This window comes from Lycium ferocissimum, chromosome 2, assembly GCF_029784015.1.
Source record: "Lycium ferocissimum isolate CSIRO_LF1 chromosome 2, AGI_CSIRO_Lferr_CH_V1, whole genome shotgun sequence".
NCBI lineage: Eukaryota > Viridiplantae > Streptophyta > Magnoliopsida > Solanales > Solanaceae > Lycium > Lycium ferocissimum.
Genome location: NC_081343.1, coordinates 56,993,332 through 57,057,864, shown reverse-complemented (window position 1 = coordinate 57,057,864; position 64,533 = coordinate 56,993,332). Strand labels below are relative to the sequence as shown.

The 64,533-nt window shown below is 33.3% G+C and overlaps 6 protein-coding genes and 2 pseudogenes across 7 annotated transcripts; 3 read left to right on the top strand and 5 right to left on the bottom strand.

Annotated features, from left to right (window-relative positions):
* Positions 1-6,032: 6,032 nt before the first annotated feature.
* On the bottom strand, positions 6,033-29,416 carry LOC132047784 (small ribosomal subunit protein mS78 (rPPR3a)-like; annotated as a pseudogene).
* LOC132048239 (alpha-farnesene synthase-like) lies at positions 18,264-21,387 on the top strand. The gene is given in 7 exon segments (XM_059439145.1): positions 18,264-18,417; positions 18,420-18,470; positions 19,089-19,353; positions 19,572-19,917; positions 20,293-20,511; positions 21,043-21,187; positions 21,301-21,387. Coding segments are annotated over 7 exon segments (1,221 nt in total). The 5' UTR covers positions 18,264-18,309.
* Positions 24,894-27,436, top strand: LOC132046272 ((3S,6E)-nerolidol synthase 1). Its single transcript, XM_059436859.1, has 5 exons — positions 24,894-25,101; positions 25,548-25,766; positions 25,863-26,001; positions 26,217-26,471; positions 26,960-27,436. Exons 1-5 carry the CDS (start codon positions 24,923-24,925, stop codon positions 27,242-27,244), a joined length of 1,077 nt encoding a protein of 358 aa, XP_059292842.1. The 5' UTR covers positions 24,894-24,922; the 3' UTR covers positions 27,245-27,436.
* Positions 29,417-29,690: 274 nt separating the features above from the next.
* Positions 29,691-31,295, bottom strand: LOC132047782 (small ribosomal subunit protein mS79 (rPPR3b)-like; annotated as a pseudogene).
* Positions 31,296-34,625: 3,330 nt separating this feature from the next.
* Positions 34,626-37,514, top strand: LOC132048238 (transcription factor DYT1-like). Its single transcript, XM_059439144.1, has 4 exons — positions 34,626-35,164; positions 35,279-35,455; positions 35,564-35,740; positions 35,896-37,514. The coding sequence occupies exons 1-4, from the start codon at positions 34,943-34,945 to the stop codon at positions 35,968-35,970; spliced, it is 651 nt and encodes a 216-aa protein (XP_059295127.1). The 5' UTR covers positions 34,626-34,942; the 3' UTR covers positions 35,971-37,514.
* Positions 37,515-39,522: 2,008 nt separating this feature from the next.
* LOC132048237 (uncharacterized) lies at positions 39,523-40,945 on the bottom strand. 2 transcript variants are annotated; one of them, XM_059439143.1, is made up of 2 exons: positions 40,428-40,945; positions 39,523-39,881 (listed from the first exon to the last, which is right to left on the bottom strand). In XM_059439143.1, the coding sequence occupies exons 1-2, from the start codon at positions 40,861-40,863 to the stop codon at positions 39,799-39,801; spliced, it is 519 nt and encodes a 172-aa protein (XP_059295126.1). In that variant the 5' UTR covers positions 40,864-40,945; the 3' UTR covers positions 39,523-39,798. The 2 variants fall into 2 exon arrangements, with proteins under 2 accessions (XP_059295126.1, XP_059295125.1); XM_059439142.1 differs by having other exon boundaries at positions 39,523-39,890; positions 40,428-40,944.
* A 6,845-nt stretch (positions 40,946-47,790) lies between these two features.
* On the bottom strand, positions 47,791-48,822 carry LOC132047781 (uncharacterized). The gene has a single exon (XM_059438776.1). The coding sequence runs from the start codon at positions 48,820-48,822 to the stop codon at positions 47,791-47,793; it is 1,032 nt and encodes a 343-aa protein (XP_059294759.1).
* Positions 48,823-51,313: 2,491 nt separating this feature from the next.
* LOC132046271 (DAG protein, chloroplastic) lies at positions 51,314-53,877 on the bottom strand. The gene is made up of 5 exons (XM_059436858.1): positions 53,473-53,877; positions 52,542-52,639; positions 52,378-52,443; positions 52,104-52,287; positions 51,314-51,606 (listed from the first exon to the last, which is right to left on the bottom strand). Exons 1-4 carry the CDS (start codon positions 53,817-53,819, stop codon positions 52,121-52,123), a joined length of 678 nt encoding a protein of 225 aa, XP_059292841.1. The 5' UTR covers positions 53,820-53,877; the 3' UTR covers positions 51,314-51,606; positions 52,104-52,120.
* Between the last annotated feature and the right edge of the window lie 10,656 nt (positions 53,878-64,533).

The following is a 64,533-nucleotide window of genomic DNA, read 5'->3' as shown; positions in this document are numbered from 1 at the left end:
TTTCAATTTTTAAGAAAAAGTTTTTTTTTCCATAATGGATTGATACGCAGAAGTAATAAATCCATTATTATTGACTTAATGAGATCTTTTGGAAATTAGTGTTTACTACTAATACAAAGTCCCTTTTGTTTTTTGGACATTATTTTTTTTTTAATATGAGGTTCACTTTTTTTTTGATATTGCTTGATTTTGTTAATATGGAGTCCATTTTTTATATATTGCTTGGTGTTGTTTAGTATAGGGCCCACCCACTATTTTTATGCATATATATATATATATATATATATATATACTATGTTAAAACACGATTAATATAACATTGTAGTTTGTGCTCCGTATCTAAAACTTTATTATATTAGTGTTTGCTACGAATACAAAATCTGCACGTTTTTTTTTACATTGTTTGTTATTTTAATATGGGATTCACTTTTTTTTTTTTTTTTTTTTTATGTTATTTTATTAATATGGGGTCCCTTTTTTTTAGTGAGTTTGGAGATGGTGGGTTTTACTTTTTTACTTTATTTTTTTTAATGTTCAAAACGATTAATATAACATTGTAGTTTTGCTACGTGCCATATAAACTTTATTATATTAGTGTTTGTTACGAATACAAAATTTGCACCTTTTTTCTTGACATTGTTTGTTTTTAATATGGGATTGACTTTTTTTTTTTATATTCTTGATTTTGTTAATATGGAGGTCAGCTTTTTTTTTTTTTTTTTTGGTAGTTTGGAGATGGTGGGTTGCACTTTTTTTTACTTATTTTTTTTTTTTTAATATTGGTTGGTTTGTGTTTAATATGTGGGCTCACAACTAACATTATGTAGTTTATGTTAAAATGTCTAAAAAACTTTATTATATTAGTGTTTTGCTACGAATATAAAATGCGCATTTTTTTTGACATTGTTTATTTTTTAATATTGGTTGATTTGTGTTTAATATGGGACCCAATTTTTTTTTTTTAATATTAGTTGATTTGTGTTTAATAATATGTGGGCCCAAAATTTTTGGAGGCCACGGACGGACTGACAGTGCTCTTAAACTCGCTCTTCTAAAGGATAGAAATACGTTATGAATAACCAGTTCTATCATGGATACATTCATTTCACGAAATTGCTGCAAAAAATAAAATAAAAGAAAAAAAATAACAAAAGTTTTTACAATTGCACAATCTTTGAAGTAACTCGATCCCTTCAAGATCAACGAAAGAATATTTCGCATTCAAACAATTAATAGAACCTTCTAAAAGTTTGCAGTGGGTTCTTATATAGTCGTCTAATTGTTACTTAATTTTTTCTTTAATGCAGTACTGACATAAGATGTTTATTTAGATTTCTGTTTTAGAAAAGTATTTTTACAAACTTTTCTTTTCATACTAGATGCGATTAGCCGTCTGCAACAGGTTGTGATGATGTTCTCTTCATTTCAAAATAAGTGGCCGTTTTTGTTTAGATTTTGTTTAGAAAATAAGTGGTGTTTTACGTACGTTTTATTTCAAAATAAGTGGTATTTCACATAATCAAGAAGTGTATAATGATGTTCTTCCCAATTTTACACTCTCATTTAAAACTAAAAAGAGTCTTTTTCAAGTATTTAAGGGTAAGTTACTAAAAATACATCTTAGTTTTTAGGAATGAGTAATTTTGTAAAGGATGTGACCATGCTAAAAGCACCAATTATTTTGAAATGGAGGGAATATCACATGAGCACACACTTGAAGATCTTTTTGTTGGTAGATCAAAGTATTCACTTTCTCTTATTACGTTGTTTTTCTAACGGTTTTATTGGATATTAAAGTCTTTTTTTAGACATGTGTTACATCCTTGATGTAGAACACTTGTACAAAACTCCTTCCTTCCCATTACAAAAATTGATCGACTACAATGTAATAAATAGATGCATTTAGTTTTTAAAATGTTGTATTTGTATAGACTTCCCCCGTAATTATAAAGATATCATGTGTAAAATATAATAAACCAATGAATTGGTATGAAAAAGTGGACCATAATAGTGTGCAATAATTCTTTAAACTAAGTGGTATTTCACATAATCAAGAAGGCATTAATGATGTTCTTCCAATTTTACACTCATTTAAAACTAAAGAGCTACGTCTTTTTCAAGGTATTTAAGGGTAAGTTACTAAAAATACATCTTAGTTTTTAGGAATGAGTAATTTTGTAAAGGATGTGACCATGCTAAAAGCACCAATTATTTTGAAATGGAGGGAATATCACATGAGCACACATGAAGATCTTTTTGTTGGTAGATCAAAGTATTCACTTTCTCTTATTGCGTTGTTTTTCTAACGGTTTTATTGGATATTCCATCTTTTATTTTTAGACATGTGTTACATCTTCTGATGTCAGCTTAATACAAAACTCCTTCCTTCCCCATACAAAAATTGATCGACTACAATGTAATAAATAGATGCATTTAGTTTTTAAAATGTTGTATTTGTATAGACTTCCCCCGTAATTATAAAGATATCATGTGTAAAATATAATAAACCAATGAATTGGTATGAAAAAGTGGACCATAATAGTGTGCAATAATTCTTTAAACTAAAAATAAATAGGAATTCTACAGTATTGCTTAGAGGCTACAATACTTAGTTTTTGGAAGTTACCGTGGACGATTAAAATTCTGGGACCCACAGTTCTTAAAAGATGTACCTGACTACAATTCTTTAAAGAGGATACGGACAAACAAATTAAAATGGTCCGGTATTTTCGTCTAAATAGGAAAAAGTATACACATAATGCTATTGAGTACAACAGGCCTAAAGCAGATAAACTATCAAATTCTAAAGATACCCCTCAGAGTTGAATTTAATGTCATAGAAGCGCACACGTCGATCCGATTCTGAACTGACTCTTCTAATATAGTAAAAATGTTTAGAAACTTTTCTTTTCATCTCTATGAAAAAAGAGTAGGAGCAGTAGTTTAAGGGGATAAATGAGAATTTTCAAATTTAGACTAGCTGGTCATAAGTCATAACATGCGTCGTAGTATGGACAAAATATACTTAATTAATCCTCCAAATTTTTCTACTATTGTTTATTTGTGTGATAATTATTTCCTCCATCTTACAAGTCTCCATTAGTGAGACCAGCCCCAGTTAAAAGCATGGATAATACTATAATGTGGAGGGTTTAACATTGTCTAAAATTTTAAATAAATCTATCCAAGAATATATTTGAATCTCGCTCGACTCAGATGGTTTATTTGGGATGTACTTCAAGAAGTCTAAGTGATCAGCATCTAGTAAAAAATATGATACATTTCATTAGTAATGGTTCGAATTTCACAGTATATTCTTCTACCAATTTGATTCTTTACCTCAAATTATGAAACATGATGAAAATATTTTTTATATAATAACCAGGAAATAAAATATATTTAAGGGGCAAAATTATATATATGATAAGTTGAGCGGTCAAAGTGAATATATTAATGATTGAAGAGGGCTAATGGAAATATGAGAATTTGAGGAGTAAAAGTGACAAGATTAAATATTAAAGGACAAGAATGGAAATATAGAAAAATAAATGGACACAACATTACCGATAGAATTTAAATTCTATACAATGATAGTGCAAAAAATATTTATACAATCAGGTTATTTAAAATTTAATTCTATGTAATTCTATTTAATAAGCATTTATTTTCTCATTTAAAGGCTTTAGGCTGATTTATTCTTCTGAGGATTCTTAGAGGGTGTTTGACTAAGTTTATAAGCTGGTCAAACTAATTTATAAACATTTTTTAGCTTATCTCCACGTTTGGTAAAAATAAAAGTGCTTATAAGTCAAGTGCTTATATGCTAAAATAAGCCATAAGTCATAAGTAGGTCTCCCCCAACTTATTATTTTTTAGCTTATAAGCACTCTTAGTTTGACCAAGATTTTACTATTCTATCCATAATATTATTTTGTAATTCCTAGAATATTTTACTTAACTAAAAGCCCTAACCCTCTGCATCAAGTCACTCCCTCACCATGTTCAAGACATCTCCGCAAATACAACAATTTCCGTCGGCCATCACCAGAATATAACAAGATTCTGAAGCTCTTCTGCATAAAAAGCAATTGTATGAATTGATTTTGGTGACAAACTTTTATCTCCACGTGGACATTATGTTGGAACCATCTTGCACATTATGTTGGAACCATCTTGCACATTATGTGGACATTATGTTTGGAACCATCTTGCACAATATGAAAATTTAAAATAAATAATTTGAAGTACTCCTTAGATGTGTTATTTTTCCCAAACTGCAAACCTTCAAATTTGATACCCATCTATCGTCTACATATCTATTCAAGCTAAGGTAGTCAATGATAGTCCCCATAATGTGCATGATGGTTCCAACAGCTACGTTACAAAAGTTCTATCTAAAAACAAAAAAATTGTGTTAAATATATTTCAGGCCTCTTATTGATATTTAACTTCAGGCCACATAATTGAGCCGCCCCTGCCAGAGTTGTTCATTTTACGTACAAACAAATACTACGAACAGATGAACTGTACGAGATAGCATTATTTCTGGAAGAGTACATCAATGATTCAATAATACTGCTTTTGAGATGCATCAGAAAAATCTGCCAAAAAAAACCTACGTACATCTCGTTCAACTTAGACATCACACTGTTCAGGTAGTGTCGACCACACATTGATTAAATAGAATTCTTTTTAATACTTGTAGCGTCCTATAAATTGGAATGCCAGAGATTATTTTATTTCAACAGCTCAACAAATAGAATCACTTATTTCCCATAAAACAAAGCTCTGCAATACAATGTCCTTAACGAGAAGGTATATTAGATCAATTTAAAATTGTGTATCCCTGATGTTGTTTATGAAAATTAATATTGTATATTTCTCTTTACGAGTCAGTTTGAATTATATACTCTCACAGAGTAAAAAGTTACTACAATAATATCAGTGCAACTTGGCTGGTTCTAGTAGACTATTACTTTATTTTTTTAAATTATTGTATCGATTTAGCATGAAAAGTACACACTATTGTAGATCAATTAAACTTGATAGTGTACAAATTAATTAAAGTCACTACAGGGGGATACAATGTTACGGCTCCAAATTTATTTGAACTCATTACTTTCAACTAAGGCCTAAGGGCATAGGTCTATGTGTAAAAATTCACTAAAATTACAACAAATAATATATCTGAAGCCATAATTTTTAAAATACTATGAAGTCAATAGTTAAAACCTTAAAGATTGAAATCATAGAGCTTAAATCCCAAATCTGCTTCTAATCATCAATGCCCTGAAAATTAACTATTCTTTTGATTGCATGGCATTCTATTTGACAGGATGTAAAATATGCAAAGAAGGTCGAGCAAGTTGAGAAATATCTAGACATCGTCAAAGAACAAAATCAATTACAAGCTTTGGTGATCATAGATGTCATTCAGCAACTTGGCCTCGACCACCTTTTCCACCACCAAATTCAATTGATTCTTGAGCAACAATGTCTGAAAACTAAAACCGCTCATTTCTATCGTCATTCTGATCTTTATGAGGTTTCACTTCGTTTTCGACTATTAAGACAAGAGGGTTACAATATCCCTGCAGGTGATTATGTTTCAACCTTTTGTCATGCTTTAATTACTTTTCAAAAATCTTCTCAAAAGAACTTTTGAGTATATTTTTTAGATTTAAATTGTATACACGATAGTGTCAAAAAAAAGTTCTTGTGGCAATTTGTTAGTTAATCTTTTATCAGGCTACCAATTAGTAATGTTCATCATAAGAATTTACTCCTAAATACCTTATAAGTGACTTCATTTTGAAAATGTTTTTTTACCCAAAAGAATGTTTAGAAATTAAACTCTTATTTAAGAATGTAAGTTTCATATATACACAGATTGTGTAAAAAAAAATTACACCACTATATTTTCCAAGTTACCATATCAGATTTGATATAACGAGTTACACCTTGTTGTACATCAACACAATCTAATTATGTGAAAAATCTATACACGATCGGTGCGCAAATTGTTGACTGATTATTTAAACATGTAATATACAGAGGTGTTCAACAACTTCAAAAGAGAGAATGAATCTTTTCAAGATGAATTAAGACAAGATTTGAAGGGATTGATGGCCTTGCATGAAGCCACTCATCTCAGCATTAAAGGAGAAGGCATTCTAGTTGAAGTTGCTCAATTTAGTGGTGAGTGTCTAATAAGAAATATGGTGTACTTAGATGATAATCAATCCAAAATGGCTCGTCAAACATTGCAACATCCTATCCACAAAAACTTGCCAAGGTATTCCATAAGGAGCTCTCTTGAAGAATTTCAAGTGGGAGATGAATGGGAAGCTATGCTCAAAGATCTCGCATTCATCGAATTTGGGAAACTGCAATCCGTTTACAAAGAAGAAAAAAGTCAAGTTTTGAACTAAGTTTAATGTGCTTTTTCTTTTTAACTTGTTGTCAGCTCATAAAAGAATCTTTTAAATATTTTTTTCTAAAGCCAACTAGTAATAATGGACCAATATTGCTTATACAAAATTCTGCGTGGACAGTGTGTTGTCGCTTCTTATCAGGGACGAGCTATACCAAGTACTCTTGTCTAAGGGGAGTCAATTGACACTCATTCATTGAAAAATTATATTTGTGTAGATATGCCAATTTTTTTTTAGAAAGGGGAAAAAGGGCTTGCACCTAACTCCCTTTGAACTACAATATATCCTATCCACATCCCTTTATCATGTGTGTTTCTGAGAGCAGTTTGTGCTAGCGTTTTGGCGCTCGCCTTATGGTTCTCAGTCCTCTTTCGCCGAGATGCCTTTTAAATACTTATAAACTAGTATATATATGTTGAATTTCCTTGACTTTTATCTTTGTCAATATTAGATGGTGGAAGGAACTTTCGGTGACACAAGACTTGAAGCTTGCTAGAAGCCAAGCACTTAAATGGTACATGTGGTCCATCGGAGCTCTGTCGGGTCCAAGAATGTCGAAGGAACGAATGGAGCTAATAAAACCAATCTCTCTTGTCTATTTAGTAGATGATATTTTTGATGTTTATGGTACACTCCACGAACTCACACTATTCACTGAAGCTGTCAATAGGTACACCTCAAAACTATCTAAAACATAATGTCCTTTATTTGTTTAGATTTGCGAATTCCATTTTCATTTTCCTCTCTTTTTTTTTTTTCCTCCCTTAGGTGGGAAATCTCTGCTGTTGAGCAACTACCGAACTACATGAGGACGTGTTTCATGACTTTATATGAGACCACAGAAAATATTGGGTGTGTAGTGTATAAAGAGCATGGATGGAACCCTATCGATCACTTGAGAAAAGCTGTATGACACTGGTAGTGCCGTACTAATTGTGTTGAAAGCTTAATTTCTATACACTGATATTGTACATGATCTTTTTGTACTATATATCAAGGCAAATAACTGGCATACTACAAGAGACTACAAGAAGTTGAACTAAAACATAAAAAAGTTACATTGTCAATGTATGTGAGTTAATAAATCTAATAGAATTCAACTTGATTTATTTATCGTCGCAGTGGGCAAATTTGTGCAATGCATTTCTGGAGGAAGAAAAATGATTTAATAGTGGAGATATGCCTGTGGCAGAGGAGTACTTGAAGAATGGGATAGTAAGCTCAGGGGTGCCTATAGTGCTTACCAACCTTTACTTTCTCTTGGGTCATGGAGCAACTAAAGATTCTTCATCATCAGATGTCTTCGCTGATATTGAAGGCATTATATCTTCCATTGCCCAAAATTTTCGTCTTTTGAATGCCCTCTGAAATCTTGAGGTAAAAAGATAGTAATGGTTTCCGATTTGAAAAGATTGTTTTGCGGTTCGCCCACCCCACTCCAAAGAGATCAGCAGTGGCTATTCACTTACTTCCACGTAACTTGAACTTCGGATATACCTATCATTAAGTGTAATGGCATAAGCAGGATTTTATGTCACCGGTAGTCTATTGTCACGATTCGACTTATAAGTTAGTTTGAGTCTAAATGCCTAGAATTATATTTGTTTTGATGCTTTACTTCCTGTCGCAAATTTATACTTAATATATACTCCTTTCATTTTAAAAATTTATATACCAAAAGGGGTATATCTATTGTAAACGTAAAAAAAAAAAATTTAATTGTGGACTGATCCACGTTATAATATAAATTGTAAAACGTGGATCGATCCACGTTTTTAAATATATTTTGTAAAACGAAAAAATTTTTTTTTTTTTTTCGAATAAAAAAAAAAAAAAATTTAGTAAACTTTTTTTTTTTTACACACACATTAATCGTAGAGACTAAACGAAATATTTTATATAGAACTTTTTTTCAAATAATGTAGGTCTCTGCTAGTACTGATTTAAAAAAACTTAGTGTTTTTCATACTTTGAGATTAGCGTCAATATTTTATATAGAACTCAATAATGTAGAACCAGTTATGGTTTAACCATCATTATTTTGAATATAAATATAATTCTAAAAAATATAGGGAGAAAACTAGTTGTAAAGTTCTCCAACTTTTATTCTATGCGGACAAACCGCCGCAAGGCGGTTAGGCCGAGCCGATTTTTAAAAAATGCCTTTTATCCCATTCAATTTCGATTTTCCCCCAAATTGCGTGAAATTTTCAGGTTTACTTATAAGATGATGATACGCAATAGATTTCAACTAAAAATCATGTGAATGTCAATTTCACTTCTGCGGTTTCAATTTTGAAAATAAAGCTGATTAATTTTCTCAACATATAAAGTTGACTAAAATAACCTTACAGAAACACTCCCTTGCGGTTTTCAACCCCCTAAAATGACGATCCGAACGTCTACGTATCCTTGATGTAGGTTATTGTACGACCCGGCTAAAATATTGGGTTTCTGTCTTCACACACGATTAATCATTGGTCAAAGTATCACACTTGTTACAAAAAAAAAAAAAAGTTTACTAAATTTTTTTTTAGTGCTCGCAAAAAAAAAAAAAAAAAATTTAGAGGTAAAACGTGGATCAGTCCACGTTTTACAAAATATATTTGTAAAACGTGGACTGATCCACGTTTTACAATTTATATTGTATAACGTGGATCGGTTATACAATTAAATTTTTTTTTTTTTTAATTTTTCGTTGACTTGGTAGAAAAATTTTTTTGATATCGTGGATCGAGTATACCCCTTTGGTATATAAATTTTGGGCACCCCTGGTAAATACCTGTATTTTTATACCCTTTAGGCTCCGGACTCTAATATCTACTTTTCATTTTAAACCCTATTGTAAACGTACATATTGTTTTCTAGGAAAAGTAATAATGTACACACAGAGACATAGAGGAAAATCTTTTTGTCAAGGGGTCTCTGCTAGTACTGATTTAGTGGAGGCGTCTCACCGAACCAGTTATGGGTTAACCATCCAATAGTGTTCTCCAACTTTTATTCTAATACTAATGCCGATTAGGTTCAGAGGTTTGCTATTCATGTGGTCGACCAGGCCATATTATGCATGATTTCCCCATCGGACCGGGTGGTAGAGGTAGGACCCGGCTTTCGGGGTTGGTAGCCGGATCTTCATCATCTATACGCCCTATGGGGTCGGCCATGCTGGTAGAGGCAGGAGAGGGAGAGTCCCGGCCTAGTGGTCCTCGGCCAAGACCGTATTTATGCTTTAATGGACGCCAAGATCTTGAGTCCTCTCCTGATGTTGTCACAGGTATATTATCAGTATTTTCTCATGATGTATATGCTTTGATAGATCCGGGCTCCACTTTGTCATATGTTACTCCGTATATTGCGGGTCGGTTTAGAGTTGAACCAGAGTCGATCAAACCTTTTGAGGTGTCTACACCCGTTGGTGAATCGGTAATAGCTAGCCGAGTATATAAAAACTGCATAGTTGTGATTTGTGACCATCATACTATGGTTGACTTACATGAGTTAAAAATGGTGGATTTTGATGTTATTATGGGCATGGATTGGTTGGCTTCTTGTTATGCCAATATTGATTGTAGGATGAAAATGGTTCGTTTCCAATTTCCGGGAGAACTAGTTTTAGAATGGAAAGGAAATACTGCGTCACCAAAAGGTAGGTTTATTTCCTATCTAAAGGCAAGGAAAATGATCACAAAAGGTTGCATTTATCATCTAGTTCGGGTTCACGATGTAGAAGCTGAGCCGCCAACTCTTCAGTCAGTTCCCGTAGTGAATGAATTTTCGGATATGTTCCCGGACGAGCTTCCAGGACTCTCTCCCGAGCGGGAGATTGATTTTGCTATTGATGTGTTGCCAGACACCAAGCCTATATATATTACACCTTATAGAATGGCTCATGAGTTGAAAGAGTTGAAGGAGCAATTGAAGGACCTGCTAGAGAAAGGCTTTATTAGGCCTAGTTCATCCCCGTGGGGAGCACCCGTGTTGTTTGTCCCAAAGAAAGATGGCTCTTTGCGAATGTGCATTGACTATCGGCAACTGAATAAGGTGACGATTAAGAATAAATATCCCCTTCCGAGGATTGATGACTTATTTGACCAATTACAAGGCGTCAAATGGTTTTCAAAGATAGATTTGCGATCCGGGTATCATCAAGTGAGAGTTAGGGAGAAAGATAAGAAAGATATCCTTAAGACAGCCTTCAGAACAAGATATGGACATTTTGAGTTCCGGGTGATGTCATTTGGACTAACTAATGCATAAGAGCAAGAAGGGCATGATGGATCATATGTAGAGTACATGATGGAAAAACAACAGGGCTTAACTAATGAAGGTGCAAGGCAACATGTTTTGGACATGGTTTCAAACACATGGAAAGATGTCAATAAACAGTGCCTCTCACCAAGTGCAATTCCATTGTCTTTTCAAAAGGCTTGTCTCAACGTGGCCAGAATGGTACCTATGATGTATATTTATGATGACAATTATTGTTTTCCAGTCCCAGAAGAGCATATCAAGTCAATATTTTGTGACATGGACTGAGACTCTCGATTGGGCACATCATTGAGTTCTATGGCTGCATGAAAAATCTTATCTATAGGAGTATCTATTTTTTTTCTTTCGAAACTGGTAAAGTTGAAAAAACATTAGGGCATCTATTCTCCTTAGAGTGAATCCCATTTCACCCCCACTAACATTTAAGGGTTGGGAAAGAATACCCCCTCACATATTAAATGGGAACGATAACTCCCCTATCCAATATTTTCCGGTGAGAATCTTTTATTTTTAATAAAGATCTTTTTTTTCTTCTTCTTTCTAGAATTAAATACAATATATAACTCTTATTATTGTCTCATTCACCTATTCTTCTGAACATAATGTATAACAACTACTTGTAAAAATCAAGTTACATTTCGTTCGTTTTTTTTTGGTTGGGGGGGGGGGGGGACTAGGTTGCCAAGATCTTAATTATTATACAAGCTAAATACAGTCTAGTATTAGTACCCACGCGAGCGGACAATATTAAAAGATACTAATCTATGTTAAATTATGATGTTGCTTGTTTGAGTACATCGTATCATAACAAAATGTCAAGTATCATCTAATTTTCGATATAATATACTCAAATTAATGATATTTCTGTGAAATTAAAGGAAACAAATTAAATCTTTTTAAATATTATTTGATTTAAACTTTAGATTTAATTCATAATGAATATGTACACATATACATACATACATACATACATACATACGTACGTACGTACGTACGTATATATATACATACATATACACACACACACACATTTCTCTAACCCTTTTCTCATTCAGTTTTTCTTACTATGATAATTTAATTATTTTCTTTTTCATTTAGTATCTTACGTTTAATCAAAATAATATCATACTCCCTCCGTTTCAATTTATGTGAACCCATTTAACTGAGCACGGAGTTTAAGAAAGAATAGAAGACTTTAAAACTTGTGGTCCTAAATGAATCACATATATTTTGTGTGGCTATAAATCATTGCATAAAGGTAAAGTATTTCCAAATATAGAAAGAGGTCATTCTTTTTGGCACGGACTAATAAGATAATAGGTTCACATAAACTGAAACAAAGGGAGTATATGATTTTAGTCGTGATTTTGAATTCATCCAAAATATAAATAGAAACTTTCTCTTGTGACTTGTCGTAAGATATATTGATAAATTTAATAATTACTATTTTACATAAGCAATTGAATTATCTTCTCTTTTGTTTCCAGTCTACCAAATTTTGTGTATTAATTTTAATTGTTAATATATATATATATATATATACAATTAGAATTAAAACACAAAATTTGGACATATAGAGAAAAATATAGGTAAGATTTAACAAAGATTAAATCTCATTTCAATGGCTAGTTTAGTGACTGTTGTCTAATGTTTTTTCATAGGATTCAGTTCTCTCACAAGGGATCTTCAGATTTAAAAGTAGAGCTGTCAAAACGGGCTGGCCCAGCCCATCCAGGCTAGCCCACGCGGATTTTGAAATTTGACGGGCCAGGTCGAGCTGGCCCACCATTTTGATGGACCTTTAAACAAGAAGCCTAACCCATCACTATGTGGGCTACGGGCCTAGCCGGGCTAGCCGACCTTTTTAAAATAAATATTTTTCATAATTCTTTAATTTAAATTCCTATTTAAAAATGCTAACATAAATATTTACATTATTACGTAGTGTTACTATTTGCTGACCAAGTCTCAAATCCACAAATAAAATGATTCTAATAGTGCATATTAAGTTTGGCTTCAAGTAAAGATTTGATTGTATGGCTTCAATATGATATCTCTACCATTCTATGCAAATATTTTGGGTACAACTGAGCAAGAAGACGATCTTGTAGGGACCAAACCTTGTGCGAAACTGAATAACTTTTGACATACACTTAACATATTAATGATTGATCACTCGAACCAACAACAACAACAACAAGAAGCCTAGTATAATCCCACCATGTGGGGTCTGGGGAGGGTAGAGTGTACGCAGACCTAACCCCCGCCTTGAAAGGTAAGGCGACTGTTTCCGAAGGAACCTCGGCTCAAGAGAGGAAAATAAGACAAAAGGTCAGATAGGGCCAAGCATATCGAAAACAATATGAAAACAAGGAATAACAAAAGCAAGAAAGTTATGGTAGAACAGTTCGGAAAGAAAGGAGCATTAAATACTATAGATAAATAAGATAATCAAAGTACAACGACCCAACAAATATAAGCAGCAATCAAATACAGAAATCAAATGAACAAAACTACAACTACTATGGTGAAAAAATAAGCCACTTAGCCTTCTATCCTAATCTGAGTCCTCCACAATAGAGATATTAATAGCAAACTAAACAGTTAATGAGTAGCAATAAATTAGCTAAATACGAATATTAACCTAGCTTTGTTCCAATAGATCTCAATAAAACACAAAAGAAAATGACAGTATTCCATCCATTTAAAGTAACAGTTAACTTCTCAAAGAAACTTCCATGGCACTTATGACGTATCCAATACCAAAGACATCTGAATCTGTTTGTGACAAGGTTGTCTTAAGAACTTCATTTTCTTTCTATTTTTTTATTTTTTAATTAAATTTTTTTATTTGGCCCACGGACAATCCCAACCTACGCACGCTCAAGCCCACGGGCTGGTCTTACTCTTCGATAAAAGCCTCGTTCTTAAATGGACTCAATTCAAGCCCAACCCTATCAAATCACAGGCTGGGTTGGTTCGGTCCACGGGCCTTAGCCCATATTGACGACTCTATCTAAAAGGTCTATAAATTGCAAGAAAAATAAAGAGATGTCATTTATTAAACAGCTGCCCTCAAAAGAAACAATGGATACTCGTGTAAAAAAAAAATAAAAAAATAAGACGGGTATTACTTAAATGAAATGACCAAAAATGAGGTATTTGCACACTTCGCCCTATATTGGATTGTTACATGACTACCGTGTGATGGACAAATTTTAATAGTTGTGAGACATGACTAGTCGAGAGAAATGATTTTTTTAACTCTTTACAATTTAAATTTTTAGTTTTATGACCCTCTTACGAGAGATCTTTATTTCTTTTTTTATACATAAGAAATCTGAAAAAGCTAATTCTTCTATTCGAATTGTATAAGGGCAGGAGATCTTATTTCCCATAACTAGTCATACTTGTGTGAGGATGTTATTGCTCGACAATCTTTTCCAAATAGAAAGCGGACCATCCAACTCTGCCAAATAATTTGGAATCATGGTCCCCACATCCTCATTACTGTGCCACGTCTCCTTGCTCTATCTGCTAACCTTCATTTCATTTTCAAATGCGTATTCCATTATATTTACGGGCACCACCGGAATAACAATGCAAACCATCTCCTTTGAGAAATTTCTCAAACAATATTTTTTCCGACATAGCTTCGACCTGTGACTGTGAAAAGACAATTGGGGTGTTGATTATTTGAGTGTCTTTGAATGAATTATGAAATTGCTTGTGAGAAGAAGAAATAGAGAACTAACTAAATTTAGAAGTGATAGATTTTTTTTTTTTTCACCCTTCTGCCGAGGAGCTCCCCCTTTTGCTCCCCTAGTGATTCGAAACCACAGCCTTCGAATTAGAGATGGAGGGTGCTTACCATCCGTGCAACTCACTCTTGTCGAAGTGATAGAAATAGTACTTCCTCCATGCCAATTTAAGTGTTTTACTTTTCTTTTTGATCTGTCGCAAAAAGAGTGTCTCTTTATATATATTTATAGTAAGTTTTCAAATTCCAATATTTTACGTTGCAAGTTTAAGACTACAATATTTAAAGAACTACACATATTTGATTTAAGACTACAAAATTCAAAAGTCTTTCTTTATTTCTTAAACTCCATGCACAGTCAAACTAAGACACTTAAATTGAGAGTAAGAGTTAATTAGGCCGAGAAACAGTGGTGAATGGAAACATTAAGTAAGCAAGTAGCAGAAATTTCGGAGAGGAGATATGAGCCCGTTTGGATTAACTGAAAAAAGTGACTTTTAAGTATAAGTGTTTAAAGTACTTTTTAAGTGCAGAAAGTTATTTTATAAATAAGCAGTTACGTATTTTGATAAAAGTGCTTAAAGGATTTTTAGAAGTAAGAGTAGTATTGAAATTAAAAAAAAAAATATAAGGAATAAAAGAATAAAGTTATTGGTCAAACCAAAATGGCTTTTAAGTAAAATAAAAATAAGTTGAGGTTGAACAACTTCTAGATTTTGGCTTATTTTAAGCATTTTTTAATTTAATTTAAGTTATTTTTTATTTTATCAAATACTTAAATAAGTGAAAAAATAACTTATAAGCTGGTTTGACTAACTTATAAGCCAATCCAAACAGGCTCATAGAAAAGGCAAGGACTTACCAAATTTTTTGTCGCTGGACGGGGGATCCAAAATCGACGTGGCAAACTCATAACCACAACTCATAAGTACAAGTTTTGTCTGGCACGTCATTGTTGCATCTACAAAATAAAAAACATTTCACATGGTTTTCGAGCAAAACATTTTACAGATGATCATTTTGACTTGTTAGCAGTCAGTTGCGTGCACTTACACACCTTTCAAGAAAAAGAGAATCATATAATATAGAGTCAAGAAAATTGGACTAACGTATGGAGTATTAGTTACTTTTCCTAAACGCAATGTGTTAGGCTCCCCCTTTTCTATAAAAGACAGGCACTAAGAGAAAATAGGGTGATAGCAATAGACACCGAAACTGAAATAGATTAAAAGATTACATTTGTATACGATGCCCGAGGTTTCTTGCTGGGAACGACTGAGTGTACGTTACCCGAGGTTTCTTGTCGGGAATGACTGAGTGTACGTTGCTCGAGGTTTCTTGCCAGGAACGAATGAGTGTACGGTGCCCGAGGTTTCTTGCCGGGATTGAGAGAGGGCTCGTGATCTGAGGTTATTTTTCGGAGCGAGTGGTACATGGCCTTAGCGGGTCCCCCATGGGTTATGCTGCCGAGATGTGATGTTCTATCGTCGGAGTATGTGTATGGTGCATAGGCATTGCATTCATCATACGTAGATTATTGCATTGCATTGTACCTTTTGGTTTCCTGTGATATTTTGTGATATGATTGTGATGTACTGGTTCGGATTGCTTATACTGAGACTTGGCACAGTTGGGCTTAAATGTTATAACATAGGTGATGGTTGTTATGATATGATTGTGATGTACTGGTTCAGATTGATTATACTGAGACTTGGCACAGTTGGGCTTAGATGCTATAACATAGGTGATGACTATTGTGATATGATTGTGATGTACTAGTTCAGATTGATTATACTGAGACGTGGCACAGTTGGGCTTAGATGCTATAACACAGGTGATGACTATTGTTATATGATTGTGATGTACTGGTTCAGATTGATTATACTGAGACTTGGCACAGTTGGGTTTAGATGCTATAACATAGGTGACGACTTGTACCGTGGATAAGGATTCGTGTTGACTTGTACTTTGTTGGTTTACGTGTTTATCTTGCGTTGTTGTCTTTATATACGTTAGCTAGTCTTAGTCGGCCTAGGATACCTACCAGTACTTGTTGTTTGTACTGATCTGTACTTGCTACATTCTTTTATGAATGCAGAGTACCAGGTGAGTTCGACTTCTACTCCTGGTGGCTGATATTCGAGGATTGTTGATTTGAGTCATTCAGGGTGAGCATGAGAACGTTCGCTGCCCGAAGACTCTTTATTTCCATTCTGAGACTTGATCTTTGAGACTATTTATGTATTATTATGATTCAGACTTGTAGTATTTAGTTAGATGCTCTTGTATGACCAGACCAGATATTGGGGCGGATTTCATTTACTTCGGTATTCTCTTATTTATATTATATTTGTGAGACTTATGTTATTTTTCTTTCTTCCGCTATTTTCTATAAATTGTGAATGTTGAGTTAAGGGTTTGCCTACCGAGGTGGGAAAGGTAGGTGCCTGCACGACTTAGTGAAATTGGGGCGTGACACAGACGGTTTATGATTTAATAGGGGTTGATTTCTCAAACGAAGGTATTTTTTGGAAAGAACCTTAGCCTACAGCTGATCACTATTCTTTTTGAACCGCCATATTAAACTTACAAGGAGGGAAAGGTTTTTTGCCCATTGTTTTAACAATACTTAGTCCACCCATATGCTTAGGCATAGTAACAGAGTCCCAATTAACTATGTGAATTTTCCTTTTATTTGTGGTGGAACCCCAAGGGAAGTTTCTTTGAATGTGGTCTATATGGTCTCGAGTGGTTTGGGGCAAAAGAAATTGCATTGCATTGCATAGGTGGGAGTAGACGCAAGCACATATTTAATAAGGGTAGGACGACCTGCCAGTGATAATAGATGAGTTTTACACCCTTTGAGTCTATTATTCATGCGGTCGATAATATATGGGTAGTCAAAACTTTTAGGGTGATGATTAGTAATCGGAAGACGTAGGTACTTAATCACTTTAGCAGATTGTTGAATGTTTAGCATAGCCGAAAGGTCGTTTCTATCGTCAAGGGAAACATTGGCAGAGAAAATAACGTTAGACTTATCAAAATTTATTTTTTGGCCAGATTGGGAAGACCCGTATTAAAGATATGGACCATTGTCGAGACATTTGTAGAGTCAGCTTTAGCTAATAATATAAGGTCATCGGCAATGAGTAAATGGGAGATGGGCATGCCTATTCTACCAATTTTTACTGGTTGTCAACGTTTTTGGTGAATTGCTTTGTTAATAAGTCTGGTTAATGATTCCATACCAATGATGAACAAATAGGGCGATAAAGGGTCATCTTGTCTAATGCCCCCAGCGGGTGAAGAATAATTAGTAGGTTTACCATTAATAAGTATGGATATAGAAGAAGTGGAAATTGCTAGACTGTAACTGAAGAAAACCCCTATAGAAACTCTACCTGATAAATATGTAAACTTTGAGATAAATGTTTATTTGCTTTTCAAAACATAATTATTCAAAATAAAACGTCGCAAAGTTATGCATACTCTTAAAATCTAGCATGTCTCAACAAGCAAATAAACGTGTATCTCAACGTATGTCGATTATTAGATAGAACTTCTGTAGGGGTTTTCTTCAGTCTTAGTGAACACCACATATACTCAACAATTAATAAGGATTGGGGACCATGCCTTTATCAGAAAATATACGATTTTTGGCTCTAGGGTTGTTAAAATTTAATATCACTGTATTTGTGGCTCAAATATCATTTGATGTTTGACTTGCATAGAGTTCATCGTCTATATAAATCGTTACATTAATCAATATGGTCGATCACATTTCTGTTCTTCTCTTGTATCATATATTCTAGACTGTTGCACAATATCTTTTCTAAAAGAATGACAAATGAGCAGCAATCTGTCTTTTGTAACCAAATGCAGAGTGAAGCATTTGGTGAGATTAAGATAGATCAAAGCCTTATTCAACGACGAAATGCTAATTACAAGCCCCAAACATTTGGAATTACGACATCTTGCAGTCTCTTAAAAGCGAATATTCAGTAAGTGTAATCGTTTTTTAGCCATGTGGACTCCCCTTTTGATTTTTTTTACTATTATTAACTTAGTTTTTAACCACGTCATGTACAAGGAGTAGCAAATCGACGAAAGTTTAATTACAAATTAATTAAGACTTTGACTGACTTCTACAATAATATATACACAACATTAAATTAAAGTATCAACTTTGCAAAATTGGACAAAGTGTTTCTGTTTCTTCTTAGTGGGAAAATGCAACAGTCACAAGTGGTTCTCCTTGTAAGACGTGGGCAATGCACGACTGTAAATGAAGTTCAGGAAAAGACAGTATTTGTCTTATATTTCGGATGAAGACATTTAACTTTATATATACTAATAATGTAAAGAAATTGTATTACTATATTTTAACTTTTGATAACAGGTAACTTGTGTTATTGATGGTGACTGATCTCACTTTTTCATGAGTACTATATAATTATCTATAGTTATTTTTCAGATCAAGACCTGATACTACAAAAGTTCGTTAATAATATCAACGTATAATAGTCTTAAGACTTTCTTTGATAAGTGGCTTGTTTAAATTCTTATTTCTTATGCTACATGATGATTGCTGAATAACTAGAGTTTATTTTTATATGTAGGATGGGAAATACATAACAGAAGCTCAAAAGTTGAAAGAGGAAGTTTTATGCCATCTGGCAGAAATAGTGAATCCATTGGCCAAATTAGAGCTTATAGACAGCATAAATAAAATGGCTCTCTCCCATCTCTTTGAGAAGGAGATCATGTTGTGTCTACAAGACATGGAATATGCAAAGAAGAAGGATTCTGGCGGTGAAATGGATCTCTATTCTACTGCCTTATATTTTAGAATTTTTCGGCAGCATGGCTATAAAGTGACACAAGGTACTCAAATATCTTAGAAAGTAAGTGAAAACTGGTTTAAAAAAATAAAAAAAATTAGAAAGTATTTGAAAAAATCTTGGTAAAAAAAAAAAAATATCCTTTTGACTCTCCAATTAATAGTAAGCAAGACACATAAATTGAAACAAGGAGTGCCAAATATTGAAAAATTAAATAGCATTAGCTTTAGTTTTTAACATATTAACATTTTTTTGAAACAGATGTATTCCTTAGCTATATGGATAAATTGGGTGATCAATTCGAGGTAGACGCAAACATGGATCCAAAAGCAATGGTGCAACTATTTGAAGCCTCTCACTTGGCCTTAGAGGATGAAAATATGTTGAATCAGGCTAGAATATTTTGCACTAAGAATCTAAAAAGTTCAAATATTATTCCCATGGAAATGCCACTGCATTGGCAGGTGGAATGGTACAACACCAGAGGGAAAATATCTAAACAGGAAAATGAACAAAGGGGGCCAAACTTTAAACTTCTTCAACTAGCTAAACTCAACTTTAATATGGTCCAAGCTGAGCATCAGAAAGATCTGGTAGATATTCTGAGGTACAGTTAAAGTTCTATGCATTGTTAGTGCAAATGTATTTTACACTATTGGGGTATTGATTTATAAGATAATTACATGTCAATCTCTTGATAAGAATTAATGGGTAATTTGGTAAATAGTTAACCTACTATCAAAGGTAACAATTCACTGATAATGTTATTTAATTTTCTTTAACACTGTCAGTGTATATAACTATCATGTAGAGTTTAATATTGTTATAGAGTTTAGCTTTCATACGCTGACAACGAGAAAAAAGTTACGCTGGCAGGTCACCTACAAAATAAGAGTTTAAGTCTATGTATTGATAGTGTAAAAACAGGAAATAATTGTGCACAACAAAGTTGACATCTTGTCCCGTTGTTAATTCGTAATAGGTGGTGGAGAAAACTTGGACTGATAGAACATCTAAGCTTCAGCAGAGATAGAATTGTCGAAAGCTTTTTGTGGTCAGTTGGCGTTGCTTTCGAGCCTCAGCATTCTAATTTCAGAAATTGGCTCACCAAAGCCATCACTTTCATTATACTAATTGACGATGTTTATGACATTTATGGCTCTTTACAACACCTACAACTCTTCACCAATGCTGTTGTCAGGTATACTTATTACATTAAATTAAAAGTATTTCACCATTAAAACCTTAATTATTCTTGCCTTTTCCTATGATGTAAATTGGCGGAAAGTACTTGTAATTTCTTGAAAAATACATCTTACAAAAAAATGATTTTTTTCCAAATCATTCATTCCTCTTTGATCTGCCATAATAGTGTTAGACTATGTAATACTACTACAGTTTAAATTATATAAGAACAGAGTGAAGAATAATTTATTACTGAGGAACAAGTTGTGTTTCCTATTTATCAATTTTTTTCTTCAGAGAAATGCATGTAAACAATTAGAGATAACCAACACCACAAAAAGTATCATTTTCCATGAAAAGATTTTATATCGTGCCAATTATGGCCTAAATGTCTTGAAAATTATCTTCCACTGAAGTACGGATTCTTCATTATTTATGTGACAAATATCAATTCAAGAAGAGTATTAATTTCAAGCCTAAAACTTTAACATGAAACATTTCAACTCTTTGTCTATTTTCATTCTTTTTTTCCTCTTCCTCTTTTCAGATGGGGCCCTAAGGAGGTTGAGCAACTTCCATTATGTATGAAAACCTGTCTTTGGAAACTATATGATACTACAAATGATGTAGCACTTGCAATTCAGCAACAAAAAGGTTGGAAATTACCAGTGTCCACATATCTACAAAAAGCGGTATATATACAATTACTTTTTCTCTAATTATCTTAATTCAATTATTGTCTAGGATTTAATTTAATCACTACATGACACAAAGTTAACACGAAAATAAAATTAAACGTTTTCAGTGGGCTGAATTTTGCAAAGCACTGCTTGTGGAAGCTAAATGGGATGCAAAGGGTTATACACCATCATTTTCTCATTATTTAGATTAGGGGTGTACAAAGTAAACCGACAAACCGCACCAAACCGATAAACCGAGTCAAACCGAGAAAAAAACCCGACTAGTGGTTTGGTTTGACTTTAATTGGTGTTGGAAAAAAAAAACGACCATAATCGGTTTGGTTTGGTTTAACTAAAAAAGTCAAACCGAACCAAACCAACCCGACATTACATATATTCAAATTTTAAAATATTTTATACATAAAAATATTTATTTGTAATGTAATTTATAAATATTTCTTAAATTTTTTTGTAGTTCTTTAACTATTATCATATTATTCAAGCTTGAACTTCGAGTTTTGAATGTCAATAAGTTTTATATTCTATGAATGTTAGTAACTCAAATAAAGTCCAAACCAAAACTAACTCAACACTAATGCTAACAAAAGAAATTCAATTTACCGCTAGGAATGACAATAATGTTGGATATCTATTCTTCAGTTTTGCATAATTTATATAGAGAATGAAAAAACATAACTTAAGTTTTATTTCTTTGTCATGTAATTAATACTTATTAGCCCTACTTATTTTAGCATGACTTAGTATTTTTAGATTATGGTCATTTTCTTTATAGCTTGTTAATTAGCAATATTTATTTTGACCGAATTTATTAGCTTTTGTTAAATATTTTAATACAATGTCATCACTCTTCTCACATTTTGTGTTATTTTCTTAAGAAACACCTTAATTATATAGTTGTATCTTACTAGAACTAAAGAAATATTTGAAGTAAAAGTTATATGTTTTGTATCAAGACTATTCCCAAAAAAACCCGAAAAACCCGAGAAAACCGAATAACTCCGAGAAAAACCGAGCTTGAAAAACCCCGAATTTTATTGGTTTGGTTTGGTGTATAAATTTAAAAACCCAACGCAATTGGTTTGGTTTGGCGTTTAAAAAATCCGAACCAACTCGGTCCATGTACACCCCTAGTTTGAAGTTTGGGAAAATTAACACATCTAAGGAGTACTTCCAAATCTTTATTTTAAGTTTTCATTCACATAATTTTCATTTTTTTAAGTGATTATTTTCAAACATAACTTCAACTTCCAAATACTTTTTATAAGTTGCAACATTTTTTTTTTTTTTAAACTTCAACTAAATCATGTCCAGATGGCTACTTAGTGGCGGATATTGAGATGATTAAACAATTTGAATTTCAAAAAGCACTACTTTAACTTTGAATATTTCCTTAAAACATTATTAAATTTGGATGAGCAAAGTTAGCGAATACTTCTTTACGTAGAAGCTAAGGTAGTCAATGATAGTCCACATAATGTGCAAGATGGTTCCAACAGCTACGTTACAAAAGTTCTATCTAAAAACAAGAAAAATGTGTTAAATACGTTTCAGGCCTCTTATTGATATTTAACTTTAGACCACATAATTGAGCCTTCCATGCCAAAACTGTTCTATCATGGTTACATTCATTTAAAAAAATTGCTAAAAATGTTCAGATGGCTACTTAGTGGCAAATATTTGAGATGATTAGACAATTAGAATTTCAAAAAGCACTGCTTTAACTTTGAATATTTCCTTAAAACATTATTAAATTTGGATGAGCAAAATTAGCGAATACCTCATTTGGTAGAAGCTAAGGCAGTCAATGATAGTCAACATAATGTGTAAGATGGTTTGAACAGCTACGTTATAAAAGTTCTATCTAAAAACAAAAAAAATGTGTTAGATGCATTTTATGCCTCTTATTGATATTTAACTTTAGGCCACACAATTGAGCCGCCCCCGCCAGAGTTGTTCATTTTACATACAATCAAATACTACGAACAGATGAACTGTATGAGATAGCATTATTTCTGGAAGAGTACATCAACGATTCAATAATACTGCTTTTGGGATGCATCAAAAAAATGTGCCAAAAAAAACCTACATACATCTCTTTCAACTTAAATTGTATCTTTTTTAACACTTCAAGCTTCCTATAAATTGGAATGCCAGATATTATTTTATTTCAACAGCTAAACAAATAGTACCACTTATTTCCCATAAAACAAAGTTCTGCAATACAATACAATGTCGCCTGTTTTCAACAATCCAAATGTCATTAACGAGAAGGTATATTAGATCAATTTAAAATTGTGTATCCCTGGTATTGTTTATAAAAATGTATATTTCTCTTTACGAGTTGGATTAGGTTACATACTCTCACCGAAAAAAAGTTACTACAAATATCAGTGCAATTTGGCTGGTTCTAGTAGACTATTACTCTATTTTTTAAAATTATTGTATCGGGTTTAACATGAAAAGCTACACATATTGTGGATCAATAAAACTTGATAGTGTACAAATTATTTAAAGTCACTACAGGGGATACAATGTTGCGGTACCAAGTTTATTTGAACTCATTACTTTCAACTAAGGCCTAAGGGCAGATGTCTATGTGTAGAAATTCACTATAAAATTACAACAAATATATATCTAAACCCATAATTTTAAATACTATGAAGTCAATACTTAAAACCTTAAAAATTGAAACCGTAGAGTTTAAAACCCAAATTTGCTTCTAATCATCACTGCACTGAAAATTAACTATTCTTTTGATTGCATGGCATTCTATTTGACAGGACGTGAAATATACAAAGGTCGAGCAAGTTGAGAAATATCTAGACATCGTCAAAGAACAAAATCAATTACAAGCTTTGGTGGTCATAGATGTCATTGAGCAACTTGGCCTCGACCACCTTTTCCACCAGCAAATTCAAATGATTCTTGAGCAACAATTTCTGAAAACTAAAACCACTCATTTCTACCGTCATTCTGATCTTTATGAGGTTTCACTTCGTTTTCGACTATTAAGACAAGAGGGTTACAATGTCCCTACAGGTGATTATGTTTTCAATCTCTTGCTATGCTTTAATAACTTTTCGAGAATCTTCTCAAAAAAACTTTTGAGTATATTTATTTAGATTTAAATTTATATACAGTGATAGTGTAAAAAAAATAAAAAAAATAAAAAAATAAAAAAACAAACAAACTTGTGACAGTCTGATAATTATTCTTTTATCAAGCTACCAATTAGTGAATAATGTTTATCATAAGAATTTACTCCTAATTACCTTATAAGTGACTTGATTTTGAAAATATTTTTTTACCCATCAATATATAGAAATTAATCTCATATTAATTATTTAAGAATTTAAGTATATACACAGATTGTACGAAAAAAAATTACACCATTATATTTTCCAATTCACCATATCAGGTTTGATATAAAGAGTTACATGTTGTCGTACATCAATACAATCTAATTATGTGAAACTATATACACGATCGGTGCGCAAATTGTTGACTGATTATTTAAACATGTAATATACAGAGGTGTTCAACAACTTCAAAGGAGAGAATGGATCTTTTCAAGATGAATTAAGCCAAGATTTGAAGGGATTGATGGCCTTGTATGAAGCCACTCACCTCAGTATTAAAGGAGAAGACATATTAGTTGAAGCTGCTCAATTTAGTGGTGAGTGTCTAATAAGAAATATGGTGTACTTAGATGATAATCAATCAAAAATGGCTCGTCAAACATTGCAACATCCTATCCACAAAAACTTGCCAAGGTATTCCATAAGGAGCTCTCTTGAAGAATTTCAAGTGGGAGATGAATGGGAAGCTATGTTCAAAGAACTCGCATTCATCGAATTTGGGGAGCTGCAATCTGTTTACAAAGAAGAAAAACGTCAAGTTCTGAAGTAAGTGTTTAATGTGCTTTTTATTTTTAACTTCTTGTCAGCTTGTAAAAGAATCTTTTTAATTTTTTTTAAAGCCAACTTGTAATAATGGACCAATATTGCTCATACAAACTCCTGTGTGGACAGTGTGTTGTCGCTTGTTATCAGGGACGAGCTATACCAAGTACACTTGTCTAAGAGGAGTCAATTGACACTCATTCGTCAAAAAATTATGTTTGTGTAGATATACCAAATTTTTTTTAGAAAGTACCTAACTCCCTTTGAACTACAATATATCCTATCCACACCCCTTTATCATGTTTTTTTGTGGGAGCAGTTTGTGCTAGCGTTTTGGCGCTCGCCTTATGGTTCTCAGTCCTCTTTCGCCGAGATGCCTTTTAAATACATATAAACTAGTATATATATATATGTTGAATCTCCTTGACTTTTATCTTTGTCAATATTAGATGGTGGAAGGAACTTTCGGTGACACAAGACTTGAAGCTTGCTAGAAGCCAACCACTTAAATGGTACATGTGGTCCATCGGAGCTCTGTCAGGTCCAAGAATGTCGAAGGAACGAATGGAGCTAATAAAACCAATCTCTCTTGTCTATTTAGTAGATGATATTTTTGATGTTTATGGTACACTCCCCGAACTCACACTATTCACTGAAGCTGTCAATAGGTACACCTCAAAACCATCTTAAACATAATGTCCTTTATTTGTTTAGATTTGCGAATTCCATTTTCATTTTCCCCTTTTTTTTTTTTCCTCCCTTAGGTGGGAAATTTCTGCTGTTGAGCAACTACCGAACTACATGAGGACATGTTTCATGACTTTATATGAAACCACAGAAAATATTGGGTGTGTAGTGTATAAAGAGCATGGATGGAACCCTATCGACCACTTGAGAAAAGCTGTATGACACTAGTAGTACTGTACTAATTGTGTTGAAAGCTTAATTTCTATACACTGATATTGTACATGATCTTTTTGTACTATATATCAAGGCAAATAACTGGCATACTACAAGAGATTACAAGAAGTTGAACTAAAACATAAAAAAGTTACAGTGTCAATGTATGTGAGTTAAATCTAATAGTAGAATTTAACTTGATTTATTTATTGTCGCAGTGGGCAAATTTGTGCAATGCATTTCTGGAGGAAGCAAAATGGTTTAATAGTGGAGATATGCCTGTGGCAGAGGAGTACTTGAAGAATGGGATAGTAAGTTCAGGGGTGCCTATGGTGCTTATCAACCTTTACTTTCTCTTGGGTCATGGAGCAACTAAAGATTCTTTATCATCAGATGTCTTCGCTGATATTGAAGGCATTATATCTTCCATTGCCCAAATTCTTCGTCTTTTGGATGACCTCGGAAATGCTGAGGTAAAAAGATAGTAATGGTTTCCGATTTGAAAAGATTGTTTTGCGGTTCACCCACCCCACTCCAAAGAGATCAGCAGTGGTTCTTCACTTACTTCTACGTAACTTGAACTTCGGATAGACCGATCATTAAGTGTAAAGGCATAAGCAGGATTTTATGTCACCGGTAGTCTGTATTGTCACGATTCGACTTATAAGTTAGTTTGAGTCTAAATGCCTAGAATTATATTTGTTTTGATGCTTTACTTCCTGTCGCAAATTTATACTTAATATCTACTCCTATTATTTTTAAACCCTACTGTAAATGTACATATTGTTTTCTAGGAAAGTAATAATGTATACACACATATATAGAGGAAAATCTTTTTGTCAAGGGGTCTCTGCTAGTACTGATTAAGTGGAGGCGTCTCACCAACTGAGTCAATTATGGGTTAACCATCCAATAGTGTTCTCCAACTTTTGTTCTAATACGTAGTTTTACTTTTTGGTAGGATGAACAGCAAGAAGGGCAGGATGGATCGTATGTAGAGTACTTGATGAAAGAAGAACAAGGCTTAACTTATGAAGATGCAAGGCAACATGTTTTGGAAATGGTTTCAAACGCATGGAAAGATGTCAATAAACAGTGTCTCACACCAAGTGCAATTCCATTGTCTTTTCAAAAGGCTTGTCTCAACGTGGCCAGAATGGTTCCTATGATGTATATTTATGATGAGAATCATTGTCTTCCCGTCCTAGAAGAGCATATCAAGTCAATATTTTGTGACATGGACTGAGACTCGCGATTGGGCACATCATTGAGTTCTATGGCTGCATGAAAAATCTTATCTACCATTCGAGGATAAAAAGAGTGTCAGACAGTAGGAGTATCTATTTTCCTCAAGTATAGCACAAATAATTGATATATCCATTTGGTTTTCACTCAACTTAGTTTTATTCACATCAATAATACTTTGGGCATATGTTCTCTTCTCCATTCTAATATGATTTGCACCTACTGATCAAGTCCCTTTCCACTCTGTGTGCTTTCTGTATAAATTTAGACAACCTTTAGGTGATTGTTTAAAAAAGAAAATAGTTTGAATGCTTCAGTTTTGAACATATTAAATCAAGACACTTATATACATGTTCAATCGTTCATAATAGAGAGAAATCCTCACAATTTTTCATGACAAATTAGAAAGTATTACCCCCCATTTCATTTTTAAGATGTTAGTTAAGAGTAAAAGATCTCTCTACGTCACAAGGTAGGGGTAAGGTCTGCGTACACTTTATTCTTTCCAGACCCACTAGTGGATTATATTGGGTATGTTGTTGTTGTAGTTAAGAATAAAAGATATTACTCAGGTATTTATACAAAGGATCATTGTCTTTGAGGCCCTTCTCAACCACTGGCAAGGGTTAACAAAGAATTAAAAAAGAAAGACCATAAGTTTATTATTCTTGCATTGAAGTTAATGATGCCGATGTTAGATCAACAATGAAATTTGAGTTTTTACCGCAGCAGGCAATTTGTACAATGCACATTAACTAGAGGATGCAAAGAGGTCTACCACTGGAAATTGCCATATATTTTGAAGAACGAATTTATAAGTTCAAGGGTGCCCATTGTGCTATAACAAAACTATTTTTAGTTAATAATGTTACTGCCAGGGCTACTAACCATTCTGAGATCTGGAAGCTCTCATGATATCAATATACCTCAGGGCTCAGGTCCAGAAAAAGATTCTTTAAAATAGCCTAATTTCATAAGACTAGTACATTCGATTTGATAGATTTTGGTAGTCAACATGTAATAATGGACCTCAATTGCTATAAGCAAAATAGTTACATGATCAACTGAAGCATTGACAGATCTTCAATCTTTAAGGGCAATTAATCAAACACATTGACAGATCCTAAAAACATAGTTTCGGAGAAAAAAAAAAGGGTACTGCAAGTAAACTACCACATAAAATGCATAACTATTGAAGCTAAGGCAACGAAAGTATATACCGGTATCCCTTATATGATTTGGCCAGTTTCACCAGCTCCTTTGCTTCTTCAAGCTTAGAATGCTCAGCTAAGACATTGACTACCCTCTGCATTGTTGCATTACGAACAGTAACTTTTGAATCCAAAGCTTTCTTACACAATTCCAGTGCAAAATCAAGATTATCCTTATCATGAGCGAAATGAATGAGCATCTCAAATGTTGCATTATCCGGATAACGTCCATTTTCCACCATTTTGTCATACCATCTTTTCGCCTCCTCCAGTTCCTATCATCCACATAAATTTTGATCATCGTGTTATAACAGTAAGCATTTGGGATGATATCTTTCTTCCCCATCTCATCAAACAGCTCAATCGCCTCGTCAACCTTGCTATTCTCAACCAATCCTCGTAACCTAACACTGTAACTCCCCAAGTCAGCAACAAAATTCTTCTTTTGCATCAATACCCACAAATCTTCCGCATCAGAAAACTTTTTACTATCAAGATAAGCGTTCAAAAGCGTATTGAAAGTCACTTTATCAGGTCTAATTCCCTGATTTTCCATCTCATCCATTACACTAACAGCAGAATCCAAAGAACCAACTTTACATAATGCCTTAATAAAAGTATTATAAGACACTACATCAAGCTTTATCGATAGCTCCTCAGGTAATTCCCGAAACAATTCTCTAACTGTATCATAATTCTCTGCCCTTATGCAGGATTCCAAAAGGGCATTGAAAGAAAAAACAGTTTGCTGACATTTTAGGTTAGGCATTTTGTCGAACAGTTTACGGGCATGTTCATACATTTTTGCTGTACCGTATAAGGGCATAAGACGGGAGACAAAGAACAGGGTATTGCTTTTGGTGCTCAAAAATGTCTTATGCGGAAAAATTGTTGTCGGTTTTATAGTTGGAGTGGTGCCCTCGGAATTTAGGAGATTCTGATGATCTTTTGAAGTTGTTGTTTTAGCCTTGACCCGGCGATAAAGGGAAGAAGAAGAGGAAGATATGTGAAAGGGCGTTAAAGGAATCTGGTAACTGAGGTTAAATCTGTAGTTATCTCCAAATTTCTGTTAGATTTTGAAGGGTAAAAATTAAAGAGCAGTCCATCTGAAGAAATACCATGCAATTACTTGAATTTTTAAGGGTAAACAGTTGAAGTGCGCTCAAACTGGCTCAAATGCTACTGTTAAGAAAAAAAAAATATGAAAGCAGTCATTTGAAATTAGAACACTTGGTATGTCTGAAACTCGGTATTTTAAACTACAAGTGAAAATTTGAAATTCTGGATACACCACTAGTCACAAATACCTTACCTTTCTAAATGGCCTAAACTACCTTGCTTTATGACTATAAACATTAATAAACTCAAGATACATAAATGCAAGGATATCAACATCTAAGTCCACAACTAGCATCCTTTAAAAATGCTTCTCTCCATGTTGTAATTATGTTTCCTTCGACAAATAGGAATCCACAGAATCTTGACATCCAAGCTACTAGTATTTATTACTATTTCAAGAGAACTATAGGAACCACAACCGATGTTTAGATCCTCATATTTGATTGCCTGTTAACAGTCAAAATGTAACATACTTCACCTAAATGCAGCAACCTAAATTTTCTATAGAGTATAATTCCTCAAACCTTTCATCACTTCATATCAAGGCAAGATCAAGCTCAAGTAAACGATCAAAAGATTAAAACTTAGCTGAAGGCAAAGAAAGCTCGTAATGGAAGCTCTTATAAGACTCAGCCAACTTAACCAACTCTTTCGCATTTTCAACCTTAGAATGCTCAACCAAGCCATTGACAACCCTCTGCATTACATTATTATGAATACCTTTGCGTGAATGTATTGCTTCCTTGCACAAATGCAGTGCAAAATCAAAATCATGGGCGCTACAAGCAAAAGTAGTAAGCGTCGTAAACAATTTATAATCCGGAAGGCATCCACTTTGCATCATCTTCTCATACCACATTTTAGCATCATATCCTCCAGATTCCTCACTCTCACACACATTTTTATCATAGCACTATAACTGAACGGGTCCGGTTTGAAACCCTTACTAACAATCTCCTCGAAGAACTGAATCGCCTTTGAAACCTCGTTAGCTTTAACCAAACTAATTAATTTAATATTATAACTGCATAGATTAGGGACAATATTTCTCTTTTCCATCATGATCCACAAACTTTCAGCTTCAGTAAACCTTTTATTTTCATGAAACGCGCTTAATAACATGTTACAAGTCACAGTATTCAGCTTAATCCCATGATTTTCAATCTCATCCATCACATACACAGCAGAATCCAACGAACCAACCTTACACAAGGCTTTAATCGCGGTGTTATACGATACTCTATCAGGCTCAATGGACAATTTCGTTGGCAATTGACGAAACAAGTCTGTTTGATTATATCTCTCTCTGATTTAAGATATGCTTCGAGAAGGGCATCTAAGGAAAAGACAGTGCGGGGACAATTTAGTTGAGGCCAGTTGACGTGCATGATTATACATTTTGACTTTCCCATAAAGACGAACGACAAAAGACTCGTTACGGATATCTGGGTATTTTTTTTTGATGTTCGATGATATCTATGATGCCGGAGAAGTGTTAAGTTGGCGAATGGCGGTTTCGTAATGGAAGCATTCGCGTCGGAAGTTGGGGCATTCTGATGATATTTTGAAGGAGTCTACAATTGCTTGGGTGGTGGGTGTTGAACAAGTAATGGTGGGTGCTTTGTGGTAATTGGTGAAGACGCCTTTAAGACGGCGGAGAGATGAAGAAGAAGTGGACATTTGATTGCTTATTCTGGCGCTACTAACAGTTTGCCAATTCATCCTTTTCCATTTCTTACCTTTTTTTTTTTTTTTTTTCAGGTGTTTATTCCATAGGTCATGTTAATAGGGCCTCTGGTAGGTGGAGAGTCATCAAACTCCTCGTTTCCCATTTCTTACCTTATGGTCATCAAACTGTCGTTTTTTTGTTTACATACTTTTTCCCCAATGCTTTTTGTTTATTGTTAATTAATTATTAGATAGAAAGAGAGTTTTTAGCCACTATGGTCTCTTATTTGCAGGAGTGAGTCTAGTTTGATCCTTCAAATATAACCTTGAGCATTTTTATTTTGGTCCCTTTGGTTCTTAAAATATAGCATCTTTGGTCTAACTAATAGAATGGACTTAAAATAAATACCGAAAACACGGCAAAAATCGACCAACAAGACCGACCAGCTTCGAATCCCAATTTTTTTTTTTTGGGAAAATTGAAAATCGACTAAAATAGGTTGGTTCTTTGGTCGGTTTTTTAAAAAGTTTGACCGGAGTTTTGACAAAAAAGCCAACGGAGCTCAGTTGGTTTCTGGAAATACTTTTTTTTAAATAAAATCATTATACTAAAAATATTGTTATGGAATATCCAAATAAGCTTGGTCAGTTTTTTATTTTTCCAGCTTTAGGTGCAAAAAAAAAAAATCAACCGAAAACTTATTTTCTTCAGAAAAAAATTAAAATGAGATCAAGTCGATGTGTGAAAGTCGACTGATATTTTCCGTGTTTTTAGTAGTGTTGTTTGGTAGTCGTCGTTAATTTTTAAGTTCATTCTGTTAGTTGGACCAAAGATACTCCATTTTACAAACTTAAGGAACTAAAGATGCGCAAGGTTATATTTAAAGGACCAAAATAAACTTGTTCCCATAGATAAGGGATAATTTTGGCTAAAAACTCAAAAAAAAAAAAAAAAGGACGATGGCCTCCTATAGTCTTTTATAAATTTTGCTTCAAGGTGATCAAATATCACCTGCATTGACAAAAAGTGTTCGCTTATACCCCTTGTTTGGATGGAAACTTTTTAAATCTCTTAAATTACTTCCTCGTTTTCACTTAAATTACCGATTTTAACCCCATTCAAATGACCCACCTAATGAATTTTAACCCATACAAAATAACACCCATATACAAGCTCATTATTCCTTCTCTTTGGAAGATAACAAAAAGCATGAAGAAGCTCAAGTTCTGATCAAAAGAGAAGAAGAAAAAGAGGACTCCTCTTCTTGAACAACCACCATTACCATCACTGCCGCTCATTCCCTGCTATTATCACTGCCCTTATAATTACCCAAGTCAGCCGTTCAGCACCAACCTTGCCACCGTGGTTCGAGTACGAGCAGCAGAGAGCAACAACCTCAGCAAGGTTCAAGTTCAAGATCAGTCAATTTGAGTCAAACTCATGGTAGTACTAATTCACAACACGCCAATAATGTTAGTGAAATCAATCAACCAAAACCAACACCGTTGGATAATACATTGCCTCAACAGTATATGGTTGCAAATCAAGTGTACCTGTTATAGCAGAAGCAAGAACAGAGAGAGGTGTTGGAGCTTTTGGGTGTGTGATCAATTTTGGAGCTCATTTATTCCGTTGTTTCTTTTCTTGCTTTCACATTCGATAACTAGAGTGAACTATATGTTGAGGCTGAAGCAAAGCGTATTACATCACACTACCATTTCATTTGCAGAACAATTGACAACACTTTCTTTCTAAGTGCGATCACAAATTGTATAATCGACTCAATAGGATGTGGGGGTTTCATCCAAATATGGGTTTAAAGGTGAAATCTGAGATGGGTTTTGAGGTTTATCATTTGGTGTGCGTTTTTGCTTTTTTTCTTCATGAAAGAAGCTCAAGCTTGACGAATGATGATTGGTCGAAATTGGTCGATAAAAATAAAATCATGGTCATTTAAGTGAAATGTAATTTAAGAGATTTAAGCGTCTTCCATCCAAACAAGGGGTATAAGTGAATCTTTACGAACAAAGATATTTGATCAGCTTTATTAACGGAAAGTAAATTTAACCAATAACATAAAATAGTAGGGTATATTTGACCCTTTTCCCTTTATTTTATGTAATAATCCCTCATTTTCTTAGTTAACCCACAAAATTGCGATATCGTGCTTTATGATAACCTTGATTACCAAGTGGAACATGTCATGTAAAAGTGAAGTTCAAAGATATTTATCTAGTCATTATAATTTGACTGGTTAAAGTACACAATGGATGCTTGGAATACCATAATAAACTCTTTCTGATGCTTTACAAAATCAAGTTGTACTTAAAAAAGTTATTCCTGTCAGGTGTAAGAAAGTGAAAGGAGAACAAAATTCCAGCTTAAAGCAGCTTCTGGTCACTCATTTGTACTTTCTAATGCCAGTAATATTTGTAACAACCACAAGTTATAAACATAACTAACAACATTGCCAGCCTCCCATTCTTCTTTCTTTTTTAGTACACTTAGCCCCCCGTTTGGCCATAAATTATTCGCTTTATTAAAATTTTTTTGTTTTTTGAATCGGCGTTTAGCCATGAAAATTGAAAATCTGTTTGAAGTTGTATTCCGAATATCAAAAAACTCAAAAAACTTATTTTTCAAAAAAATTTCAATTTTTTCACTTTTTTACAACTACATTTCACTTTAGCTATAATTTAGCCTAGTTGAAAACCAATTTCAAGATTCAAAAAAAGTGAATTTTTTTTTGGTATCTATGGACAAACAGGACATTAGTAACTTTCTTTTTCTCTTTTTTTGTTGGCCGACACTCTTTAACCCCACTTTATGTAAGAATCAAACGTATAGCATATTATGTATGATTCCTCTTAACAGAGAAGGGTTGTAGTAAGTTGACAGCTAAAAAACCTAACTATGAGCAGAGGCGGATGCAGTAAGAGGTCAGGGTGTTATCAGAACTTTTTCAGGCAAAGAATTATAGTGTATATTTAGGGTAAATTTTACATGTTCGTATACGTATATTAACACCACATAGAACATATATTACGGTGTATATTTAGGTCAAATTATTTTTTTCGAACACTTTTGAGTAAAATTAAGGATCATACTATGAGGATAGTTGATCCCAACTATTTGGTACTGAGGCATAGTTGTTTGGCGGTATATAAGGCCTAATCTTTCAATCATTGTTAAATCCATACTAGTTAGTCCGTCAACATAACAACAATAATTGTTACAATGCTCTGTCACGAACAAGTTAAAGTCGATTATATTGGAATCCTCATTTAAATTCATCTTACTCACAATAACATCAAAGGTGAATTAATATAAGTCTCCTCCATTAGTTAAGCAATATTGAAAAGTTAAAGGCGAAAACTGCAAAGGGTTATAGTGCCTGAACCTCCACACACACTCTCTCTTTCTCATGCCAATGAGTCCTTTCAAAACACCCCACGTACATTGTGATCAAGAAGGAAATGCCCAACAAACTGCAACAAGAAGATTCCCACCACCAAAGAAATGTTTCTGCTGTGAGAAGCACCTATATAAACCTATTGCCTGCCTACAACAAAAACCAGTGCCGTGCCTCTTCTTTGAGCTGCACTCTACATTAATCATTCTCCCTCTTTAGATTTCCTTTCTAATTTAGGATCAGAATCCATTTTAACATACTATATCAATTCTCTCTCACTTTGCATAAATGGTAATTAAGTGTGCTAAAATGGAATTCTCCAATACATCATTTGATGATTCAAACATATCTGAAGAAAGAGAAGTAGGAGGGAGAATAGACAAAAGGAAGAAAATTGAGGGTGCAGATGAAAAATACAAATCCAAGAACCTTAACGCTGAGAGAAACAGGCGTCAGAAACTTAGTGAAAGGCTTCTTCAATTGCGCTCATTGGTCCCAAATATTACAAATGCAATGAATCAAAACCCTTAATTCTTTATATAAATAAATTTTCAAGCGACAGTTTTCTAAAGAATGACTTTTTAACCATTTTCTAAAATCTTTAAATTTTTTATCCGATTTCAGATGACAAAAGAAACCATAATCACTGATGCAATCACTTACATTAGGGAGCTACAAATGAATGTGGACAACTTAAGTGAGCAGCTTCTAAAAATGGAGGCAACTCATGGAGAGGAATTGGAGACAAAAAACGAAGAGATTATTGATACTGCAGAGGAGATGGGTAAATGGGGCATAGAGGTAGGTAACTTTATGTATAAGACCAAAGTTACAATTTTTCAGTTAAAAGGATAATTTCCAAATCTACTTACTAGGCAGTAAAACAACTTATTTTTCTTTCTAAAACAGCCTGAAGTTCAAGTGGCTCACATTGGTCCAACTAAGCTTTGGATAAAGATAGTCTGCCAGAAGAAAAGAGGTGGATTTACTAAACTGATGGAGGCAATGAATGTTCTTGGATTTGATCTTAATGACACCAGTGTCACTGCCTCTAAAGGAGCTCTTCTTGTTACTTCATCTGTTGAGGTAGGAAAACATATTTTAAAAAATCTAAGCTTTTTAATAAGTTTGAAGATATCAAGATTTTGTAACAGTAAAAAGATATATTGCTTAGCATTTTATACTGTGTGCGCTGCAACATAATAACACCAACGATTTGTTTATCTTTCTATGTATTTCAGGTGGTTCGCGGTGGAATAACTGATGCTCATCAAATCAGAGATATCTTGCTGGAGATCATCCGCGGAATCTATTAGAAACTAGCACTGCATGAGTCCCTAATTAATCAAATAGATTTTGAGATCCCCTAATAGTATTAATCTCATTCTAGTGCTCTATTACCAATATTATATCCTAACGGGAAAATTTTTGGAGAAATGTCAAGATTGCCTGTAGTTTCTAGTTATGGATGTCAAAAGGATTCGATCTTGCTTTCCATCACCGAAAGATGATAATCCATTGGATCCTAATTGTCTGAAAAGAGCTTGTGTGCACTCTTTTTTTTTTTTTTTTTTTTTTTCAAATATTGCTGAAGCAACATATCATAGGTTACTAATTACTTTAATTCTCCTATCTTGAATCTATCGCTTTTCCGTTTTCATGCAGTCAAGTTTGACTTAATGTGCTTTTGAATTGAATCTTAATGGTGGGATCCAGACTCCATATCCTTTGGTTTCTATATATGAAACATTGAATAGCATTTTTGGTCACTTTCAGCTCAAGAAACAGTTAAAATAATAAACTCAGCAAAGTGTCAATTGGGTTCGAATAAGATTTTGAACAAACACCAAAATTAGGCGTGTGAAGAGTGACATTTATGGCAAACCTTCTACCTATAATATAGGAAGACAGTTGTTCCACTGTGTTTCTTGTTTTCTTCTCTGTTCTTTGACCATTGTCGTGCTAAAAGAAACTGCCAAAAATAAACCTGCCTCAAGCATCACCTGCCCCTGTTAAAACTATCTCCAAGACTCCAACAGGTCCAAGAATCCAAAAAAGACTACTTGGAAATCCGAATTACACGTTAAATTTTCAAAATTTAAGACCGTCATGGGAAGCATACCTACCCTTCTTATACTATTAAGACGAACAACAATCTCTCAAGGCTGTCTTCCTCTATATTAATAGGATTAAAGGCGTGCACAATTGGATCAATATTCATATTTCCCATGGCTAGGCCAAGATTTCTCCTCATTTGCCTAGTTATAGCTCAATTATTCTTGTTGATGCAAAATGCTAACGCTGTTAGAAGATTAGACACATTGACATTAGTCCCAAGTCCATCGCCGGTTGAAGGAAAAGATGATCAAACTCCAATAGTCACACATATAAGGACTCATCACTCTTTCAACAAGTCCATGGCTGGTGGCGACTTCATACTTGGAGGATTTGCCACTGCCCTTATTGCTTCCATTTTTTGTTACATTCGAGTCACACGAAGAGGAAACCAACATAGTCAGGGTTGAGGCACAGTATTTTTAATTCTGTACTCCTTTTGGTTTCCAATTCCGATATATATATATAAATACATATACAGAGTTAAATGTTAAGGTGCATCTGATCTACTCAAATATATGACAAGTGTTTGCTCATTTTAGATGGCTGGATAATGTATTTTGTTCCTCACACCTGCTTTTCTGCACCTATTCTTCTACCAATGTAACTTTTATATAAAAACTTAGTATTCGTATGTGCATTGTTTCTCACTTTCACAAAGTTATAGTGTCTTTGTTTCTTCACATTTATCAGTAAAAGACCTTAATCTCTGCTTCATGAATCCAGAGAGAAAACCAGCATAATATCTTGCACTCTTTGTCTTGGGTACTTTTAAGCACATTGCTGAGTGAGGGATTGGAGAATTTAACCTTGGTATTGCATCTAACAAAGGAAAACTTTCTAGCAGGCCACATGCCTAACGCTAAATGCGGATTCAGAATTTGAACTTTATGGGTTGGGATTCGAAATTCTATCGTGTCCACTCTAATTTACTGGGTTCGAAATTTACTATTTGTACTTGTTTAATGAATTTTTCTTTACATATATAGAGTTTAAGTCAAAATAATTGGGTTCGGATTGGGTTCGGATGAACTCCTAGCTCCTTCATTAGACTAGACTCGCAATATCCCTATAGATGGACCAAGGATTTTCAGGCGTTTCCTATTTCATATCCTGCTATCGTATATATGGACCAAAAATTCAAAAGTAAATACACGTTTCAGGGTTTCAACATCTACTATATATACATAACAAAATAATTTTAACTTTAAAAATACTGTATTTTTCACACTATGTATAACCTTGGAAAGCCACAGTGGCTCCGCCCCTGTATGTAGTCATAATTGAGATGCGTTTCCATTACAAAAGTTAGTTTGACGATATAGGTACAATAAATCAAAAGTTGAATGAATATTCGTAAAACTAATCCAAAATTTTCATTTGAGAAAAGAAAAGAAAAGCAAAACGAGAGAGTCCTTAATAAGGATTCACATCTAAGAAAAAAATCCATTTTGCGTAAGACCGTAAACTTAAAAATTGGAAATTGTAGATACATAGATCCAAATTGAAGTTCAATAATGCAATAAACAAAACAAAAGAGTCCTTAACCAGCAAAGGATTCACCTCTAGAGAAAGCCATATACATAACATCCAAAACTTCAATAATGGAAATTGTGTATTTTTTTTGTAGATAGAGGACAAAAATAGGAAGCTGAAAAGAGAGTGCAGAACAAACTTGACACCATTCTAACCACCTACTTACATAATTGTATTCTTTCATCAATCAATAGCAAAACCTGATTTAGGTAAGGATGTTTTCTCCTTTTTCGTCAAGAAGCTTAATACAATCAATTTAAAATCCATTTTGATAATTACTAAGTACAATCTTCCTTGACAAATTTCTTTTTCAATCAAAATTAATTATCTGACCAAACATGTGGATCCCAATGCAAGTTGCTGGAAAGTCTAAAATTGATATTAACACATGGATCTACGGACCACCCTAAAGTTCACAAATCTTTGTGACCCACATAATAAGAATTCATATAATAAGGTCATGCAATTACAGCAATGCAAAGTAAACCTCATCATGCACATTGCTACAGAAATGGATACAAATTAAAATGGTGCTACATCTTTTTCACATTTCTTCTTCCTGTGTACAAAACATTAGTGTGATCCTACCCCAGCTACAAGGTATATTATGTCTAACTCACGGGTAATTCTGTCTTTTGAGAGCCAGCTAGAACGCACTAAGTGCCTCTTCTCTCTAGCAACGCACAATAACCATGAGTTACCACATAATTAACATGTAATTCTACCTTTGACCATTCCTTACTTGGACTTTGAATCAATTTGATTTGACCTGTCAATTTGATTTGACCTTCATATTCCAAACTCCCGTCATATAAAATGGAAGGGAGTATATCTTTGACATGAATCAGTCTATGTAATATATTATTCCCAGTACTTTCTGTGGCAACAACAAAACAACAACTACGTCTTATTCTCAAATAGGCTGGAATCGGATATATAAATTCTTACTTCGATCCATTCAAGTGTGAATTTATATATATATATTGAATTTCTTGTTCAAATTCCTGATTCCACCACTTGCTGACTTACCCTCTTCAGCGGCCGAAAGCTAAAAGCGCCCTTGATTCACCTGACACGTTATGCTAATTTTTTACTACTATATACTTATTTTTGTAGTCAGCATAAGCCAGGATTTATTAATGTTTGTGGCGGACAGAGCAGGTAATGACTTGAATAGGAAGTATAATTTCTTGAGGACGGACGCAAAACCTGAAGTATACTATATATGCTCACACGATATTATATTTCTCTGCTTTTGGTAATTCATGACTCATAGAATATCAATTTTCAACAGGCAAGGATTATTAAAAAAAGAAGAATTCAAAATTTTCTCAGTTTCTCTTTCCAAAACTTTATACTGTTAGTTTCCACTTTTATACAACCCTACAAGCACCTAAATGAGAATCTCATTGCACTTCTCTTTTTTGAAGCTTCAAGCCTTCATCAATCAAAGCCAAAATGAAAGAACACAGCCAGCAAAACGGAAAGCATTATCAGATTCCACTGATTGGAAGTTTTTTATATCTTTCAATCTGAAATCCAGACTCCTTTCTTCCTTTCTTCTCCATTAACGCACCTGCATTTCCTATCAGGAAAATTTAAGCATTAGAACACATGAAACTCATATTTTTCACCTTCTGATATGTGTAGAACAGAGCAAATATCAGGTCCAAGAACAAAAAGATACTAAAAAATCCAATCAAATTAGTAACTCTAGCTCCATTTCTATAGTCCCAATTTATTTGGCAATGTTTAACTGACTACAAACTCTAAAAAGAAAGATTTTGGAAATTGTGAGCAGTGGCAGAGCTAGAAGGGCGGAAGGAGTTCATCGAACTCCTTCGCGGCCAGAAAATCACGCTGTATATATCAGCTCAAAGTATTATATTTAGGTGTATATTATAAATGAAAGACATTTTTTACTACTTGAGGCTATAAAATTATTTCGTTGAATTGTTTACAAATATAAAAAGATTGAAATTCTTGGAATAGACTAAAAAGGAAGTAAAAACAGGATCTTGCAAAACAGATGATTGAGTGGTAAAAGGTGAAATGACAAACTAATCAAGAATAAATATTTAACAAAGCTACATAAAGAATTGAAGAAATTAAAGAAGGTTACCTCGAGGACTACAAATAGGGGGCTCTTCAAAGAGAGAAAGGGACATTTGTTTATGAGCAAGACCAATGTCAAACAAGATGAGACCAGAAGAAGGATCATAAACTATGATGTCTTTCACTGGCAACCAAAGAAAAAGTTCTTCTTGAGAAAGACCTTCAACTCCAATTAGCCCACCATAGCTAAGATTAGCTCTTACAACACTATCAAAAAATACTCTTGTCTCAAATTTTGCAACACATGGACTATCCAAGTAGACTTGAAGATGGCCATTTTCATCAAGATCATATGATTTTACAGCATTTTTTGGAAATAGTCCAGCTGGAAGTCCCCTACTTCTAAGAAGGTCATGGATTGAAGTTGAGGAAATGGTGAAAGAGAAGAGGAAGATTGATAGAACAAGTGTATATATCTTGAAGAGGATGTTTAGGTTGGCCATGGATATTAGGCTATTGGTGAAAATGGTTTCAAAGAGAGGAGGAAAAAAGGGACGATTTTAACAAGGTACATGGTGTAAGAAGGTGGGTCATATGCTAAATTATGTGTGACTAATTTCCCATATTGCCCTTTTTAATAATTCAAGATTTTGTCCCTACATATGTTTTGTGGAGTATTAAAAGGATTTAAAATTCTATCTTTTACTAAAATATCTTCTTGGTAACAATCGTTGGCATTTAGCAACAATGTACTTCAAGGGATAAAATATAATTTTATGGTGTTTACTGAATTAAGCATCCGGTTCAATGGAAATGCATTCTTTTGTTAATGCATTGTTAAATTGAAAATTTAGATTCATTATCGATGTTATTTTTGTTGTGCATATATTACTTATTAAATAGATAGTTGAGATTCATTATCGATATTATCGTTATACTATAATAATCGATACAATAAAAGAAATTCCTTGTCCGCTGAATTAAGCAAGTTAGAGATCCTAATACAACAAGTTTTCATTTATCCCAAAAAAGTTTGACAAATCTATTTAGTTGTGTCAAACCAATGTCAAATTGATATCCATCTGTTCTTTCCAAAGAGTCAAAAGTATTTGAGGCAAAAGAATATAAGTATGAAGTATTATATCACAATCTTCTGAAAGTAGCTATGGTCATTTTGGTCAATAATGCAAGTGGAGTAACCATTTTGTGAAAAGGGAAAATGAAAATGAGGTGGGGCCAAGACAAGAGAAATGTACAAAAGGGGTATGGACATGACAAGGGCAGAAAAGGTAACATATGTTATACGTAAGAAGACAGAAGTATTGGAGACACCAGACAAATGGCTTAGGGTTAAAGGTTAGTAATGTTTCATAGTGATAGCCAATCATGCCAGAAAGAGAAGCAGCCACTGGCACAACACAAGTAGATGCAGTAAGTTAGAAACTGATATATGTTCTTTTCATCAAAATCTCTTTTGACGGAAACTACGAGGTTTCACCTACTTTGAATCTTTCTCCTCATTTATTCTTCTTCTTTTTCTTTTTTTTTTTAATTATTATTCTCTCTAAAGTTTCACTTCATTTTTTGTATATATAAAAAACTATATCCGTATTCGTTGATTTTTTACAAAGAATGTTCAATTTGATTGTGAATCATAGCAGGAGTAAATGATAAATAGTACTAAAATAACTTTGCTAAATGCAGGTCTTTGCTTGACAATCTTAGAAGACCACCTAAACATATAACACATTCACAAAAGTTAATATTGTGGCCGACATTTTGTCTTAATATGATTGTAATAACATTTGTAATTGATTGTTATGTTATGACCCTTCAAATCGGACACTAAAAAGAAGGGTCACATCTTATAACAAGTAACCAATATATAAAATGTCTTCTGAATCCAAAAAAAAAAAAAAAAAAGGAATGAAAGAAAGAAAATGAAATTGAAATTCCGTCATGAAATAAGAAACGAAAAGCAGACGGGGGTTTTCTTTTCATTAGTTTGAAAAAATGGATCAAAGACCTTATTTCTATACAGCAAGTTAAATTAAATTACTAGCTAATATTTTTACATTATCAGTAAAATATGTTAAATTACTATTTTCTAATCACTGATAATATCAAAAACTTTTTTGGTATCGGTATATAGAAGGTAAAATCCTAAAAATAGTCAAGGTCGTAATAGTGACTTTTGACGTTTTTATCCTTCATTTGGTGGGAGGAGTGAGAATTTTAGCCACAAAGTACCCTAAATCGCGGGCCATTAAGACAAAGCATGGGACAGAGAAGAAATGCCGTGGGTATAAAAAAATAGGTTTCTCAATGGGCTAGTAATCTTAATTAACAAAAAAGATATGATTTGTAATGATTTTCTAGGCAACCACTTTGTTTCACTTTATGACTTTTTATGCCTCGCCGAATTATTTTTCGTGCATGTAGTGATTGGAATGTCTTGTGCTTGTCTTAAACCTCACTTTGCTTTCCACTCCATTCCTTCATTTATTAGTTAGAAAATAATTAAGTATTTTTAATACTTGTTTGATCATCCTTGTGACATCGCTCTAATTAACTTTTCGAATCCTCTAAGCTTGTTGATTACAATATTTATGTTACCATTGTTTCATAGTATGTATTAGTTATTCCATATTTTAATTTCTCCAAAATATTTTTTCCTATGAACGTTAAGTGGTAGTAGTATAATCGGCAAATCAGCAAACCATGCAATTGTCAAAGGAAGACAAAGAGGCTATATCAAATAAAGTACAACAGCCTGTCAAAGAAAATAAATAAAAAGAAAGCTTAACAGCCCTTGAGTTTGAAAGAAAAGGAAGGTCGATCATTGCATTTTCAGGCAATCATAAATTAAATGGCCCAGTTTGGCAATTTAAAATGTTGATTTGGTCATTAATATTTTACAAATACTGAACTTCAGTGTTTAAAATTACTAGCGAAGGATTGGAAAACTTATTTGAAGAGAGTATTTTCACAGAAATAATACTTTTTACTCACATTTTAATTATTATTTTTTTCACGGGAAACTTATGTTCAAACACAACTCAACTACTCAATATTCTTTTTCAACGTCAAACATTTTCTACTCTTTAGGGAAATTAGCATTTTGAACCCCTCAAATATCGATAAATTTTGATTTTGGCCCTTGTAATTTTTGGTTAACCACATTTAACTTTCAATTATTTGATATGTGCAGTTTTGATTCCTCTAGCTCTAAATCCTCATAAATTTAACAAATTATAAGCATCGTTCTGTTATCAATGTGTTATGCTAAACTTTGTGGTTAATGTAGTTCTAAAATATAGTCTAAATATATACATATGTTTCATATATAAAGGGACAGAAACACACATTTTAGTTTATTGAACGTTAAATGTGCTTCTAAAAATATTATAATGAACAAAATCAAAATTTACCAATACTTGAAGGACCAAGAGTACAATATCTGTACTATTTTTTTCTTTCTATTTTAACCATATATTATCCAAACCCGTACTTTATTTTCTTAAAGTATAATATATAGTAGGACGATGAATTATAATTCTTTTCTAATTCACCCTTATTTGGTTAGAGTTTAAAAAATTGTTAACTACACGTAGCTCCACGAAAGTTGAATTATGTAAAGCTGTGAGCTTATGAGCTCCAGCTCTCAACCCACTACATATAAAATATCTTATAGGTTTTTGTTTTGTCATTTGTCCTGTTAACGTCGCAAATTAGTTATTCTCAATTTCTCCTGTCTGCTCAGAGGTTTCCTTAAGGGATCTCTCCTTTAAAGTTTTAGCTAAGAGTAAATAAACCTCTACTATTGACTAAATTTTGTTTTTGGTCCTTATGATTCTGATTAAGCATATTTAACATTAAATTTGAAATATGCACTTTTAATCCCTCTGTTTGTCAATCTTCCCAAATTTATAGATTGAGTATTAATTTATTTAATTAACCATTTAATTTGTTAAACTTATATTGTTACTCCATATTTTGAGGGTAATATATAATTTTAGATATGGTTTAATTATAACACATTTTCTATATGAAGGCACCAACAACGCAAAAATAAAAAATTAAGGCACCAATAAATAAAAAAATTATTTAATTAATCATACAATTTGTTAAACTTATATTGGTATTCCATATTTTGAGGGTAATATATAATTTTAGAAAATAGTTTCAATATAACAAATTTTCTATATGAAGCCACCAACAATGAATTTTCACCATAGTATCACACCTATGAACTGGCGTATATGTAAGTCAACGCAGGACATGACCAAATCGCAAACAGCCTTGCAACCTTCTCTCAATGCATCTACCTACACCTTCTGGTTTCTAGCAAGTGTGATCATTTTAATCTTATAGCACTTACTTTTTCTTTGGCATCCTTCTATCAGATAACAACTCCATATCACTTTTCCATTTCAATCATCCGGTTTTAACTTCATAATTAATATCTTCATCGATCATTTCATTCTCTTTAAATAACAAGCCTATATCTACATTGTTAGCATTTTGATCTGAAATCCTGTCTAGTCTCACCTCAAATTCACTCTTTGCACGCTGACTAAACTTTCAGTGCATGTATTTAATCTTATTTTTACTTATCCTAAAATCCTTAATCTCTAAAATGCTTCTCCATAATTCAAGTTTATGGTTGACACCCCTTATTGATTTCATTAATTAGTACAATATCATAAGCAAATAACATATCTCAAAGGTCTTCATCTTATATTGTATTGGTTAGCTTATCCATAACTAGGATAAACAAGTACGGGTTCAATGTCGCTTCTTGGTATTGACCCACTGTTAAACTCCTTTGTATATCTTGTTACGGTTCTCATGCTAGTAACAATTTCTTCATACATGTCATTTATGATATTTATATATTTAACAAAAAAAAAAATTCTTCTCCATTACCCATCGATCAAAGGACCTTTTAGTACTCTATCGTATGCTTTATCTAGGTAAATGAACACCACGGGTAGATCTTTCTTTACTGTTGTAGATCTACAAGCATTAATTCAAATTGATTCTATGTCATTCTTGTTGTATTTCTGAGCCGATACTCTATCACTCTTCTCTAGAATTTCATTGTATGACTCATGAGTTTAGTGTCTGGATAGTTCCCGCAACTAAAAACATTGCATTTTAGTATTATATATAAGGGACTACAAAAGGGCTTTTGTAGTCCTCACAAAACTTTCCCAAAAAATGTTAAATTTTTCAGTTAATTACTTCTAGGTCCTGATCTTATTTTTTAAAGTCAAATTTATTTTTTGTTCTTATGGTTTACTTTTTAAAAGCTATCGAACATTCTGCCTTATTTACCTGTTTTCTATCCAGTATCCGGTACCCGCATTGGAGCTCGCCTAATCCAGATTCGCGTCGCATAGGGTCCAAACGGGGGAAGCGCTCCCTACCAAGGATTATTTTTCATACTCAAGCTCGAACCCGAGACCTCCTGATTGAGGGAGGAACATCCCCATCCGCTGCACTTTATTTTCACTGTTGCTTTCTTCTGTTGATCTTATTTATTAACCTAAAAAATAGTCATTTTTTCGCTAGATATTCTTGCTTCTTGTTGATCTTTGTTTTCTTCTTTTTCTTTTGTTGCTTATTATAGATTTTTACATGTAAGCATTTCTTTTATTTTATATTTGTATTATGAAATTTGAGAATTTCTGGAAAAAAAATTTACTCATATGTAGGCATTTCGTTTACTTTATATTTATACTTTAATGAGCTCATATGTGTTTACCAAGATTAGTACAAAAATGATTTTCAGATAGTTGTAAAAATTATTAAATGATGCCATATAATGTTGAAAATGAAGTTATTAGTCAAGATTGAGTTATCTTTAAAATCTCTTGTTTGATTAACTAAAATTAATCTTTTAAACACAAAATGAGTTTGAAGTAGGGTGGAATTAAAGTGTCAGCTACCGATTTGATCAGATTCGGTAGCACTTTGGTTCAAATTCTGTATTTGTCTTAAACTTTCATTAAATATGTATAAATTATTAATTTTGAACTAAATAACTTAAAAATTAGGATTCGAAACTCATATATTTCAAATTATGGCTCCGCATTTAATTTGAAGTAAATAATTTTATCAAAATGAAAGTTAAGATATTAAGCAGTGAAATGAAAGTTTTACTTTTATATATTAAAAATATACTTATTTGAAGTTTAATTATTACCAACATAAATTATATTTCTTTAATTAAAATATTATTTTTATATCTGAAGTTGGAAGCCCGGGCCTCGTGAGACTACTGTTCTTATAAATAAGAATCAGGCAACTCTATCTGTAGTCGTGGGACATCCTACCCCCACTTCTTAATACAGCATTGCATAGATAGTTTGATGAGTCATTCTATTACAATCTCTCCAAGAGACTTTCAAACTTTGATGGGACTATTATCTGATCCACAAGTTTTTCTAATTCTCATTTTTTTTCATGGCGCCATTTACCTTTGTTGGCTTAATTCCAGGAGTATAGCTAAAGGTCTATCATGCACAGACGTGTGAAGGTTCAAAATGTTGTTCTCTTGATTCGAGTTGAACAATTGATCAAAATAGTCTTTCTATCTCATTGACTTGTTATCTCCTGTCAAAACTTGTTGAGGATCGTCTTTAACACACTTGACATGGTTTATAGCATCACCCTACTTATCTGAGTCGTACTAGTTTAAACATTACTTTATCCCCTTCTTGTATCCCTATCTTTAGGTACAAGCAAGCTAGAGCTTTCCTTGGGCTTTACAAATAGCCTTCTTAGCTTCCCTCTTAGTTCTCTTGTAATTTGAACTGTTTCTCCATCTTCTGCTTTTGGCAACTTCTTATAGCATTCTTTTTTAGATTTAGTAACTTATTTGGTACCTACTCATCCCACCATCAGAATTCCTGTGGTCGGGATCCTAAAACTCCAGACACACCTAACACTTCAGTTGCTACTTTCTTAATGCAACCAGAGTACATTTCCTTCTATAGGACGTCTATGTCCCCTCTCAGTTCCAAGATCCCATCTCCCAACTTTTTTCTTGAGTTCAGCCAGGTGTATCAAGGTTTAAAATTAGAAGATATCAATAATTTGAAGACCAAAATAATAGCAATGACAATAATGATAATAACCAACCAAAAAAAAAGAAGGGAAAAAGCTACACAGCCTAATTACAGCAAGATATACAAGAATTTTAAAGATTATCTTAATATTTGACCGAGAGAAAGGGAAATGTCTAGATATTCTCTACGGAGTAGTTTTTATTACTGGTCCTTGAATTACGTTAACTTCAGACTTATGCTTTAAACAGCACAGAACTGTCCAAAGAACTATTACCAAATTGTAAATGAGGTATGACCTACTCCAATTATTGTTGAATGGATTGGATATGGTATTTCTTACCAATCAATCATACATTAAAGTTGTGGCTGGTAGTAGTAGTTTTGATTAACATAAGCAGAATCCCCATATCTTTGATCTCTTCCATCACCACCATATCCATAGGGATTCCCAAAAAGATAACCTGCAGTACATTCCCAGAGCTCATTCCTGTTCTCTTCAGCACTATTTACATGGTTACAGTTTCTTCTCTGAGTTTCCTTAGCTATGCAAGGCCAGTAACCAAATAAGCACTCACATATATCCATAGCTTCCAAACCTGAACCATAAGGAATTTGTTGCAATTGCCTCCCATAATCATATCCATATTCCCCTATAGTCCCATTTCCAATTACAAAATCTTGATCTTGTTGAGGAGGTTCTACTGGTTTTTCAAGAATATCATCCTCAAGAATGGTTTTTCCCCCAGTAGTCCCATTTCCAACAACAAAATCTTGATCTTGTTGAGGCTGTTCTATTGGTTTTTCAAGAATGTCTTTTTCTTGCAAACCAGATAAAGATTTTTGCTCGTCTTTGACATCTATCTCCTTGCTTTGGTCCTGAGGTTTTTCTACCTTATCGCCGTGGTTTACATAGGGTGAACGAATTGTTCCATAGTCGAAACCATCTAAGGGAAGTCGATTAGGTTCAGGAATCGAAGGAGGATAACATATTTCATTGGAGGGAAGAAGGGGTTTGCCATAAGTTTGAGCCATGTCATAGCCACCACCATAAGGGGTTGGATCATATTCTTCAAACACAGTGTCATCCTGTTCTTTGGTTGAACAAGAAGTTATAGTTCTTGTCTCCAATGAATTAGCACCCTTTTCATATTGGATAACTATAGGCTCAGTAGAGTTGTGAACAGAGTAACTTAATTCTGGATGCATTTGATTAGTGTAGTAGTAATTGTAATTAGTACTCTGCTCAATTTGTTCTGAGTTGCTATATCCATAGGAAGAATATGATATTGAAGACTGAGTTGGAAAAGCATCATAATCATAAGGGACACTGAAATTAGGAGTCCAGTGGCACTCACCAGCATCATCATTGTACCCATAGAAAGCCATCTGCTGAACCTTTGAGAATAATCTTGACTTTCTTTATACTTTAAAATATAAGGCCCTTTAAAAGATCATACATGGCACGAAATATAATGACCTATGAGGAAAGTAAGCCTATATGGATGCTTTCAGAGACAAAAAGCTATAGGAAGATACCGTCTTGTGACATGGATCTTCGTTCTGGAAACCGTATCCAAGCTCTTCTAAGAACAATCATATCAGGAATTCATTCAAATTTTGTGCAGCCATAGAAAGATATCTATTGTACCTTCAAATTCTGAGACCGATGATATGTGAAATTCATTCCAAAGCTGGAGATCTTGATAGTTATATCAATTGTAAATCTGGTGAATATGGCTATTAAGGTTATATGAATTCAGCCATATGCGAAATTGATACTGATATAGAAGAAAGGAACATGGGGACTGTATGGTGGTAGGGTGAGGTGATGCTATAATAGTGGAAGCAGATAAGAACATAGAAAAGGGAAGTGTGTGATTATTGTGCACTTTGTCTATGAACAAAGACAAGCACGTCAAATTCACATGATTGCTGATGGGTGGCTCACCTCACCTTCCTGGAAAGAGTTGGCAATGCTACTGGAGTGGAGTAGTAATATTTAGTGCCACGTTGTGTTGCTAGGATTCCTTTACTAGTACGTATTGCATACGTGTTTGAGCAAATACCTGATATGTGTGTATCAATTTTTGTTGTTACTTTAAAAGTATTTTGTAGTATCTGCATTCATGACACAAATAAGAAGTATTCACGTAACATATAAGAAGTGTTGGAGCTAGAATTTCGCCAAGCGATTTAAAATAGGAAGTAAATGCACAATGAAGCTAATTGGATTTAACATATATTATATAAACAAGACATAAAAATTACTCACCAAGCGATTTAAAATAGGAAGTAAACGCACAATGAAGCTAATTGGATTTAATATATATTCTATATATACACAAAAATGACTTTAAGCTTGTATATAGGTAGTGTCATTTTCTGAAAAAGGACCCCTAGCTCCGGCCTGCATATATAGATGCTATATAAGAGGGTGAGGTTGTAAGGGAAAAAAATATCTAGATTTCTCAACCGCAGAAGCATGGGTGGACCGCATGAAATTTCAATAACGGAGATACTCGGATCAAGATTTTAAAAAGGCTCACTTTTTTTTTTTTTCTCTTTTTGATAACGTGGTGTCCTTATTTTTTCTTTTTGATAACGTGGTGCCCGGGCAATCTTTTCAAGATACCTCGACTAATTCCCCGGAAGCTTTACTCGCTCGACCAATTCCCCGGGAGCTTTACTCGCTTTCCCTGGCTATGATCTTTTAGAAACTATGCAAATGGACTTGGCTAGAGTTACATATCTGATAAGGGTATATTTAAGTATTCCATAAGAATATGTGCAGTGTTTTTCAAAGTAATTTTTATTTACACTCGATGTGTTCATTAAACGCACTACATGGGTTTGAATCTTGTCACATACAAAAGTCAGGTAATATAAGTTGAGAATGATAGAGAGACGGGCACGCTATCCATCAAATTTCGAACCATACATCATTGAGAGTTATTCATATAATATAGCTAGCTTAGAACAATCACGCTTTCAAGTTGTCCAGGTTTTATTACCATTTGAATCACATGCAAGCTCCAGAATTCACTCCTTATTCCATAACCCTAACGCCAGGTTCAGACCTCACCTTGCTAAATTCCCCCAACAGGAAATGCATTTAGAAGTAGCAACATACAACAAATTTAAAAGGGGAATGCTGGAGAGGTTGAAATTAAATAGGTCAACCAAATATATATATGTTAGAAGCAACAGCAGATGATAATTCCACAACTTTCTCTTCAGCATATCTGTTCCCTTGACTAGATCATATTTTAAATCACTTATTGCAGGCCAAGCACATTTCATGTCACACCTGGATTAGAGCCCTGCCTCACTGACCATAGTTTCTGCACAACCATAGTTCCATTACTGGAATTATACCATCAGTCAGTTAACCATCCAATTTGTAGAGTTCAGTATAAAAGATGGAATTTCATTTAATGTGTCTTGGCCTACCATGGAAGGGAAGAGCACTGGGTGTTATGGTATTTAGCATAATTAACTTGTATAGTTGTATTGACAACAAAAGGACTTCAAAGTCAGTTCCATTCAACACATGGGCACCAAACATTGCACCATGCGCAAAATTAGTTTTGTGAACCAAGAAATTTGGGAGGGCAACTCAAAGGAACAACGTTATGCTGCTCCTTTTTTGTCATTCCTGGGAAGCATTGTGCAATTCACTAGCAAGTGACAATGCAAATAAACATATTTACATAGGTTTCAGCAGCATTAAGTTCCTTTCTTCAGTATTTAAATAAAATGAATACTATTACTTTTCATTTAAGAAGCAAATTTCCTTCCAGGAAGATGCATCTCTATGGTCCTGCATCATCTAATTTTGTAAGCATAGAAAACATACAAGATATATGAACCAACAGCAAGGCATAATGAGTCATCACGTACATATTAAAACTTTGAACATAAAATAACCAGGTCACAATCAAAATTACATACTGACACAGCTTTCTTTCTCATTCTTGATAATGCAACCAGAAAGCTAGTCTCGAGGAAAGATAAAGCCATAAATGCAGTCGACCAAAACTCCTAGACTAGCAGTGTATTCCCATCTAACCTTTAAGCACCAACATCTTTGTCGAAATGCTCACCAATACGAGGCTATAAATAATATATTGGAGTTTCCAAATGGCAATTCGACTAAGATCAGATAAAACCCTGCAAAAGAGATAGACGAATAGCAACAGAATGAACTTATTTGGATCAACTAAATAAACAGTGGAATGGGGGAATAGTTTTACTACAGTATTATTTCATTACTTTCCGTCACATGAGAAGGGATTATAAGGGTAAATGTATGCCAACGACAACAACATACCCAGTGAAATCCCACAATGTGGGGTCTGGGGAGGGTGAAGTGTACGCAGACCTTACCCCTACCTCGGAAGGTAGGGAGGCTGTTTCCGAAAGACCCTCGGCTCAAGAGAAAGCATGGAAAAAAAAAAAGGTTAGATAAGGACAAGCAATTCAAAGTAGTATGGGAATGAAAGAACGAAAGCGAAAAATCATGGTACAACAGACTGAAAAAAAAAAAGGAGTTGTAGCTACCACAGATGAATAAAAAAATTGAAGTACAAGAAACAATAGATTGTAGCATAAAATTGTGAGTTCTCTGTTTGTTTAGTGGTTATCAAGAAAGAGACTAAGGCACTTACAATGCACCATTATAGTTTTAGGAGGAAGACTCAGGAGCTGCGGCTTGTTTTGTTCGTTCAGGGGGAGGACCATCTCTTCTTCTCACATATGCTTTACTACTCTTGCTTCTTGTTCTGTTAGACTGCTTGGGTTGGTAAGTAGGATACTGACAAGGAATTATCTCTCCATTGATGTACTTATCTCCTGAAAGAAGAAACCACATAGAAGTTATCTCGCTGTAGAACACTAGTGAAATGGAGCTCAAAGGGAAAGAAACTTCTTAAGAAATTTAACCTCCATAGTCCTTGTTCTTCACATCTATGTAAGAATCAGGCAGGACCCACAGAACTCCAGGTAGACCTACAAACGAATATCCAATTAGGAAAATGAACGAGTCAATGCCAGAACACTGGATGTTCAGCATCTCATATGTTGAAATTAGAAAAGTTTGAACTCACCCTTAAACTTCTCTGATGTTTCTTCAGATACAGTGCACTGAAATCCAGTGTAAGTGGTAGTACTAAAGGCATACATGTTCTTCTTTGCCTCTTCCATACTGATAAGAAAATTTTGATTAATAAGCAAAAAAGGCAAAAGAGAAATCTGCTGGTTAATAAGAAAATAATCTATTCTGCTAGACCAAAATAGCTACAAATCCCTACCAAATTTTTGAGTAACTACTTTGCCAATATCAACAAGTCTACCACCCTCTTAATCAATGCAACTTTCACAGGATTAAACTGAAACTTGAGTATACCTAGCAAACTGGATTTATTGATTAGCATAAGCTTAATTTTATGCTTCACAATAAATGGAAAAACAGGCTTCAAGTGATTAGGATGGACTATGCTTGAGGTCCACAATTTGGAACAATCTATGCCTAAAGATGTCATTTTTGTACATAGTTTACAAGTAACAATTCTGTATCTGACTCTCACCACAAAGAACACAACTTGGAATACACTCACCACGGTAAAATTATCAGAAATATTCAGAATCACTTATCTCCAATAACTAATTACCAAGCTGAAAAAAATTCACTGCTATACTCCAATAACTGATGCTAGTATTCACCAAAATTTAACCAAACAATCGTTGACCCAACAAATTATTAAACCCCTCCAATCCCAAAATAATATATACTCCCTCCGTCCCAAAATAATATATACTATTTGAAGAGTCCGCTTTTTCTTTGACTACAATTTCAAACATAGATTTTTCAATATTTTATAATAAAATTTACGTATTTGAAAACCACATAAAAATGTTATAAGTCTGCATAATTAATACTAATTCACAATATATGAAAAGAGTTTGAGAAAATCTCAATCAAATAAAGAGTTATTTGACTCCCCAAATAGGTCAATAGGAAGGAATAGAAAAACTAACCTGCCAAGAACAGTGGCAAGGGTGTCAAGGTAAGTCTCAATCATCTGTTCTCTAGTAGGAGCAGGGTCCTTAGGGAACTCCATCACAATAAGCCAATGGTTATAATCACAACCAGGTAACATAATAGTCTCCCTTTCATCACTGCTCCTCTTAGACGAGTATTCCCCATCTGAAATGGCTCTTACAACTGGGATTCTTGAACTCTTTCCAGGTCGAATTGAAGAGATAGAGGTGGTCACAAAAGGGTAGGAAAGAGAGAGAAGAAAACTTGGGGTTTTAGGGAGGTTTTGGAATTGAGAATTAGGGTTTAAGGTTTTGGATAAAGAAGCAAGATTGAGAGCTGCCATGGCTCTCTATTGGTGGAGTGTAAGAGGGAAAATGAAGTGATAAGGGGCTTGGATTTCAATATACCATACCTCCCCTTTGCTCTTTAGAAATATCTTTTCACTCCAGGCCCTTATTTTTTTTATCTTTTTTTTTTTTTTTACTAGTTTCTCGTCAAGTGTATACCAAACATATAATACATTATTTAATAAAATATATGCAATGTCCATTTATAACTTAAAAAATAGTTGATTCATTAGCAAATTATTGACAAGAATTGTTAATATTCCAAAGTTCCCTAATTAGAGGAAAACAAAGAATTTTAGTAGAATTTCAATTATATAAAGGAGAGTCTTCTATAACATACCACTAAGATGTTGTTTGGTTGGGTGTATAAGAATATTGTTAGTATTAGTAATGCTGACATTAGTTATGCTGAGATTATTTTTATTCACTGTTTGGTTTGGTGTATTAAAAATAATATGCATTACATAATTTTAAAAAATTAGTTGTTTACAAAAATACCCTCCAACTTAATAATTGGAAAAGGTTTTGAGAGATTTCAGGGGCAATTGTGTCTTTAGCCATGCTTATGTATGTAGAAACCCTTGCATTGCTAATACCATGGTTTGCTATGTATTATTAGTTATACATAGGATAATACCAAATAGGGTGTATAACTAATACTTGTATTAGTCATGCATAGGTTGAAAAAGTGTACCGAACAAGGTAATAGTAACACACAAAGCTAATGCATGCATTATGTTTTACCTCCTACCAAACTGTTTACCTTCAAAAGGTATGGTTGAATTTGTTCAGTGGTGTTATATCCCGCCTTTTTGCGTAATCGGAAAATTCGAAGTAATTGTGATTTATGAGAAAAAGGCCATGTTTTTGAATTTTTTAACACTAACCATCCCCCGGATATGGAAGCTTGAATGCGAAACCATGGAGATTCACAAGGGGCAAAATTGGAATCTCTCAAATTTGTTTCGGGAATTGTAAAATATGATTCACTTATAAATTCTCTCAAAAAAATAAGAAAACAATAGCCCAAACATGCAAGGGTGGATTTTGCCATGTACCTTTGTGGATTTGCAATTCTAGCCAACCTACGAGAGAATTAATCGTAATTTGATTTGTCCACGACTAATTATTTTAAGAGGAATTTCGCATGGGACTTATGTCTTGTGAATTTTCAAGAAAAACAAAACAAAAAAGATTTAGACCAAGAGAGAAAAGAGAGGTGGCCGTCGGCCATAGAAAAAGAAAAGAAGAAAAATTCCAAGTCCTTTAGTTTTCATCCAAAAATTTGGTTCTTTTAGTAACAAGCTCAACATTTTCCAAGTTGGTATAATTTTCACAAGAAATGATGAAACATAAGTGGAAGATTGAAGAAACAGGTAAGGATTTCATGTTCTTTACAAGTTATGGAAGATTTGTTTGTGTTGTAGTATGGAGAATTGGATAGAATTTATAAAAAGAGGGACAAGATTTCATGATTGGCCGTGTGCGTACGTGTGTGTTGTGTAGGCAAGACTAATTGATTTTTATGTCATATTCTAGTTTGTAGTTGTTGTGTATTTTATATCGGAAATGGAAGTTAGAAACTTTGGTCAAGCATGTGATGAAAAAAGAGTGTGTGGCCAAAATGTGTGTGTGTTTGTACAAATGAGATTCCTTGAATTTTATGTTACTACATCTCAACGTTGTTATAATGGTGTAATCTTGAGTTGGAAGTCCTAAAGTGAATGAATGTTATAGATTGGTATAAAAATATAGAGGGTTATTTGCGCCATGAAAATTAAATGGAAACGAATTGTTTTGTTTGATATGTTAGGTCGTGTCGTTATTAGATTCTTATAACATCAATGAAGGTTTAATTGGATGAGTTAGTTTTGATTTGAAAGTAAAAGTTGAAACGAGAAATTTTTTTAGCGGACTTATATTACTAAACTTTTATATTGTGTATACCTTATGTATGTTTGGTGAAAAATGGTATGATATACAAATCCGAATTATGTTGTAGTGGTCTTAAACGAGTAAATGAATATGAGAACGTCGATGTTAGTTTGCAAATGTGAAGTTAGTTTGAAGTTGTTGCTTATGAAGAAAAGAAGACTATTTATGTTATGTTGTGTTTCATTGTGATTATTGATGTTGTTGTTGGGTGGTCATAACTGGTTGTTTAGGGAAAATTAATCTAGAAATGTCATATGTGAGAAATCTTTACACGAAATTTCGTATAACCAAGTATAGACCAAAGTTGAAATGTTAGCTTTCAAGAATAAAATATAATTATTAATAGTGACCATTGGCAAATTTCGACGAAATTGGAAGATTTTAAAGAATGAGCATTGAACTCTTGAAATTTTTTATAATGCAACTTCCTTTTTCTAAACAATTCTATCCGAGTGTACGAAATTTTAGCCTACTTAAAATGAGCCTCGAGTTTTACAAGAGTATAAATATAAAACCCGGTTCAAGATTTTTGAAATGATAATCAAATTTAAGATGTATTTTTTTTTCCCAACTTTCATCAAATGACTTCTCTACGTTAAACCTCCCCAAATGTTTAAAAGGTTTGTCCCAAACGCTTTCAAATTTACATTTTTAAAGACTATGATCCATGATTTATGCCCGCCGCCTCGCTATTGATGACAAGTTTAGAAAATTTTTACTCTTATTCTAATTTTAATTAATTTATTCCGCCCTACTACCATGTTTAAAGGCAAAAGGGCTTTGATGATTTAAAAGTTTTCACAACGAACCCCTTGATAGTGTATGATATGAATATAACTTTTATTTGATGCATCCAAATGTAGATATCAAGGAAGTAAGAAATCGGCCATCCCCAAAAAGTATACAAGTCACCTATACTCTCAAGAATCGTCCGATATCCTTACGGCTTAAGATCATGTCATTTGTATTGTTCCGTTTAGCCAAGGAAGATCATTTTGAATCTTTTGTACACTCATTATATTTAGTTTGCAAGTACTTAGTGTGCATTCCAAAAACTTAGATGACACGCAACCAAAACTTAGAAAGCGGGATCCGAAAGGAAGAAATATGAAGATTTGATAGCAAGTGGATCGGAAGACTTTGAAGATATCTCCATGACCAAATATGATATGGGGGAAATTAACGAAATGATTTACAATTGTTGATTTTATTATTCTATTATTTCTTTACAACTCATGTATTATTTGCAAGTTAAAAAAAAAATTACAACTTGCAAATAAATGTTATCCAAGAATGAATAAAATATATGGCTCATTGAGCTTTCTTCTATTTACTTGTATTCATATTTTTACTTATATTAAGTTAGAATATACCTAAATATATAAGAATATACTTATACATACATCTACTTAAATTAAAAACTAGAAAGTTATATACTTGAAAAATAACTAAAATATACTAAGAATATACATGATATATATATAGTATACATATAACTTAAACATATATATATATATATGTTTAAGTTATACATTATATTATATATTATATGGTATATATATATATATAACTTAAACATATATAAGTATATACATATATTATATATGTATATATATACAGTTATATATAACTTATATATATATATGTATATATGTAAGTTTTACATATATATATATATATATACACACGTATATACGAATTTATAAACTTAGAAAAAAATTAAGCTATATATATATATATATATATATATATATATACACGTATATACGAATTTATAAACTTAGAAAAAAATTAAGCTATAAATATAAGTTATAATATATAAGTTATAAGTATATACAATATACTTAAACATATATATATTAATATATATATATAACTTAAACATATATATATATATATATATATATATATATATATATATATATATACACGTATATCGTATTGCCGACTGTATATATCTTCGTTATTTAAACTTTACTTATAAACTTATATAACATATGTAAATATACCTACGATATACTAATAAATACTATAGTATATATATATATACTATACAAAAAATAAAAGGGTTTTGGATTTTTGAACCGGACCGTACGTTGTTTTGATTTGAAATCGGAACCGGCCGGTTCAGAATCGGTTACCGGTCCGGTCCGGTCTCGAACCGGTTGACACGTTTACATAGGATAATACAAAGGTGTATAACTAATACTTGTATTAGTCATATAGTAAAAAGTCTAAACAAGGTAATAGTAATACACAAAGCTAATGCATGCATTATGTTTTACCTCCTACCAAAATGTTTACCTTCAAAAGGTACGGTTGAATTTGTTCACAAGGGTTTAAAGGATATGTGGATCGATTTGTTATATATAAAGTAATAGCAAGGAATAAGCAATGAAATCAAGTAAATATAAAATGATAATATAATAAATTAAGCCTGGGCCGCATGAGCTCGGAAGAATCTCACAGTGAAGATGACCCCGGTTGAATACTCAGCCTTAAAGAACAATATGGATCTGGTACAAAAAGTATATAAATTGTAAGACGATTTGCTAGAATGCGTAAAGTGTAAATTGTTAGGCTAGAATTGGATGCCTTCTAACACTTATATTGGGCTCCTTTTATAGGTACAAATTTTCCAGCAGAAGTCCGTGAATCGCTCTCTCATTATGGATAATAATGATCAGTAAATGGTACTTTAATTTCAAGAACGTAAAGTTTGACTGCATATCCGGATCGATAATGTAAAGCCTGAAGCACATAACTGTTTTGTGATAATTGCTTCGCATTCATTGCTATGGACACACAAGGAATAGTCTCCTCCGAGTTATCGATCGAATTGCTTCCTAAATCTCTTTGCCTGCCAAGTGTCAACACCATCTCTTGCCAACGTAATTTCAGATTTTACCCTATACACAAACGACCCCTAAATAGCGAGAGCAATAACTTGTCTCTTTCCTTCCTAAGGGTTCCTAGATTTGTAACGAAAGTTTTCTTCATTACATGTCATTAACATGAGAGCCCTCCTAATAGCGCAAAAAATTAAATATTTTTTATTTCCTTTCAAATAGTGCATACAAAAATTATTAATTTTGAATTAAATGATTAATGTTCGAGAGGTGATGATGTAAGGACATTATTAGAGGAGATAAAGATGAAGCTCATAAAAAATAGATTAACCCGTCTTCACTTTAACCATGACAACCAAGAAAAGATATAAAAAGACAAACATCTCTAGAGTCTTTATAAATCTTACTCCTTCCATCCCAAAAAAAATGTCTTAATATGACTTGGCACGGGGTTTAAGAAATAAAAGAAAGTTTTAGAAATGTGTGGTCCAAAACAAGCCTTAGATATTAGTGTGGCTGCAAATCATCTCATAAAAATTAAATCATTTCTAACTATAAAAATGTGACAATCTTTTTGGAACAAAGTAATAAGAAAAGTAAGAAAATCTTTTTGGAACGGATGAACATCAAAAAAATTCATATTGCAGCTTGGAAAAGAATAAACTTCAGTTGTATCAGAATAAGAAGAAGCAAATAAAATGTAATGTTGTTCAAAATCCTCACCCTGGCTATACGAACACGTCCTTTACGTGAATTAAGAACAAAACAACCCAAAAAGAAATATTTATCGTTCTATAAAATCTAATAATCGCAAAAGGTAGAGATAAAAATTCCATCAACCGTAAAATGCATGAAACCTCATACAAATAACAAAATTAAGGCTACAACCCAAACAAAAAAAAATTTGCTAGTTATAGAAATCAAATAACTGCGAAGTCAAGTTCCCAACAAAGAAATTGTTAAAAGAAATCTAATATATCAAAGGTTTCTTGACAAAAATAAGCAAAAGTTCTCCTATGTCTCAATTTATATGATATTTTCTTTTATTCAGTTTCAAAACAATAAAATCTTTTTATATTTAGTAATGTTTTAACTTTAAATTTTCCATTTTACTCTTAGTGAGATGAATTACAAGCCACAAAAATTTCTATAATTTATTTTAGACCACAAATTTGAAATTTCAAGAGTCTTTGTTTTGCTATTAAAATCATTGTTCAGTCAAACACATGCACATAAATTGAGATGGAGAAAATTTAAAAATAACTAAAATAGTGCGAACAAATAAAACTCCCAGAACAGAAGATTTGCTATGAAATAAAAAGTAAACGTAGATAAAAAAGAAAAATAAAAATTGTCAAAGGAAATTTTGATTTTAACTGGTTTCATAATAAGAACAGTCAAAGTATACTATTGGGTGGGAATTTGAGGATGTGAGAAGAAAACTTACTGAGACACATAAGTATTGTACAACGAAATTTTTCTCCAAATTCTTTGTACCTTTGAGGTTTGACAAGCTTCTTTATAGAGAATGGTTTACAACAAAGCAAATTTTAGGCAAAGGATTAATAGGAAACTCGCCAACATCAAAGGACACATCCATTCGGTTTTGGACGGCAGCTTTTTCTTTTACATAAAAAAATTAAAAAAATGATAATTAGATCTTTAAGAGGAATATTTATGTAATTTAACTTTTATATTTAGGAGTTCATGCTTTTAATATAATATAGATAGATATAGATTATCAAATTTTTTGCTCTTTTGACGTGTTACAGTGAAATTTGTGTTTAATTTTTTATTTGTATCCTTGTTTAGATATTTTGAGCAAAAATAGTTTTCGGCATAATTTGTCTGGTACATAACATGCCTTGTTTACGATTTATGTGGTGGAATATATAACAACAACATACCTAGTGTGATCCTACGAGTGGTGAAGAATGTGAGGTGTACACAAACCTTATTCCTATTTTTGTGGTGTATAGAGGTTGTTTACATGGACCCTCGGCGATGGAACATACTCAGAAAAATTCTGCACAATTGACAAAATTTACCTTGTTCACAAGTTTTCTCATCTCTATTATTCTTATTTCCAACAATCCTTAATTAAGTTTTCTCATTTCAATTATTCTTATTTCCAACAATCCCAATGCACCCCAACTTCTGATTCGAACTTAGAAACAGATTAAACATTACAAAATCAATACAGCCATTTTTCGTTATCTCTCGTAATTCATACTAAGATTAAATTGGAGAAAAATTATATTGTGCAGCACAAGTACATAAGAAGGTAAAAGGCACTTCTATTGTAGTTACAGTCATTAGTTAAAAATTCATATTTAGTGCTAAGAAGAAGGAGAAATTCTGTTAGACTTCTCATGTTAGATCAATATTTGCATAACTAAAAAAAATAGGAATAAAAGTCAAACACATATCCTTGTAAAATTTTAGCCTACAAATTTCTGGGAGTTTCATCAGCAGCCCAACCCTTTGGGTTCATTTTTTTGTGCGGATTGCCCTTCAAAGGCACTGGTCTTTAATTTTTGTCCCTCAAATTTGTGATCTTTAATTTTTATCCTTCACCTAATACCCCGAGGTTCTGGGTTCGAACCCTAATTCAGTAAAAAAAAAAAAAAAAAAATCACAGGTTTGAATTCTTAAGGTAGAATTTGAAACACTGCATGAGGTATTAGGCGAACGTAAAAAAATTAAAGACCACCAACTTGGGGGACAAAAATTAAAGACCAGCGCCTTTGAAGGATTATCGTGCAAATGTTGACAAATAGGGCCTAGGGTATGCATTAAACCAGACCTGGACATCACCATATAAACCAAAAAGCAGAATGAAAATTGCAAATTTGGGGAATTTGCACGATTGGCCTTATTTGGGGGTGGTCTTTAATTTTGGCCATAAAATTGCTAGTCTTTAATTTTTGTCCTTCGCCTAATATTCTGAGGTTCTAGGTTCGAACTCCAGCTCAGTCAAAAAAATAAATCGCAAGACAGAGTTTCATAGCAAAATTAGGCCTATTCATGCAAAAGTTAGGCCTTAAGGTAAACTTTTGCCCAAAATTAGGCCTATTCGGGCAAAAATTAACCCTTATAAGAGTAGGATGGGCATGGCATGGTAGATACCGATTACCATACCGAAACCAAAACTTTTTATACCGTTATTTCGGATTATGGTATTTGGTACGCATTTGGTATGCATTTTTAAAAAGTTTGGTATTGTACGTATTCGTATCCATAAAGAAAATACCGAAATACCGAATACCATACCGAAGTATATAATTACATATACAATTCATATATCTTATTATTATAATACTAACAAATATATAAACTAGTATTATTAGAAAACTAATTGTTTAAATGTTGGAACTTTGACTACTCTATCTTGATTTAAATGTCTTTTTTGTGTAATTGATTTGTGAAAGGGATTGCTTATACTTTCTTTTGAATATTTTTACATGTGTAAGGTGCTTAGTACAAAATAATTGAGATGTTTCTTAAGTAGCGGAAGTCATAATTCTCCACGACATGAGTATATGTAAGTCGAAGTCAGACAAACTATGTTACCAATTTTGCCGTACCGTAAAATACCGAAATTGAACTTTAAAATATTAAACCATACTGAATTAATTTGGTACGATAATGGTATAGTATTTTTAGAAACAGAAATTACCGTACCAAAGTTTCAAATACCGTACCATGCTCACCCCTACTTAAAACAGAGGTTTGCCTTAAGGCAAACTATTGCCAAAAATTAGGCCTTAAGGCCTAACTTTTGCCTAAATAGGCCTAATTTTAGGCAAATGTTAGGCCTTAAGGAAGAGGTTTTGTGAAAGACTTGACTTGCAAAATTCTTTTATTTTTTATTTTTTATTAGAGAGGTTCGAAACCAGAATCTTGAGGTATTTTCGGTCATTTTTTTAAGCAAAGGGTAAAAGTTGGGTCAAACTCTCGCCCTCGATCGTAAAGTTTGACGCAAACTCGCCCTCGAAGGGAGAGTTTGTGTCACGCCCGAACGATGGCCTCGGGCGTAACACGCACTCTGCGTGCCTTGCGCATGTGACCGAGCGAACCACATGACTTGCCGAGTCTATACGGGACATGAACCGATGCGATACGAATCGACGGGAATATAAAGTAAACATGCATGAATTGAAAAACATGAAGTTCAATAATCATAAGTCCGAAAATATTATTATTATTATTATTATTATTATTATTATTATTATTATTATTATTATTATTATTATTATTATCATGAATGCGAATTATGGTAATTATATAGCCACAGAGGCTAACTCAACCGAATATGACAACCGACTTGTCTATGAAACCTCCGACACGAACTGTCATTAAATCGTTCACCGGACAAGGCCCCGCATACCTTAAATGCATAATCGACATAAATAAAAGTAAAGACACAACCCCAAAATGAGATGGCTCACCAAAAGCCGATACGAGCAATGTCCTAACGAGTAAATCGATATCCGTAACCGCACTCGCATCGTGAAATGCAGCCCCAGGCAATAAAGGACGTCAAGACATTGAATGTACCGGAATGTAAAGTATCCGAAAGAAATAACATGGGACATGGAATAACATGATAAGAACCGAAATCGAAAACCTCGATACGAATACGAGTACGAGTACGAGTACGGGTACATATATATATATATATATATAAGTAAAACATGATAATATATATATATATATATATATAACATAAGCATTTCATAAACGGACTACGTGATATCACCACGTGGCAGTACGTAGAGTCTGTACCTGGCCGAATTAGAGCCCCCAAACCTTGCCAAGGTATAAGGTGGTAACGTGCCCGATGGATCCATCCAAAGTAAAATTAAGGTATCGTCCTAATCGGGCGAGCGATCCTTGTCCTATGGTGGCTACGTAGTTTCGTGCCATCCGAGCCTTCTCGGTAATTCGTGCAACTCCCAAAAACATGAACATGATATAATTGGCTAAAAAGCCCATGATTTTCGTGAATTAACTTGTACTTGCCTTGTAATCATGATTTCACGAAATAACTTGTAAACATAGTTTCATGAAATAACTTGTAAACATGGTTTCATGAAATAACTTGTAAACATTTTCATGAAATAACTTTTATTTATGTATGTATCTTGTATCATAGCATGAAAATAATTATATAATATAGTTGCATGAAAACTTGTAGACATGTAGGATATTCATGAAATAATCATTCTTAGTTAAAAACATGCGTACGCAAGAACCCATGGAATACAAGATATGGGTTTTCATGGATTACTAATCGATTTTCAATAATCATATGGAGTTATTAAGAACACAATGATAGAATTATAACAATTCATACATAATATAATCATGGACATGGACCTAGGGTTATCATGAGCATGGTATAGAAACCCTAGTTTTAGTAGAGAATCATGATTTATGGATTATGAGGCGTGGGGAAGAACAATGATGTTCCCACACGTAGATAGCAACTCTACATACCTGGTAATGCTCCAAACTTGAATTAAAGATTTTAACTTCGAAGAAGATTTCCAAAATCTTGAATTCTTGAACCTCGAGATTGGTTTTCGAAAAACCCTAGTTTAGGAACAATGATTTCTTGCTTAGATTATTAGAGTATATGTTAGAATTGAGTTGGAAGGGCTTGGATTGACTTACCTTGATGTTTTGGATTGTTGCTAGGGCTTGGAATTGTGAATAATGAAATAAAAGAATCAAGGCTTGAATTTATACAAAAGTGAGGCAGAAATTATATGGACATATTATACGGTCCGTATAAAGTTATACGGTCCGTATAATATGACCATATTTTATCATGCTAAAAACAGAATGTCGGGTTGAGGTTTCATGAAGTACGGACGAGTTATACGGTCCGTATAAAATTATATGGGCCGTATAACCAGTT

Coding starts and splice junctions, on each gene's coding strand:
- LOC132046272 (XM_059436859.1), top strand. CDS start 24,923: ATGGCTCGTCAAACATTGCAACATCCTATCCACAAAAACTTGCCAAGG. Junction 26,002..26,216: donor TCGACCACTTGAGAAAAGCT/GTATGACACTAG, acceptor TTATTGTCGCAG/TGGGCAAATTTGTGCAATGC. Junction 26,472..26,959: donor ATGACCTCGGAAATGCTGAG/GTAAAAAGATAG, acceptor ACTTTTTGGTAG/GATGAACAGCAAGAAGGGCA.
- LOC132048238 (XM_059439144.1), top strand. CDS start 34,943: ATGGTAATTAAGTGTGCTAAAATGGAATTCTCCAATACATCATTTGAT. Junction 35,456..35,563: donor TGGGTAAATGGGGCATAGAG/GTAGGTAACTTT, acceptor TTTCTAAAACAG/CCTGAAGTTCAAGTGGCTCA. Junction 35,741..35,895: donor TTGTTACTTCATCTGTTGAG/GTAGGAAAACAT, acceptor TATGTATTTCAG/GTGGTTCGCGGTGGAATAAC.
- LOC132048237 (XM_059439142.1), bottom strand. CDS start 40,863: ATGGCCAACCTAAACATCCTCTTCAAGATATATACACTTGTTCTATCA. Junction 39,891..40,427: donor CCCTATTTGTAGTCCTCGAG/GTAACCTTCTTT, acceptor TTTTCCTGATAG/GAAATGCAGGTGCGTTAATG.
- LOC132047781 (XM_059438776.1), bottom strand. CDS start 48,822: ATGGCTTTCTATGGGTACAATGATGATGCTGGTGAGTGCCACTGGACT.
- LOC132046271 (XM_059436858.1), bottom strand. CDS start 53,819: ATGGCAGCTCTCAATCTTGCTTCTTTATCCAAAACCTTAAACCCTAAT. Junction 52,444..52,541: donor AACATCAGAGAAGTTTAAGG/GTGAGTTCAAAC, acceptor ATTCGTTTGTAG/GTCTACCTGGAGTTCTGTGG. Junction 52,288..52,377: donor GAAGAACAAGGACTATGGAG/GTTAAATTTCTT, acceptor TTCTTCTTTCAG/GAGATAAGTACATCAATGGA.